The 70,696-nt window shown below is 49.5% G+C and overlaps 2 protein-coding genes across 2 annotated transcripts; both read right to left on the bottom strand.

The window, feature by feature from the left end:
- Positions 1 to 8,805: 8,805 nt before the first annotated feature.
- Positions 8,806 to 10,451, bottom strand: GBX2 (gastrulation brain homeobox 2). The gene is made up of 2 exons (XM_054993577.1): positions 9,983 to 10,451; positions 8,806 to 9,350 (listed from the first exon to the last, which is right to left on the bottom strand). The coding sequence occupies exons 1-2, from the start codon at positions 10,449 to 10,451 to the stop codon at positions 8,806 to 8,808; spliced, it is 1,014 nt and encodes a 337-aa protein (XP_054849552.1).
- A 26,712-nt stretch (positions 10,452 to 37,163) lies between these two features.
- ASB18 (ankyrin repeat and SOCS box containing 18) lies at positions 37,164 to 69,505 on the bottom strand. The gene is made up of 5 exons (XM_054992802.1): positions 69,265 to 69,505; positions 57,561 to 57,828; positions 48,715 to 49,219; positions 44,280 to 44,393; positions 37,164 to 37,704 (listed from the first exon to the last, which is right to left on the bottom strand). Exons 1-5 carry the CDS (start codon positions 69,503 to 69,505, stop codon positions 37,519 to 37,521), a joined length of 1,314 nt encoding a protein of 437 aa, XP_054848777.1. The 3' UTR covers positions 37,164 to 37,518.
- Between the last annotated feature and the right edge of the window lie 1,191 nt (positions 69,506 to 70,696).

Here is a 70,696-nt window from a genome sequence, read left to right as displayed (position 1 = left end):
TTCTTACAGCACAGCCCTATTATTGGAGTGAAAAAACACTCCTAAATAATTCAGTTTTGCAAATGTTATGGAAAGCCAGGAGAGTGGGAACTTTCCAGACCTCTTCAGGTGGGTCATTCCACAAGCTGGGGGCCACCCCAGAGAGCGTGCAAGTATGGGCAGCTGTTGATTTTGCCCATGTGCAGGATGGCACCTGCTTACAGCCCTGTTTAGTTGAGTAAAGTTGTCTTGGTAGGGCATAGGTAGAGAGGGGTACAAAGACGAGTAAAGGCTTTGCACACGATAGCCCAACTGTGAATCGAGCATCCACCTTTCTGGAAATTTGCCTTCCACCTTTGAGGAAATTTGCCACCAGCAGCATCTCCACAGGAACCACAAGTAAGACTTGTAAAGACTTTTCCGCCCCTGGAGGCTCAGGGAATTTAGGGGACATCCGAGCATCTGATCCTGTTCATGTTGTATCTCTTTTCCATTTTAACTAAATGCATTTGAGTTGCACCACTGTCGTGACACTCAACAGTTAAGGTGTTCCTGGCAGGGTCTTGAAGCAAGAGGGAGAAGGAAATGCTTGGCTTGAGCTCCATCTCTGCAGTTTGCATTTGATGAGAGGATGCCTTGAAAGCCAGTGTCCGCCCTTCTTGCATTGCGAGCAAATATCACCTCGAATGTTTTCTCAGTTGGGCAGACTTAAACTTTTGAGCCACCCTTTTGAAGTAGTATATTGAGACATGATTATGAGATCTCAGATGTGACGTGCTTCTTAATGAAACCACGTTCTACTCATCTCCACCTGCAGTCACTCATGTGTTTGCAATTCAGACTTGTAACGGCATTCGATTTATGCATCAGCGAGAGTGTGCCAAACAAAAGTGTTTTATGGTTTTATTTAATCTTCCTTTGCAAATGGTCTGTCTGTGCATGGCTGTGAAACAACCACAGACACTCTCTCGGATGCTGGCAAGCACCGTTGTTGGTAGAATGTAAAACCTCCTCTTCCTTCCTGGATGTGGTGCAGAGGTCTTCAGTAGCAAGATCCGATTCCCAATCCAAGTGGCGCTGGGCTGCTTGGCCTTGGCCTTTGGGCTTCCAGAAAAAGGAGCCAAGAGGATTCCACTCTGAGTGGCGCTGGAGAATAAAATTTTGTTCTGGAGACAAAGGGCCTTGGGTGTTCAGCGGGGATGCTGATGTGTCCCTTTAAGAGTTTCCCCCAAAAGGCAGAACAGACTGTGACAGGGAAATTCCCATGTGTGATGTTGACCTGTTGTGTGTTGTGCAACTCCTAGAGCTACAAGACTCACCTCAGGACCACTGCCTGGTCCTTCCCCTTATCCACATGTTACATTTCGTGTGAATTTGGGCCACCTGCCCCAAGACTGGAACAGACACAGACTGGGGGAGTGTAATCCTGCAATAACAGGATACTCTCCACAACTGCGGTTTCTTGATGCACATGTCTGATTTGAACACACGAATGCATACTTGCTTCATTTATACCCCCCCCTTCCTCCCCAGTGTGCCCCCAAAGCAGCTTCTATCAATTCTCCTCTCCTCTGTTTTATCCTCACAACAACCCGGTGAGGTGGGTTAAGCTGGGAGTGTGTGACTGGTCCAAAGTCACCCAGCAAGTTTCCATGGCAAAGCAGGGATTCGAAACTGCGCCTTCCCAGAGCCTCGCCTGGCACTCTCACCACTACACCACACTGTCCCTCGCCCTTGGAAGCAGCGGGCAAGGGAGGGAGTGTTCCGATCAGCAAGCCACATTTGCTGCTTTCTCTCTTTCTCCCCACCCCACAAGAGGAGATGCCCGATGCTGACAAGGAGCCCGAGGGGTTCTTTTGGGAAGAAAGAAAACCCTGCAAACAAAAAGAGACCCGAGGAAGAGAAAGGAGCCTCGCTGGCTCTCCGTCAGCCGCCGCCGCCCCCTTTGCTGCCTCCTTCCCTGCCTCTCTGCATGTCAATGGCCGGGGGGAGAAAAAGTTTGCGGCGAGTTAGCCGAGCAAACTGTGGGCAGGTCAGCGCCGCTCACTTGGCAGGCTTTAATCGGATCCCGTCGGTGTAATCCTGTTTTATCCATTGTCATTCAGGGCGGCACAGAGACCCCAAACGAGCGGGGAAGGGGCTTTTGAAAGCGACCACAAAGCCGGGGGCTGGAGCGAGGACAAAGGCTCGAGAGCGATGAAGTGGCTGCCGGGGAACGGGCGGCCCTTCTCCGTGGCCGGCGCGCCGCGGGGGGGAGAGCAGCCGCGGAGCAGGCGGCCTCCCTTCGCCAGCCGGGCTGCCGCGCCAAGGCGCGCCGCAGCGTTTCCCGTGGAACAAAAAGGCGCTTTGCCGAGCGCGCCCGTTTGCTTCTTGCGGGGAGCCAAGGGGGGCTAGGAAGAGCCAGCGAACCGGGGCCTGCCCGGGGAGAGGGGGGAGTTTTGTCTGGGCCTTCCGCCTCCCCTCGGTGGAAGGGAGGCCGAGGCTGGAGGCGCAAAACAACGCGAGCGCCCAAAGCTGCGGTGCGCCGGGACACCCTTCTAGGCTCTCCAAGGGCTGGCTGCGGGCGAAATCGGAGAGTTTTGTAACACGCGGCTTGATGGGCGCTGCGAATGGCCCCGAGTGCCTCCAGCTGCCTCCGGGGGACGGGGGGCTGAGATTCTGGCAATTCACAACACTGCTGTATGGCAGAGAGAGAGAGGGCGGATTTGCCCCCGGGGGCGAGGAGTTATTTTCTCCCTCTCCTGATGCAATAGTATATATGTGGTTTTTTCTTAAATCAGTTTATTATTGTAACATTTGCTTTATTTTTAAAGACTTAATATGGGGGAGAAGGAAAAGCGACGCCTCCCTTTCCATTTGAAAAAAACAAAACAGACCTCGAGTTCACAGCTAAAGCTTCCTGCTCAGGGACCCTGGTGTTTAACCCCCGGCGGTGCTAGAAACGGAGGTCCCGGTTTATTCATAGGTCTTGCTTCCAGGGAAGTGTTATTAGGAACACTCATCCTAGGCAGTAGGAGAATTGAAATCTTTGTTAAATGTATCTCTTTTTTTTTACCCACAGCAATGAAAAATGTTTCTTAAAAATTTTTTTTAGCTTGTTTATATATGGAAGTTGGTTTCCAGTGCAATAGTTCTCCACGCCTGGCAGGGCAGTCTTAAACACAATGGGAGAAGTCCTGTTCCAGCAGTGTATATATTTCATAAAATAAGACTAGTTCCTGCCTCCTTGGAGCATACAGTCTAGGGAGGAAAGAGAAACAAGGATCTTTTCAGACTGCAGACGCAACCAGGGCAGAGCGATTCCTTACCAGAAGATTCCTGGCTTTGGGATTTTAAACCTCCACTCCCCGTCTAGTCTCAGATACCTGTGGGATGACCTTGAGAAACACTTTCAGGAAAACGGAATTACAGCAACCAGATGTAAAGCATTTTTAAGTTTGGTGTAGTGGCTAAGAGCGGCAGGACTCTAATCTGGAGAGCCAGTTTGATTCCCCACTGGTCCACTTGAAGCCAGCTGGGTGACCTTGGGTCAGTTACAGCTCTCTCATAACTCTCTCAGCCCCACCCAACTCACAGGGTGATTGTCATGTGGATAATAACAACACACTTTGTAAACAGCTCTGAGTGGTCCTTAAGTTGTCCTGAAGGGCATGTATAAATCGAATGTTTATTATTATTATTATTATTATTATTATTATTATTATTATTATTATTATTATTATTATTATTATTATTATTATTGGGTTCTCTCTTGTGAAGCATTGTACTCAACTTTCCTTTTACTGGATAATTTTTTTAAAAAAATTAAAAACCAAAAAGCCGGATATTTTTTCTAGCGCCACACGGAGGGGAAAGTCCTGTGCAAACGTTGTCCAAGAAAAACTGTTCCCTTTAAGATCACCTGCCCTGCCCTACCTGTGCTTTCTTTTCGTGATCCTGGTTAGAAAGTTTCCCTCAACTGGCTGTGCGATCCATGGGAGAAAATGCTGTTACGCTGCCGCTCTTAAAAAACGCCAATCCTGATTTTATTAGGCATGGACCAGGATCCCCCCGCCCCTGCAGACACCGACCCCATCCCATTGTTTGCAATCTCACAAATGACAGACATTTCTTTTTTTAAAAAATCTATTTTATTTCTGGAGAGCCTTCAATGAACCACACCCTGGGGCTGGCCTGGCAGCCAAACCCAGACACTATTGTGCCCCCCCAGCCCCTTCAAAGGCACCCTTTTCTCCCCTATCCCCCCCCTTAGGGGTCTTGAGTCCATTCGCTTTTCCTGAGATATGAACAGTTGTTTCACTTCAGTCAGGCGAACAGGAAAGGGGGCGCTGTAGAAGGAGGGCGCCGGTGTGGGGGCAGCCGAAATGAGGGGACTCAAATCTGGCCCCAGGAAAGGAGACCCGCGGAAAAAAAACTAATCTTCCCTTGTACTTAGGGCTGCCAACTCCAGGTTGGGAAATTCCTGGAGATGTGGAGGTGCAACTTGGGGGCGGGGGGATTGGGGAAAGCAGGGGCATCAGTAGGGTCTCTGTAGAGTTTGCCCTCCAGGATAGCCACTTTCTCCGGAGGAACTGATCTCTGTAGTCTGGAGAGGAGTTGCAATTCCGAGGGAGACCGCCAGATACCACCTGGAGGTTGGCAACCCCCCTTGCACTTAATCTCGTTTTTGTTGTTGGGAAATCTAACCCAGGGAGGGAGGGATAAAAGCCCCCCCCCAGCAGCTACCTGGATTTCGCTTGGGCTGGGCGCACCTGTTGCCTCCTGCCTGGCTTGTGTCCTGCCCGCCCGGTCTGAAACAGGCAATCCCTTGTGCCGGTGCCGGTTCTGGTTCGTTCATCCCGGCGGCCTCCTCCTGCACCCGCAGTTGCCTTTGCGCTACCCCCTCCTCTGCGCCCTGGCCTAGCACGATAGGAGCCCCTTCTTCTCCCTTGCGCTGCCCCCGAGGATCGCCAGCCAAGCCCGGGCGCAGCGTTCTGTGCCGCCCGCGGCTCTGCGCGCTCCTTGCGCCAGCGAAGTTTAGGAGCTGCCGGAGCATTGGCGCACTTGCCAAAGCAATTTGCCTTGCCTTGTCTTCTTTTTTCTGACCAAAGACCCCCCCCCCTCGCCCGGGCTCGAGGGGGGTTAAAAAGATACCAGGGGGGAGGCTTGCCAATCACCGCTGAAATAATTAAACCAATTAAGTCAATACAAACAGAAACGAGGTGGAAGAGAGAGCGGACCGGGGGGAGGGGAGGCTACCCCGATGCCCCCCGGGGATGGAAGGGACAGGACAAGGAATCAGTCACTGGGCGCGGGCGGGGGGGCGATCTGGAATATTTTTTGTCTCGGGGGAAGAGGATAAGAGGTGCGGCCCCACCGCTGGCTCCTTAAGGGACAGAATTCGTTTCGTTTTAGGCTGATGTGCGCTGGACTCCAGTGGCACCAGCACGGTTTCCCCAGAGTGTAAGCTTTCGAGAGTCACAGCTCCCTCGGTCAGATACCAGTCGGGCTGCAGACCGCAGAGCCCTTAAAATACCTCCGCCAGAAGGGGGTGTTGCAAAGAACGCCCCCCCCCCCGGGTTCTCTTTCCACGCCCTCCTCCCCATCGGCAGGGGAAGTCCCTTGCCCTTTCTGACAGGGCCATCGAGGCCCCTTCGCTCGGGGCCCGAGCCGAGGAGAGACCCGCTAAAGCCTGGCGCGCCCCCTCCGGCAACCTGCCTGGGGGAACCAGAAATCCTCCCCCCTCCAAAGCGGGAGACCAGCGAAGCCCCTTCCCAAGCTGCTCTCCGAGGAGCGCCGCAGAAGAACGGCCAGCGCGCAGCCCTCCTCGCTCGGGAGGCCTCTCCAAAGGCGGGCGGCGCGCCCCGGGAGGAAGGCCGGCTCTCTCCGTGCCCAACTTGCCCGCCTTAGCCGGCGGGCGAGGGCAGCTGGCAGCGGCGAGGGCCAGCCAAGGCCGGCCTGGCCTGCAGCCGCAGCCCCGGGGGCGGGGGCGAGGGGAGCGCATTAATTTCGCGGCGCCTCGGCGGCCAGGCTCGATTAGCGGGCGCGATTCTTCAGGCCCCCCCATCAGAATTAATCACGGGGAGTTAATTTGAAGCGCAGACAAGTTGCTGTTAATTTAGTGCGGGGCGGCTGGGCTGGAATCAGGCGCGGAGGTGCCGGCCGGGCCTCTCGGGGCTCATTAATCAGCCAGCCGCGACGGCCGGGCTTGATTACAATTTGCAAAAAAAATTCATTAGCGCCGGGGCGATTGACAATTTTTCTCCCTGCCTGCGATGTGACTCATTAGGCAGCCAAATGAAAGCCGCGCCGCGCTGATGACAGCCATCAGCCTCCCCCCCCCCCCCCGCGTGTTTATCTTCCCGGCTCTGCCTCGGCCGGGCCCCTCCCGGTCCCCGCCTGACCCTGCCTGGACGCGGCGCCCCCCCCCAGCCCCTTCCCATTATTGTCTGGGGCGGGGGATGAGCCCCCAAGGCGCCCTGGAGCCCCCAGGCTGGCTCTCCTCCTCTGCGCCCTGCCACTCCGCTCCTTCCTCGCCATTTTGCCGGGGAAGAGGAGGACCAGCCGCCCCTTTCCCCGGCCCGGCTCTTTCGCAAGGGCTCTTCTTCGCCAGCCCCTCCGATGGTCGGCCCGTGCGTTTGGACGGCCCCCGCAAGGCCCGCCCCAGTTGCTGCTTGGCCGCTTCCGAGACGAGACGGAGCCTTCGGGGGCGACCTCTGAGAGGAGCCCCCGCAAGGCCGAGGCTCCCCGGGGCGGCTGGCGACCCCCACTCCGCGCTCTTTGTCTCCCCCCTTCCAGGCGCTCTTCCCTCCGCTCCCCAAGTCGCCTTTGGCCGCGGAGCCGGAGAAGAAGCGCCCGGAGAGGGGTGTGGGCACGCAGTCTGGCCCCTCCGGAGTCCCAGAATTAGCGCTCACCAACCACTCAAGCCTCCCCAGGACGGGATCAGCTGCCCGGTCCTGGCCCCCAGACCGGCCCGACCCTTCCCAAGAACAGAACCGGTGCAGTGCCTGTTATCGGGCCCGTCCCCACGACACAGAAGAGCGTCCACGGGACTTTTCTAGCTCTCTCGGAGAGTCCCAAGGCAGGCGCCCGCTTGCCAGTCCTTTGGCCGGGCCCAATAAAAGGCACGGCCAGAATTCTGGTTTCGGGTTTTGATTTTCGGACTACCAACTTCAAACCCTCCACGGTCCACGGTCCCCCTTGGATTCCGCACCCCCCCACCACCTCCCCAGCTTTTGAAGGCGGATTCTTTAGCCCGCCGCTCACAGCCAGGCGTGGAAGTTTGAGGGGCAGCCAACATCTTTCGTGTAAAAGCCCCAACATGCGAATTTTTAAAAGCTTCTGCTGGCCAGAGTTTATTTTAATTTCTGTAAAGGGGTGGAGGGGAAAAGCGCTTTCGCCTGCTGCCTTTGCAGACCAGGGCTGATTCCGCACAGGTTGGATAATGCACTTCCAATCCTCTTTATAGATAATTTGGAACTGATTTTTTCCTGTGTGGAACAAAAAATCCACCTCAAAGGATTGATAAAGTGCATTGAAAGTGCATTATCCAACTTGTGCTGAATCAGCCCAGATTGAGCCACTCAGAGGCCTTTCTGCCGTGCTTCTCCAGCGGAGTCGGGCCCCACTTCCCAGTTCAGCTGCTTTCACTGCGCCTTTGACGCTACTGTTTTAATTCCCCTCCCTTGTCTGACAGCTGCCTTTTGTCGCGCTTGCCTCGGAGGGCCTTTCGGACGACCCGGGCCTGACCTCTCCCTGCTAGAACTCACTGCTGGCCTCCAAATCAGCGGGCTTGGCCAACTCTTGGTGGCCTTAAAAGTGGCCAGAGAGGCGCCGCGGGGCTGGGAGCCGCGTCCCTGCAAAAAGGCCTGTTTGTGCCGCGCTTAGCACCCGAGCCAGCAGCACGTGTGGATCTGCCCCAAATGCGCTCTCCGACCCACTTCCTCCAGCAAGGCTGCGGCTGCCTCAAGAAGAGGCCTAAGCAAAACTGAGCTGGGCTTTGGCGAACTCCGACGGGGGAAAGCGCACATACCAAGAGCTGCGCCGGCCTCTGTGCCTCGACGCCTGAACCCGGCACGCGAGTCCCTTGGCCGGGTTCCCCACAGCAGTGGCCAGGTGGAATCCGGGACCCTCCACTCCAACACACCGGTGCACACCGGCACCCCTGCCAAACGATCCTGGGCTTCGGGCTCCGCAGAGACGCCCCATCCCCTCCGGGCCAAGCCTCTTTGCTCCGCTGGTGCCCAGGGCTGGGCCCCGTTTCCTGGCCCCAGCCCAGCTACCGCCCCCCGGCGCACGCCCGGCACTGGGTCGGCTCGCTTTCGTTTTCGGCTCTTTATTCACAACATAAAACCGTGTTTCGTTTCATTTCCATAACTTAAGGAAAAAAATAAACTACATTCGAAATAAATTAATGCAACACAAGAGGGGAAGGGAAGGGTCGTGCGCTTTCGTTTGGGGAAAGGGTGGCTTGGAAGAGGCCACCGCAGAAGCCAGGCCGAAAATGTCCGAACAAAACCAACAAGAAACGAAAACAAAGAAGGCGGAAGGGGGCGTGGGGGCGCCTGAAGCCCTCGCGTGGCCCCTGCGAAGAAGGAGGAGCAGGCGCGGCAGCCCAGCGGATCGCGGCTCCTTCCCCTTCCCCTCTTTCTCCCTCCGGAGGACAAGAAAAGGCAACCCAAAGGAACAAAAGGCGCGGCTGGAGCGGAGCACGCAGCCTGGCCGGGGAGTCCTCCTGGAATGTGATTTCGTTGCGATTCGTTTGGTCCCGCCACCGTCCGAGTCCCGCCGCTTTCCACCCCAGTCTAATCAATAGGTCCAGAGTCCGGGCCAGGCTGGGGCGCTTCCTCAGGGCCGGGCCTGCTCCAGCTGCTGGTGTTGGCTGCGGATGGCGAACCTGCTGACGTGGACCGGGATGGGGACGACGATCTTGGGGTTCCGCGAAGGCTCGCCGGTCTTGGAGTTGGCGTTGCCGGCCTTGACCCGTTTCCACTTGGCGCGCCGGTTCTGGAACCAGATCTTGACCTGCACCTCGCTCAGCTTGAGGGCGTGCGCGATCTGCGAGCGCTCGGTCAGCGAGAGGTACTTCTTGCAGTGGAACTCCTTCTCCAGCTCCAGCAGCTGCTCGCTGGTGAAGGCCGTGCGCCGCCGCCGGTTCTTGCCCGTCGAGGTGGTGCCGCCGGGCCCCGCCGCCGCGCTGGGGCCGCCCTCCTCCGCGCCGCCGCCGCCCTCGCCCTCCTTGTGGGCCGCCGGCCCGGGCAGATTGTCGTCCGAGCTGTAGTCCAGGTCGCTGTCCATGGAGAAGCTCTCGTCCTTAGCGCCCTTGGCCTCCTCCTCCTCGCCGCCGCCGCCGCCTTTGGCCTCCTCCTTCCCCGCCGCTGCTCGGACGGCCCCTGCGGGAAGCAACAAGGCAGCGCACGTTACTGGCCGGGCCCAGCCGAGCCCAGCCGCCCGCGCTCCTCCGGGAAAGGCGATGGGAGCGCCGGGCGCAAAATTGGGCCCTTCGCGCAAAATTGGGGGTGGGGGGGAGCAGGCGTCAGGCTTGCGCGGCCGGGCCGGCTTTCCTCCCAGGCCTCCCGGCTGCTGCTCCCCGAAAGCCCGCAAATGCTTGGAAGGGAGAAGCAGCTCCCAGGGCTGGGAACTCGAGCGAGCCCGGGAAGGTCTCCGGCCGTCGCCACGGCGCCCAGCCCGGAAGGGAGCGCCAAGCATCGCCGCGGAGATTCGGCCGGCCTCTCCGGCTCTCGGCACAGCCGTGGCCTCGGGAGGCGCTCCTTCCCTGGACGGGCCAGGGGAAGGAGCGCGCCACGGAGCCGGGCCTGCCGGGGAATCCGGGCCGCCTAAAGGGCCGGGAGGCACCGGGAAGCTTCGGGGACTGCGTGCGCCCGGGCCCTGGTGGGCGGCCCGAGCCCTGCGAGCCGGCCGGGCCAGGCTCCCGCTCCCAGCCGCCCCGTCCCCCGGCTGGCTCCCCTGCCCGCCTCCCGCCCTCTCCTCCCGCCGGGCCCTCCCGCTGCTCGCTCTCACTCACCCAGCGAGGCCTGCACCGCCTCGGCGGCCGCGAAGGCCAGCAGCGAGCCGTCCTTGGCCAGGAACGCCTTGCCGTCCTCCGCCTCGGCCTGGGCGCCGTCGGCCTTGTCGAAGTTGCCGGGCAGCGCCGGCGGGGCGAACTTGCGGGCGGCCTCCTGGTGCTGGGCGGCGAAGGCGCCGGGCAGCGTGGCCATGAGCGTGGAGGTGAGCGCCATGCCGGAGCAGAAGCCGCCGGGCAGGCCGGGCAGGGCGTGGGGCGGCGGCGGGGCGGGCGGCAGGGCCGGCGGGGGCGGCGGGGGCGGCGGCGGGGGCAGCACCACGGGCCGGTAGGGCATGAACATGGGGTAGCCGGCGTAGACGAAGTGGCCCGGGCTGGGCGGCGGCGGGCTGCCGATGAGCGCGTCGATGCTGAAGGCGGCGCTGCTCCCCAGCGGCCGCGGCATCATCCCGGGCGGCGAGGCGGCCCTCATGGAGCCGGCGCTGGACGGGGCGGCCGCGGGCTGGCCTCAGCCGGGCCGCCGCCCGCCCGCAGGCATCGGGCCGCTCGCCCGCCTGCCGCTGCCTGCCTGCCTGCCCGCCTGGCTCCCTCGGCGCGCTCGCCCGCTCGCCTTTGAATCGCGCTCCTCTTTCCCGTTCACCTTTTGCCAGCCGCCGAGCCGGCCCCGGCCCACGTGTGCGCCGTCCCGGCTCGCCATTGGCGGAGGGCCGCGGGGGGGGCGCGCGGGAGAAGGAGCCGGCCCCGCCCCGCCCCGCCCCGCCTGCCGCTTCCTCGCCGCCCGCCCTCCCCGTCCAGCCTGCGCCGCCGGCCCTGCGCGCCCCGCCCGCCCGGCTCCCTGCGCGCCTCTCGCCAGCGCCGGCCCAGCGGCGGCCCGGAGCTCCTGGCGACGGGGAGGCGCTGGGCCAGGACGGGCGGCAGGCGCAGGTGGGTCGCCCGGGGAGGGGGCGGCCGGGGCGGCTCCGCGTCCAGGGCGCAGGCGGGCGCCGGTCTCCGCGGCCGGCCACCGCAGGCAAGCGAAGGATCCGGGGCGGGGGGGCCGCGGCGCGGGGAACGGGCAGCTCTTGCCGCGCGGAGTTAATTGGAAAATAAAGACGGGTCGATGTTTATGGAGGGATCGATCCGGCCCTCGGGAGAGCCCGGCGCGCTCCCGCGCACCTATTCCCTCCAGCCCCCCCCCCACGGGCGCGCTCCTGGCCAGCTGCCGGGCTTGTCCTTAGCCCTGCTCCGGGCGGGCCGGGTGCTCGGGGTCCGGGCGGGGCGCGATCCCGTAAAGGCGGTAGCCGGCGCCCGGCGCCTGCCTCCTTCCCAGGAAAATTCCCGGGTCCCGTCTAAGAGCGCGGCGCGGCGCGGCGCCCGGGCCTTTGACCGCCTCGGCCTTCGACCCGGTTCGGGGCCGCTGCGGCCAAGCCGGGCCGGGCCTAGCGGCAGAGCCGTGGCGCTCAGCCTGGCAGCCAACTCTGTGCGCGGCAGCGGCGGCGGGAGCCCCCGCTTGTCCCCCGGCGGAGCGAAGGGCCCTTGGCCGGCAGGTGCGCTTGGCCGCGCCTCCACTCGCCGGCCTCCTCCGGGCCGAGCTGTGCCCGCAGGCCTGGGGCCCCCTTCCCTGCCAAGCGGCTCGGCGCCAGCCCGCCAGCCAAGGGCCCGGCTCTCCGGCGACTGTTAATTAGCCCGGACTTGCAGCACCTTCGGAGGGGACGGGGCGCTCCCTCGCAGGCAGCTCTTGGCGGCGGGGCCTGGGCCGGCTGTTCTTGGAGGGGCTGGGCTGGGCGACAAACCCGTCCTCCCTTTCCAAGTTTGCCTCAACGTGTCCAGAGCGAGTTTCACAAAGGGGCGCTTGTGTTTGAAAAAAGAAAGAGAGAAAGAAATTTCCCCCCAGACCCATCAGACACACCAATTTGCAAGAAGCAAAGGCGCCGCAGCCTTCTCTCTCTCTCTCTCTCTCTCTCTCTCTCTCTGTGGCCTTTAAAATCTGTTTCATTCACTTTTTTGAAAAAAGGGGGGAAGAAGAAAACGAGAGAAAGCGATCCCGAAAGCCCCCCAAATAGACTGCATGCGGCTCGGAGCGAAGTCAGCCTGCGCGCCCGGCCTTTGAAACGGCTCCGGCAATTATGCCAAAGAGTCATTCAGCGGCGCGGCGGCATTAAAAGGGACCGAGCCTGCTCCCTTTTCACGGGCAGGGCCTCTCCTGTGTGGCTTTTCAAAGCCCTTCCAACACGATGTCTTTCTTCCGGACAAAAGGCAGGGCAGGCAGAAGGGGAGAGGAGGGGGGGGAACCCAAACTTGTAAATTGAACGTCAAGGGAACTTTAAACAATTTAGAGCCCATAAATAATGGCCGAGGGGCCTGGCCAAGAGGCAAGCCCAGGCCATTAATAGGAATTCCCAAGCAAAGATCAAGTGGTTTATTAAGGGGAATAATAAAAAAGCAAAAGAGGGCTTGATTTGCATTCTTCTAATTTGGAAGGGTGGTTTTTTTTTTTGAAAAGGGTAACGAATTTCTTTCCCTAAAGACAGGGAGGCGGAGGACCGGAATGACCAAGGAAAATAAACCTTTTCACCGATTATTTTCCTCCCCCTCCCCAGTTGCAGCCGAGCGCTCTCTCGCTCTCTCTTGCCGTTTCCCTTCCCAATTTGCAGCCGGTTAGACTCGCGTTCAGACATTCTCTTTAAACCTCCTGGGTGCCAAACCCGCTTTTAAACCTGAGGTTTTTGCGTAACGAAAATTCGAAAAGGATGGGGAGAATTTTGGATGTTCTTTCTTTCTTTCTTTCTTTCTTTCTTTCTTTCTTTCTTTCTTTCTTTCTTTCTTTCTTTCTTCTTCTTCGGTTCCGGCGCCTTGCAGACCCGCGCCTCTCGCTGTCCTCCCGGCCGAGTTCATCTGCTCATTTGGGAGTCAAATGATGCGGTGGCCGACGCTTTGCCTTTGACTCCTTGACAGCCTCCCCCCGCAGCCCCCGGCCGCCGCAGCCCCTCTGAAATCGGAGCTCGGCTTCCCTCCTCGGCGTCTCCTTAATGGCTGGGGTGGAGTCGCCTGATAGCCGATTAGGGAGTGACCCTTCGGAGTAATGGATCACTCTCCGCGCCTTCGCCCCTTTCCTCCGGGCTCTTTCCCCCTTTATTCGCCTCTTAGACGTGACCGACATGGATCAGCAGCCGATTTACAAAAACGCCTCCCAGATTCTCGGGGCTGCGCAAAAGTGGGGAAATACAGGCGCGGCCAGCTCCGCTCCTCCGGCAGGCCAGCGGCTTGCTCTCGCTGGCCAGGGCTTGGGCGGTCCAAAACCAAGGCAGGGCCCGGCTCCACGGCGGGTGGAGTGTGGGGCTCGGAGCAGCGACGCCCCGGGAGCCGGTTCCGAATGGAGCCCTCGGGGGCTTCCCGGACCCGATGCAGGAGTGACCCGGCTTGGGGTGGGCATTGTGGTGAAAGGAGGGCTCGGCTCGCTGCCCGCCTGAAACCTTGCTGGCAGGCGGCACGCTCCTTGGCACTGGGCACCCGGCGGCGTCTTCAGCCCCAGAGACAAGCCGGGCGAAGTGCCCCGACGATACCTGTGTCTGACGAGGGGAGCTTTGAGTCTCGCAAGCTTGCGCCTGGAAATCTCGTCGGTCTCGAAGGTGCCCCTGGACTCTGGTCCTTCTGTTCTACTGCAGAGCAACGCGGTTACCCGCCTATGGCAATCCCGGCGCCTCTTCTGGGCCTGGGCTTGGCTCTGAGAGCGGCTCAAGGCTTGTGGAGCGCAAGCCTCGGCTCTTGCTCGAGGGCTAGGCAAGAGGCCCGCCAGGGAGGGCTTCCTTCCCGGGAGAGGAGCGGCCTGTCCTTCGCAGCTTGCACTGTCGACCGGCCTCCAGTCCGCGAAGCCAAGGCGTCGCTTCTCCCCTCTCCGAGCCACAGCCTGCCCAGCCCAGCCCAGCCCAGGCCCGGTGCTTTGTCGGAGGCATCAGTTAGGCGGAGCTGCTGGTAAAAGCCGACGGGGCGGGAGGGGAAGCGCGCCCGAGGAGATCCGGCGGGGCTTGCAGAGCGGCTGCCAGGGGCGCGCTCCGGCCACATCAAGCTCCACTTCTCGCCCTCCCGGCAACTCCAGAGAGCCGCGACGCCAGGCCGCGGCCTTCGGTCGGCAGGGCCGGGCCGGGCCGGGCTGGGCCGGGCCGGCCGCGGATGGCCCGACGGCCCTCGCTACCCGCAGTCCGTGGCAGCAATCGGAGCGGTCCGGTTTCTGGGCCAGCGAAGCCGCCGCCGGTTTTGGGTCGGGGCTGCGCGGAAGGGAAGCAGGCGGATGGCAGCCAGAGCCGAGGTGAGTGATGGGCCGCGGGGCCGGGAAGGCTGGCGCGCCGGGAGGCCTTTCCCCCCGTTCCCAGCCGCAGGTGGGCCTGGGGAGACAGGGCGAGAGAAGAAGGAGCGGGACAGGCGCTCCCCAGGATTTGCTTGGCAGGAACCTGGGGAGTCGCTTGGCCCCGGGGCGCCGCGCCCCTCTCCGGACTGGGGGCGCCCTGACAGCCCGCCCGATCCCTCCGGCTTGGGACGGCCAACAAGCACGGTTCGTCCCAGGCTGTGCGGAAGGTGCTGCGCTCCCGCCAGACTTCTCTCCCGTTGCCTTCGGATGCGGCCTTCCGCCCCGAAGAGGCTCGGGACGGGGCCTCCAAGGACACCGCCCCCCCTCAGTCCCGGGCTCCGTGCCAGCGTGCCAACGCAAGAACCTCCCGGAGTGACTTCCCCTTTCGTGCGCCTTCGAGGAGCAGGTTCGGCCGAGCTTCGGGAAAGGAGGCGGCTGGTTTGGGAACTCTGCGGAGGAGACGCGGGGCTGTGCCTGGCAAGCGGGCATTCCCACCGGCCCGGGTCTCTTGCTACCGAATGCCGTGCGCTCCGGGCGCAGCGCTGGGCGCTTCGCTTTTCCAACACGAGAGGTTCTTGGTCGCTTCACCCCGCAGCTGTTCCCCTCCTAAGGACGGCACCTCTGCCTTCATATCTGCCATCACCCCGTGGCAAATGGGTGGATAACACCGGCGCTTTCTTACCGCAAAAGAAAGCGCGCACCTCGTTTGGGTTACCAACAGGCGCAAGATGCCAAGAATCTCGCCCGCCTGCCCCTCCGGAGTGGCTTTTCTGGTCCTTTGGACGGACTGAACCCTTCCTGCCAGGCAGACGGAACAGAAGCGAAGGAATCGTTGGCGCCGACCTCCAACCCGTTCAGCACATTGAAATCAAGTGACGTCAAAATAATCATATTTTTTTTACACTATGCCAAGGGAATTTAGAGACTCGCCTCCAATTTTGGGTCACGGTTGGTGTGGCCGAAGGAAGGCTGAGATTCTCCAGCGAACCTTTCCCGTTCTATTGCCAGAAAATCCGAATTCGACATCTGGAATGCTTCGTGAAAACGGGGCAAATTAACACAAGTGCATTTAATGGACGCATATATTCTTTATCCCCCCCCCCCCTCAATACTTTGCATAATTGTGATATTTACGCTCAACCCTTAAATAGAGTCTGGGGAAAAGAGAGGGAAATGAGAGGGGATGTAAAAGCAGGGGGAAGGGGGAAGAGGGCTGTTGGAACAAGTGCCACCTATGCTGAAGCAGAAATGGCAGTCTTTATTGGCTACTCGCCATGCGTGATAGGTTCCCAGTTTCAACTGAACCTGCCAACACGTGTCCAGTCTTTCCCCCAAGGATCAATGAGCTAAAAGCCAAAAGGAAAGCTCAGCTTCTCATCTCCACATGCTCTGAAGACTGACAGGCCGGCACACTCAGTTTCCTGGATACTGTGCCCTCCCCCTCGGGAAGGGTTTTTGTCAACAGAATTACAAACAATTATTTCATTCCTATTTAGGCAAAACAAAAAGCGCATTTGCAAACACCCACCCCCTTCCAAAAACCTCCCCAGTGCAAAGCGTCCTTTCTTATGCATTCTGCAACCTCTGACTGGTTTTTCAAAGGGAGTTGGTGGGGCTGCTTGGAAAATGAAAGCCCTGTCCCGGGGCTCGAGCTGAGCTGCCCAGGAAATTCAGCATCTGAAAGCTGCAGGATCCTCACTGAGTGTTATCTATGGCTTTCCCCTACTTTCGCTTGCAGGTGCCACAGTGGGAAGAGGGCGGGAGTGGGGAGGCTTTTTCTGGCCTCTAGGATGCCATCCAGGAAACTGTTTCTCAACAGCACATCTTTGAAGGCAGTTCACCACCATGTTGCCTTACATACTATCTGTTGCCTTAAGTATGTGCTCCTATGTGCTACCTGTGCTTCAAGTATGATCCTACTGGGTAGTTATATATCGACTAACGTCAGCGCTAGTATTGCTTATGCTCTGTGTCAGCACTTCTTCAACTCTATATCGGATTCTTGCTAATGCTAAGTCATTGTAAACTTGTATTTATATGGCATCGTTTATTGAAACGTCCTTGATTTTTGACCGTACTAATCTCGCGCTGTGTAATCCGCCTTGAGTCTCAGTCAGAAAGGCAGACTATAAATGACACAAATAAATAAGTTTCAGTTCCCTAGTCCAGTGTAATCCGGACTGTTTTGAACTTTCTAACCTTTGTCTGTGACTTCTACGCACCAATGCAAAGGAGACACATACCATGGGGCCTGCATTGGCCGCCATTTCTCCCAGAGGTCAGTTGTGTGCGGACTGGAGAAATAAACTTCTGAGCAAAATCACTTTGTGAAAAGGAAACAAATGTATTGCTAGAAAGAAATGTGGGAAAAGAACAGAGAATTCTTTACTTTAATAATACTGCTCATGCAGCCTATTCGGCTCTGAGCAGGGCCACACTAGAATTAGAATTAAAAGGAAAAGTTTTTAATATATAATCTGTATAGTATTAAAAATTTAATAAGTTTTATCCTTAACCAATTGGGAGAGAAACTTGGCTACTGCTAAAGTAGTACTAAGATCCACCCCTGCTAAAAGAAGCCTTAAATTGTCCTCTATACTTCCAGGGTCCTGGATATAGGGCTTGATCCAGCTGTCTCTTGCCACATTTAGAATATTGCATTCAAAGAGACAATATTGAAGAGTGTCTATTTGGCCAGAGCTGCATTGGCAGAGTCGCTCAGAGTAGGGAACCTTATTTAAGCGTCCCAGCAACTCTTCTGATGGAATGGCATCGTTTGTGGAAACGACAAATCTTATTTCTTTGATCTAATGCTTATTGAGACTCTTGGGAGGAAGGGACCTAATCGATGCTCTTGCCCAGGCAATATTTATATCCGCATGGCCTGGCTGACGTTAAGAGCCTGGAAGAGTGTGAAGTCAAAATGGCACATGACATTTCAGATGGACAAGTGTAAAGTGAAGCAAAATGAAGAAAGCACAACTCCTGTAGTAGTTATATGAAATGGAGTAATAAGTGCTGTGATATATTTCTAGCCTGGAAATATGAGGATATTGTACTGCTGCTAGCCAAATGTTAAGGATTCTTAGAAAAGGGACAGAAAATCGTACAACAAGCACCACAAAGAATGTGGTTTGTTGGCATCTCATAGTGAAAACAGCATGCACAATGGCAAGGGACATAAGCAGAAAAGTGTCCGACTACCAGAAATGATCACTGTTCCCAACACATTAAGAACAGATCAGAGATTTGTAGTATCTTTAAGACACTGTGCACACCTCGTGCACCTGGCCAGACGTTTGAGGAATTCTAGTGTGCAAAAATCTTTTCTTGTTTTCATAACTGGACAGAAATTCTGCACTTTTAAACACGGACAGTGAAGAAGGGATTGTAGAATTAAAGTGTATTTGAGTTTTCAAAAGTGAAAAGAAATGAGTGATTTATTATTTCAATGGAGCCTAGAACTAGAGGGATCCCAAAGAAGGGAACACATTTTAGTTCACTCACTGTACTGGTGACCTGTGAAACCCCCTGCCACCAGAGGTAGCAATGGACCAGATACCTTCACAAAAGATTGGGGTGGGGGTCAGTGGGACATTTACTGAATCTTGATAGCTGTCCAGATGTTCAGCTTCTGGGAAATGGAGCGCATGGACTTATGTTCTCCCTGTGCTGTGAAATATCTTGAGAAAAGTGCAGAGGTTTTCTTCATTTAAAAAAAAAATAATCTTGAATGGTTGAAGAGAATCCCCCTCACTGCTGATTTTCTTCTGTTATTTCTATGGCTTCCGTTTTAGTTTTGTGACTTGCTACAGGGGTGGGTGGGTGGGTGGGTGGGATTGGAGTTGGCTGAATCGCCAGGATGTTGTGGGCTTTGCAAAGCTGAATGCATTTTGGAGGGGATTCATCAGGCTTCTTTCCCACCCGCCAACCCAGCGCCATGTTTATAGTAATGCTGGTGTGACTCGGGGAGAAGAATGTGTGGGTTGGAGGGGGTGCTTTTCCAGGTCTTCTCCTGTCAATTCTATCCTTCAGCTCCAAACAGTTGTAGGAGAAACTTTGCTTGCTGTGATGCGTTCCCCACCTTTAGCGAATGCGACCACATCTACAATTTTTCCATGTTTTACCTCCTCGTGTACCTACTCAGTGATGGCAATAAAGTGTGCATCCTTTCCTGTCTCCCATGCTGCTATGGAAGGCAGAGCTGTACAGGGTGGGAAGGGGCCTTTTTGGTGCTTCTTGGAGATGTTAACAACTTGCTGTGGCAATTTTGCAAGACATTTTTTTGGGAATTTTAGCAAGTGTCCTGCGTTCAGTCATGGAAGAGTTAAATTGTTGTTCTGTTTGTTCAGTTAGTCAGCTGGTTTGCATTGGACCACTTAGCTGTCCAGTTAAAGTTCCCACCATAGAAAGGGAAGTATTTATGCTTACTGAAGAGATCTAGGATCATCTATTGGGCAACTAGCTTTATTGGGGGGGAGGGCAATTAACTAGCAACATACACTAAGGTTTTATTGCTCTTTGTCCCATCACAGGTTCAGTCTTCAGCCTTTATTCAGTCATTGTATAGACTGTTTTGTGTTCTAGTCTGACCATCAAGATGTAGCAGTTAGCTACTATTCTTTATTTTCTCACCAAATGTACCCTTTTGTCCTAATATGTAGTAAAGTATTTTTCTAGAGCAAAAGCATTGGAGTCTGCCTTCTTATATTCTACTGTGCATTAACTAACCTCTGCTAATTAAGTCCAACAATTTTGCTGATAAAACTGCTTGCATCCATACTCATTGCAGTTATAGGAGTTCAATAACAGAGATCAGTGTGGTTATAGTTGGTTGGAGGGGCAGACATAAATAATAAAATCATCACCTGATACTCATATGCCGGTGATGCACAGCCTCCGGTGTAGCGTCTTTTGCTTATTTACTCAGAAGCAAGTCCCACTGGTGGGCCTGATTCTTAGGGAAGGATGCCTCATTCTGCCGCTGGGTCTCTCATTGGTAGACATGATGTGGGAATTATGGCAGAGGATAGGCTGGCGGGAGAATGTGGGGTTTGCAAGCAGTTTCTCTTTCTTCTGCACAGTCCTGTATTTCTTCTTCCCCAGGCCTGCACACTTACCAAACCAAGCTAGGCAGCTTCTCCAGTCCCCTGACAGTTTTTCAGTTTTAGAAAAGCATTACAAATTAGGCAAATATTATTTTAAAAGTTCCTTGATACGAAACCAGACTTCATCGCTGCAGTCCCTAATCCGCCCAAGTCCATTCCCTTTGTGTTTTTATGCTGAGTCAGACCCCGTTAAATGGTTTAGGTCTCTGAGCCACATTGCCTGGTGATGAGTTTGCAGAAAGACGAGAGCAGAGGTTGGCTCAGTAGATGGAGCCCTGGATTGCTTTATGAGTAGGCCCTTTTCAGTGGAGGATGCATGAGTGACTATTGCATTCACAGCCTTTTAGCTGGTTTAAATTATCCCCCCTGGGAAGGTATCACTCTGCAGTCTGCAAGGCTGTTACTCATTTTGGGTTCACAGACAATTTCCCTCTTGACCTCAGTAGACTGTGACTCAGGTCACGGCACCGAATCTTTACAGCCCCATTCACGGCAGGTTGAGAGCTTTGGGGTGTTCATGGACCCAGCCTTGCTGTTTGGAAAGCAGGGCAGTGTAGTGGCCAAGAGTGCCTCCTCTCAGAGGCATCTGGTTTGCCAACTCTCTCCCTTTTTAGACTCGGTAAGTCTGTCCACACTGGTCCATGCCTCTGTGATCTCATGGTTAGAGTACTGCAACATGTCCTACATTGGGCTGCCCTTGAAGACAACCTGGAGACTGAATCTGGTCCAGAATGTGGTAGCCGAACTGTTGACAGGGGCTCGCTGATAGGAGCATAGGTTGCCCATTTGGAAACAACTCCATTAGCTGCCTGTTTCTGAGATCAATGCAAGATGCTGGTTATGACCTTTAAATCTGGGGCCCCCATATCTCAAGGGCTGTCTGCTCCCATACCGTCTCCTGTGTGTCAATGAGGGTCTTCAGTCTGCCACCTGCTGGCCGTTGCCTCGCTTAGAGTGGCCCATCTGGCATCAACCAGAACCCAGGCCTTCCCCCCCCCCATGGCCCCCACTCTGGGAAATGGACGCCCTGAAGAGGTGAGGGAGCCCCACTCCCTGGAGATCTTCAGGAAGTGCTGCAAGTCTTTTTACATTTTATTATTTGACTGGACTTCCCATGACTAATAAAGTGCAGACATTTTTGGAGAGTGGTGGAGAAAGGTATTGGGGGTTTGTTATTTCATTTTATGTTTTAATAGCTATTTCTAAGCTGCCTTAAGCCAAGAAGAAAAGTGGGAAATAGACAGACTTGGCTTCCTCACTGGCGCCCACCCCCCCTGACAGCCATCCTGCCAGCCCCCCAGGTGGATGTCCTCTAGCCTCAGAGGGGCAGGGAAGGGGGTTGCACCACCTTGTTCCTACTCCTGCCCTGGGCATGACAACACATTCCAGCTGCCTCTCCCTCCACTTCCTCCTGGCCTTCACAGGCACCTGACTTTAAAGGCCTCCCCTTGCCCCACCTCCCTGGCTCTTCTCCCAGTCTCCACCCAGCCTCCCTGACTGGCCCTGCTCCCAACCTATCTGATGGGAAGGCTGGGTAGACTCTGCAGTCTTCTGGTCCCACCCACTCCATCCCAACCTAAGGTGGGGCATTTGGTCTGCTGTCTGCCTGGCTCGCCCCTGCTGCTTCTGGATCCTCGCCAGTGGTTCCCTTGGCAGCCTGGGGCCTGTGCTTGCCTGGCTCAAGCTGCTGGCACTCTCCTGCGGACGGGACTGAGATGGAGCTGCCTGGGCAACTGCAGGAAAAAGGTGAGTCAGCTGGGTGGCTGCAGGCTGATCCTCAGAGCTCTGCCTGGGTGTTGGCTGCTGCTGGCCTAATGGTGGAGGAGGCCTGGGGCCCTGTAGAGGCACCTGCAGCTGAGGTATTGCCGGAGGTGGTATTGCAGGGCCTGAAGAAGGGGCCTGCTGTTGCAGGGGGGTGGACAGGAGGATGGCATTGCCAAACACAGACAGACAGACGAACTCCTCTGCTCTAACCAACTACGAAGTAGCAAGCAAGCACTCCATGTGTGCAGTTGGACCCCCAAGAAAATGAGCCATACCACATTTAGATTATAATAACTGCTCTTGCATACAGCTGTTATAGACAAATTAGTTCACTGTTCTTCTGAGTAGGGCACAAAGCCAGTGTTATCATTACTCTCACAATGGAGCTGGGGATGAGAGGAGTGGCTTATCCAAGGCCACCTGCTGAGCTTATGGCACGAGTGGAAGTCGAACCAGCAGAGTGCTGATTCACAGCCCAACCAATTAACCACTATGTTACAGCAGCTCACTTGACAGTTAAAGATACTCACAGCCGCCTTCCGCAGACCAGCCACTCCCATCATGCGGCTGCCTGGAACTTCCATGCAAAAGAAGAATAAAAAAGACACTTTGGAGAGTCAAAGAGGTGGGGGAAGAGAAGGACATGGAGGAATATTGCTGGGAGCTTTCCTTGGGAAGCAAGAGGGGGGCAGGTGGATTCCAAAAGATGTTGGAGGACAGGCCGGAAAAGCTCTCACCGATGATCTGCACCAGGAGCTTGCTTTGAATTTTCATGCACTCCTTGCTTTTACTTCTGCTTGTATGGGAGCATGGAATTGCTGCTGCGATTGATCTGAGCGACTGGCTTTTTTCATTGTTAATCCTTTTTTTTAATGCTGTTGTAGACTTTCTTCCATGTATCTGATTTTTTATTTTGATGCTAATAGTCATTTTGTTTTATTGAAGTTTTAGTGTGGTTTGGAATTGACCTTAATTGTCAGCCTTCCCCAAAACCATGTGATTGTGGGGCAGAATATATATTTGAAATATATAAATGTGTTATAGTCCCTCTGTGATCGCACTACTTCAAGGTGCAATGTGATTGAATCTCCCCATGTCCCAGACTCGCATAACACGGCACAAAGCAGCACCGGGGCAGCCGGATTGCCGCGGAGTGGCCTGCACTGCTCTGTGTGATGACGTCATGGAAGTGACATCACGCAGTGCCAGGAGCGCGCGCGCACTGCGCACACACACAAGTGCCCGGTCTTCGGTTGCCCTGGGTGCCGGCAACTATAGATCCGGCCCTGCCTGTAGTGATGGTGGAGAGTGCCCTGAAGTCATAGCTGACTCATGGCAACCCCTGGTGGGGTTTTCATGGCAAGAGACTAACAGAGACGGTTTGCCATTGCCAGCCTCTGCAAGCCCTGGTCTTCATTGGAGGTCTCCCATCCAATTACTAACCAAGGCCAACCCTGCTTAGCTTCTGATATCTGACAGGATCAGGCTTGCTTGGGCTATCTAGGTCAGGAGGGACGGCAGAAAGAAGTCTTCATAGATTGCCAGAGACCTCTTGAATCTTCCCTTTGTGAATCACTTTGGGAGATTGCTAGACTCCTCCCAGTAAATGGTGACGGTAGCCTGTGTTGCTACACACAAAACAAAGTGTCTCATGGCATCCTAAAGAGAAATAGATATTCCATGGCAAATGTTCATCAGAGAGGGCCTCATTTCTAACACACCGAGAGCCCAGGTTTACCTGTAAACACCCGAAAAGCCATCATCAGTCTTAAAAGTGCCAGCGGTATGTCCCTTGCCCAACTTGCTCAAGTGCTGCCCCCAAAGCTGTTCTGTCCAGTCAGTTGCCTTGTGCATGTTGCCATCAGCTGTGATGTCGGAAACATCTCCTACTATTTTTTTTATCATTGCATGTACATGAACAGAAAGCAAATAGTGTGTTGTGGTAGCAGATAAGGAAGGGTGTGGAAAACATCAGACACTGTGTGTTTGTGTGTGTGCACGTACAGGGGGTGATATTTTAACAAATCTGGCTAGAGGTATGCTCCAACACAGAGGGAAGGGAGAGTGGAAATCCTGCAAAGGTTTTCTGTAAAAATTATGAAACTGCTTTACTAAGTATTCCTCAAATAGTGGGATGGTGATGTCTGTTGCCAGGAAGGGTGTGTGCGTTTGTAGTTTCTTACCTAAGGCTAGATGACTGCTGCTTAACTGAAGACGTGCTATGGGACACAGTATCACAAGATTAACAATAATCAAAAAAAGAAACCAAAGTTTACGAAGGAATTTAAGCATGGTGCTTCATGAATCATGTCACAAAACATCCAGTTGGGCTCCATGACTCCTAGTAACAAGACAATCGTCTAGAAGAATCACTCGCTGACAGTGGTAAAGGGTAATACAATACACTGACTGCTCAAAATGTGTTATATTCTCTGAAGCAAGGGGCAACTTTCAGAAAATGACTGTGGAGTGACAACGTGTGAGAAACAAATATGTATGCGTTGTGCAATAAACGGATGGTGTAAGCACTCTTGACTGCATTGGTCTGTCCAGCTATTTCCCTTCCAAATTGTGCAACTAAACCCTAACACAGAATTCAAGGCATGGCTTTCCGGAGTGGGCAGCTACCTTGGCCTGGCTTGTTCCTAATTAAGCCTAATCTTTCAAACCGGCTGGAGCAGCTACCCCAAAATGAAACGATGATCCCTGGCAATTCATTATATTCAGTTGTACTATTTGCAAGCGTCACTCATCGATCACACAAACCCAGGCTGTATAAAGTTGTCTGTCCCCCACCCATTTAAAGCTCGCTAGAAAGAGCAATTTGGGTCTGGTGCCGGGCACTCAATTATATGAACGTTCTGTTCTTTGCGCAATTGCAATGGGGAGATGTATGCTGAAGAGAGGCATATTACAGTGTATCTCATTGTGCAACTAGGATAAGCTTAATGACATGTAATTTCTACTTAATTGTATTAGGCACCAACAAGAAACGGGATTACATGTAGCCAAAGGGCAAAACAAAGGACAATGGGTTTTTAATGGTTCCCATCCGAAGGGCCATTCTGTACCAAGGATCTTTTCTTCAGCGCCAACCCATAGGACACTAAAGAAGCACCTCTCGCGCATGTTCATCTACATTTTCTTGCATTTGGATGTGGACGGTTATGGGGAGAGGAGCAGACGGCATGTCTGCCTTCAGAGAAGGGCCTGAAGACTCCTTCGGTGGTAAAAAGGCATTTAGTGTTTTGCTAGTACCAGTGGCAATGGCAAAATCCACCGAGTCAATTGATTTCATAACATAATAATGACACTTCGCATCAGTTACTGTAAAGGACAGGCTACTTCCTGGGTGCTGAAAATAGCAATAAGGGCTTTCTTGCTCTAGAGGGGGAAGTTGTCCCCATAAGGTGAGAAGTAGTTATTTGTTTGCACAGAACTACATTTTAAGGACTTTCTGTGCACAGAAGTAATATAATGATCCAGGTCACCACGGGGTAATCTGTGATTTTTTTAAAAAAAAAATCAAATTCTGACTCACATTTTTATGTGAAAGTTTCCATTTAATGAGGAAAGATGGACTCCCAGACAGAATGTAATGAATTTTAATAACACAGAATATTTTCAGACTCTCCCTTGATGGCCTGGATCGTTATATCTGTGTGCAGAGAAATCCCTACATTCGCAGTTTTGAACGAAAAAAAAAAGCTTTTTAAATTGGCATAAGGAGCTCAACAGAAAAAATAGCAATCCAACACAGGGTTAGTTCAACACAGGGTTAAATCCATTGAAATAAGTGTTCCTGAAAGAGAATGGGAAACATTCAAGAACGGGATGTGCGCATGTGAGGCCTTCTCTGAGTTGTTAATGTGCACACACACTGGAGAACAGCCAGAAGTCTGCACTTCCCTAGAGAGCATTGCCTTACATCTGGAGAACTCTCCCTGGGTCCTCGTGGCATGCTCAGTGGCTGTACTTGTGTGGAAAGCATAGGGTGAGATTGGCCATACCATTCATGTGAGTGCCATCAAGTTGCAACCAACCTATGGCAACCAGCAGGGGGCGTTCAAGTCAAGTGAGGAGCAGGTGTGGTTTGCCATTGCCTTCCACTGCAGAAGTGGAAAAGAGCAAGAATCGAGTAGCACCCAGGGCTTTTTTTCAGGGGGAACGCGGTGGAACGGAGTTCCGGCATCTCTTGAAAGTACTCGACAATAGTGCTTGAAAATAATATTATTTCAAAGAAAACTGTGTGTTTCTTCCTCATTTCCCTCTTGAGAGTTCCACCACCTCTTTTCCCAGAAAAAAAACCCCTGGTAGCACCTATAAGCCTAACAAAATTTGTGGTAGGGTGTGAGCTTTCATGAGCCACAGCTCACTTCTTCAGATACAGCTAGAATGTGAGTCCATCTGTACTTGTATCTTGGAGAGTGGAGTGATTGCAGAGGCCAAATGATACAATGTTCAGTCTTCTGCATTTGGTGAGAAAGATGATGTCTGTTTGTACCTGTGTAAGTTGCTTCACAAGGTTGATGGATTTCCATTCTGTATGGCTAAATGTAATGACTTCCATGCAGCGAGATCAAGATGGGCAGCCGTGTTAGTCTGTCTGTAGCAGTAGAAAAGAGCAAGAGTCCAGTGGCACCTAGAAGATGAACCAAATTTGTGGTAGGGTATGAGCTTTCGTGAGTCGTATCTCACTTCTTCAGATACAGCTAAATTGTGAGTCCGTCTGTCCTTATATTTTGGCAGAGACTTCCTTGGTGTTCTCCCATCCAATTACCAACCTGGCTTAGCTTCTGAGATCTGAAGAAGATCGAGCTGTACCGTGCCGTTCCACTGTGCCACACTGTCTAACCCAGAATTAATATTTACTCCATATTTACTCCAACAACCAACAGCACCTCAAGGCCTCAAGTGGATCGGGATCTTTCCCAGAACCTTTGAGCTGGAGATGCCAGGAACTGAGCCTGGGTCCATCTACACCCAAGCCTATGCTTGACCAGTGGACAGTATTTCTGAGAGTCCTCTTGAGCACTCCCTGTTTCTAAAAAATGGATCCTGTGTCCCTCCCTCGGGCACTGCCTTGCTTGCTTTGCTTGGAGGTATGAGTAAGACCATGCTTTGGAGTGCTCACAGTCCAGAGAAAAAGAAGAGAAGTGTTCTGGTTAACCACAACAGCATTCATCTTCACCTGGAACATTGCTGAAATGTTTATATGTGTGTGTGGACAGTTGCAACCCATCCACACATGCAGTGTTGCTAGTGAGGCCAAGGATTTATGGCAGCCAAGAGTAGGAGTCCGGTGAGGAACAGACCAGGAAGTTCACCCCACAGGCATGAGGGAGGCCATCGCAGGAGCAAGATTTTCCCTCTGGCTAGTTTAGAAAAATTGTGCTAGTCCAGATTGTTGCCCTGACCTGGATGACCCAGGCTAGGCTGATCTTGTCAGAGGTCAGAAGCTAAGCAGGGTCGGCCTGGGTTAGTACTGAGATGGGCAACCGCTAAGGAAGTCCAGGGCCACTATGGGGAGGCAGGCAATGGCAAACCACTTCTGCTTGTCTCTTGCCCTGACCTGGATGGCCCAGGCAAGCCTGATCGCATCAGATCTCAGAAGCTAAGCAGGGTCGGCCCTGGTTAGCAGTTGGATGGGAGACCAACAAGAGAGCCCAGGGTTACTATGCAATGGCAAACCACCTCTCTCCGATCTCTTGCTTTGAAAACCCCAACTGGACTTGCCATAAGTCAGCTGTGGCTTGATGGCACTTCATGCCACCACCAGAATCTAACCGTTACTCTGGAAGTCCAACATGGACCTATGTCTGTTGTGTGGAACCACTGGAGACATGATGGTCACCGTTCTTCCTCCTAAAGCTCTGCCGACAACTGGCTCTCCTGCCAGGACAATGTAGTGCAGAGGTGTCCAGGTGCCATCTGGGCCTGACCTCTCTTCAAAGACAGGGGTTGGCTCTGGGACTGGGATGGCCCATTTCACATGACACACCATCTTTATCACCTGCCAGTGAATGGGAGCAGAAAGTAGGGCATGGTCACACCCTCCTTCACCTTGGATCCCCACAGCTGTGGTCATTGCTTGAGCTCAGGAGGAAGACTTCCAGGAAAGAAAATGACTGCCAAAGAGGCAGTAGTACCTATCAGCTAGATCAGAGCACAGCGACGAGCTCCCTGGTTCCCACAATGACCCAACAGGGGCAGGGAACCAAAGCCAACACCCCTGGCCACTGCCCGGTCCGAGGGTGGTTGCCTCTGAATAGGAAGCTCTCATGGCTTTTGAGCAAGTGTTCCTTGGCAGTTCCCATTCCCAAGATGGAGATTTGGGGTTCTAGAATGGGCAGAAGGAGGGTCTATGGTGAGTGGGAGGGCCAAATCTGGAAACGCCTGCAGGTTTTGGCTATAGAACCAATATGTAGATATGTTCTCTGGGACAAAAATGTTACTGGGTCATTTAATTCCAGGGAGGTCACTGGGTTAGTCTGTAGCAACAAACAAACAACCAGGAGTCTAGTTGCTCTGTAAACATTAACAGAATTTTATTTCAGTACATTTAAACTGGAATAAAATGTTAGTTTTTAAGGTGCCACAGGACTCCAGCTTCTTTTCCTTGGCTAATTTAGCTACCAATTGAGTTAAGGTTAACAGGCTGGATGGTTGATATAGAGACAAAGTCCACTGTTGGCTTCGGGAAAATAACTCCATTGTCATAAGACTATGCACGCTTTCAAGTGACACAGAACTCTTCTCGAAGCCAGATGGAGACGCATCAAAAGGATGACAGGGCTTGTGCCAATTTTTTTTTTTAAAAAGTCATTGGTCTTTTAGGTGTCACAGAACTATTTATTCCAGAGAGAACAGTTACTATGCAGTACAAATATTGTAGGCATTTAGGTAGTCAGTGATATGTGACAAATAATAATTGCACAAGATTAGGGAAAGATGTAAACAAAATGTTGGGCATCAAGGAGGAAAATGGGCATTCTTTTTACCAGATGGCAGAGGCAGGTTGCCAAATTCTTTTCCTAGGCAGGCTTCTGTGCCTTATAGTTACACACTTTCAGGTAGGTAGCCATGTTGGTCTGCGGTAGAACAGAAGGATTTGAGTCCGGTGGTACCTTGGAGACCAACAAGATTTTCAGGGGAGAAGCTTTGGAGAGTCAAAGCTCCCTTCTTCAGATACAGGGAGGAGTCTCTATGGGGCCAAGTCCTGCTGTACATTTGGAGGGAATCAGGAAATTGGTTGTTGTGGATTTTCCGGGCTGTATATCCGTGGTCTTGGCATTGTAGTTCCTGACGTTTCGCCAGCAGCTGTGGCTGGCCTCTTCAGAGGTGTAGCACCAATCAGGAAATTGTTTCCCCTGGTGCTGAGATATATCGATTGTGGCAGGGGAGTTCAGCCCCTGAATGTTTCCTGTTCCCCCCTCCCCAAGGCTTTGAAGCCCAGGAGGTCTTCCAGAATTAAAGTCATCAGCCAATTCCAACTCAGCCTGCTGATGAAGAGTTCTGTGGAACATCGAAGCTTGCACACAGTCTTTAGGAGATTCTGGCTGACTCAACTTTCTGGAATTTCTCTCTAGATAAAGCTCGCCTTGGAGGCCTTCGCGCTGGGGCTGCTTCGAGTGATCTTGCCTAAAATTTGGCGCTCGTGTATGCGCGGCAAGCAAGCCAGCTCGCTGCTGGAGCCGCTCCGGGCCGCGGTTCTTGGGTTGGGGCTCTCGGAAAGGAATAGCGCCCTCCAGCGGGGCGTCTTCCCGCAGCAGCTGCGAGAAGGGCTGTCCGGGGTTGGCCCTGGGCCGGGAGCCGTCGGAGGGCTTCGCAAGGCGTCGCAGCCGCAAGACTCTACCGCCCCAATAGGGTTGCCAACCTCCAGGTGTGGCCTGGCGTTCTCCCGGAATGACAGCTTGTCTCCGGACTGCAGAGATCAGTTCATATGGAGAAAAGGACGACTTCAGAGGGCACATTTTGCGATCTATACAGGCACTGTCCCAGGAATTTTCTTGGCCCTCCTAATTTGGGTCTGGGTTCGAATCCCGCCACGCCGAGCATCTGCCCTGGCTGCGGCGGCCGACCCGGCGCTCCTTGGGGGCCGCAGCGCAACCCCCCTCCTCCGCGGGGCTGCCCGGCAGGTCAGGGGGCGGGGCCCCCCGAAAGCCCCCTCGGGCCGGGAATCTGCCAGGCAGAGCCACCCGAGCGCCGTCTTTTTCAATTAGAGCGGGCGAATTCAATCAAAATTCCATAGATTAGGATGAAATGAGGCGTGGGTCATTTACAGGGGAATTTAATTGCAGAGCCATTAGACAAATAGTATATTTGCCGTTCGCGCCCCATCCATCACCGCAGACGTCGAGGGCAGCGCCGCCGCTGCCGCCCGGCCTCGTCCCGCGCGCCCCCGCCCGGCCGGGCCGGACCCGCAGGCGCTCCCCCCAATCTGGGCGACGCCCGCCCCTGGCTTCGCAGCCCCCAAGGCCCGTCGAGGGTGGCCCGAGGGCTCTTCCCTCGGCACACGTTGGGGCTGACGGCCGTTCGGCTCGGGAGGTGGCTGGGGCCGCCGGGCCTTTGGCTGCTTAGGACAAGGGCTGTTGTCGCGGCGGCGAAGGCCGTCGAGGAGAACGTGGTCAGCCAGACCCTCCCCCCCCAATCTTCCGTGCCGAGAATGAGCCGCCTTGTCGAGCTTCAAAGAGGGAACAGTCCTCCTTTCCGTCCTTCTTTTATTTATTGTCCGCCTTTCTCACCCAGACGCGAGATGAATTACTCAGTGTAAATCAATACGACCAACTGCTGGTGCATCCAGACACAATACAATGGGGGTATGAGAATGCAGACATTTGAGGGAGGGGGGAATACGGGACCGAATACAGGTAAGAAACATTGCCGGAAACAAAACAAGTAATTGGACATGAACATATTAACTCCCCGCAGGACCACATCTACACCAATAGATAGTGCCCAGGAGTATAATCGACAGGCCCTTCCTTCCTTCCTTCCTTCCTTCCTTCCTTCCTTCCTTCCTTCCTTCCTTCGGGCGGCGCAGAGCCGCTGCGGCCGCCTGGGATCCAGCGCCTCGGCTTCTTTTCTTTTCCCAGGGCAGCCCAGCCGCAGAAGACGCCGAAGCAGGGCGATGCTATGCAAGTGACGCCTCTCGGAGCCCATGGAAGTCGCTGGGCTCGGACTGGAGGGACTCCGCGGGGGATTGCACCGGAAAGCCTCGAGAGATTGCGTTTGCTTTTGCTTTACTGGAAACGCTCCGGCCGCCCTCGCCGCCTGGCGGCTGTACTTTGGGGCAGTAAATCTCGTCGCTGTAACCAGAAGCCGGCGGGGTTCTCGCAAGCTCTTTTCAAGGCGCGCCCCCCGTGCCCGCGAATGGGACGCGGGTGGATCGCCTCCTGGCCCGGAGAGCGTGGCAGTGGGGCGGGCGTTCCAGAGGCGCCGCCCGCTTCCGTCCCGCCGGGCCCGGGCAGCTCTGCCTCCCCCGGCTGCTGCCCCCGCAGCGCCTGCTGGCCTGCAGCCCCGCGACCTCCATCCGCGGGCGGCCGCCGCTTGCCCGGGAGAAGCAGGGAAAGAGGCGCCACCTGCAGGTCGTCCCGAGGAACTGCCGGTTGCCGAGGGTCGCGGACGGGGAGGCAGAACAGGCCCGCTGGGGGGCAGGACGGGGCTGAAGCCGGAGCGCCTCCCTCGCCCGGCCGCCCCCTGGCGCTCCTGCCTCCAATCGGCCGCGCTTCTTGGACTTGTGAAGGCGGAAGGGAGAAGGAGTTTCCCCGCGGGCGCCCTAAGAAGTGAACTGGCTCCTGCCTTCTTGCCTTTGTCATATTTCTTAGTTTTATTTTACTTCATTTATAGCCTGCCTTTCTCCTCATTCTCCCCTCCTCCATTTATCCTCACAACAACCCTGTGAGGTAGGTGAGACAAAGGGTGTGCGACTGGCCCAAGTTCACCCAGCAAGCTTCCGTGGCAAAGCGAGGAATTGAACCTGGGTCGCCCAGTTCCTAGTCTGATACTCTGTCCTATACACCAGGCTGGCTCTCTGTCACCAAAACTGGTTTTATTTTATTGATCCTTTAAGCCATTTAAGACACACACATGCAAGGGTAAATTCTACAGGATTTAAATTCTGGCACATTCCCAATGTGCCTCTGGTGGTCCACCACCCCATGAGTTTGGGGCTGTTGGCCTGCAATGAGTCATGTCCAAAGTTGTTTATCATTGTCATCAATAACAATAACAATAACAATATATTTATATATCGTCCTTCAGGGCAACTTAACACCCACTCACCCACTCAGAGCAGTTTACAAAGTGTGATATTATTATCCTCATGACAATCACCCTGTGAGGCAGGCGGGGCTGAGAGAGCTTTGAGAGAGCTGTGACTGACCCAAGGTCACCCAGCTGGCTTCAAACAGAGGACTGGGGAATCAAACCTGGTTTTCCAGATTAGAGTCCTGCTACTCTTAACCACTACACCAAAGCCATGTAAACAAAAAAAATGGAGAAAACTTGAGAGGAAACCACTCCCCTTGTAAGCTCTCTCTCTCTCTCTGTCTGCATCACCAAGATGCTCGTTGACCTTCTATTGCTTTTCATGTATGTCAGCCCCCAAAGTCCCATGCTTGGCATCACTTTCTGCCCCTTGGTCTTGAGGACATCTTGCCTCACAATTGTGACTGCAAAGGGCATTGCTGAAAGTCACAGCTGTACTCCCACAGTACCAAACATCTCTGCCACCCTCTCTGCACCATGCCCTGCCTCTCTGAACCAGCATCCTCCAGCGGGAGACAGAGCTTTTGTGTCCCACTTCACCACTGGATGTCACTCTCAATGTGTCCCTCGGGCTTCCATAGGAGCGCATGCGTGTTTGTATTCCTTGGAAAGGTTGGAATCCGCACAACCCTGCTTTCCATAGAAACGTTCAGGTCAGCTTACAGTTCTATACAGGGGTCATTTTGTAGAAAAAGAGCTGGAGGAACTCATTAGCATAACTCATTAGCATATACCATGCCCCTTGACATCACCAGAAATGTGTCATTGGCATAACTGATTTGCATATGCCACACCCCCTGACATCACCTATCCTGGCTGTTTTGGACCCAATCCTGGCCAATCAGGCCCGAAATTGGGCCCAAAATGGCAAAAAGGGGCTGAAAATGGCTGAAAAGGGGCCCAAAATGGTTAGGATTGGGCTGCTATTGAGCAGGAGAGTGATCCACCACCTGTCAGAGGCTCAATCCTGGCCGTTTCAGTCCCAATCCAGGCTGAAACGGGCCTAAAATAGCTGAGAGTCAGGTGGACCTCTTTGGGGAACTGCCGGAATTGTGTTCCTGTGCATTCCCCCTCGAAATGAGCCCTGGTTCTATAAACCATAGGTTGCCATTACAGTTGAAAACAGCATATTTTTGTTCCTGTCTCAGTGGATTCCTTTTCTCCATATGATCATCCATAATAACGCATTTGTGCTGTACCGGGAAATCCATCAATGGATCATGTTCTGATTAACTGGAACGCCACTCTCAGTTGTAGGATTAGGAACAAAAAGTTGTTTGGCCAGATATTATACAACATTTATGACCAAGAGCTACTCCAAGAAGTTATTATTGCACGTTTGCAGTTTATCCCAAATTAAACCATTTCAACACAATCCATTCCCCGTCTTCAGAGTACAATGTGAGCTTCCGCAAAGACATGCCTCTCCTCAGCCTATCAACAAGCCAAGTTAAAAAAAATACAATACAGTGTAAAAAAAAATTATAACATGGTCATAACAGTCAACTCAATGTTTTATATTTTTGCTAATACATTTAGGCTGCAGTCTGAAGGACAGTTTCCTGGGAGCAAGCCCCACTGAATAACATGGGAATTACATCTGAGTAGATCTGCTTAGAATTGCTCTCTTAATTGTCGAAAGGCTGGGAGAGGGTCAGAGGCAGTGCGTGGTTACTGTGTCAGGGTTGCGGTGAGGTGAAAAGAGAGGAGGAGACAATGAGGTTGGCTTGCTTGAACTCTAGGAATAGAGATGCCCTGGTCAGAGGTTCAGACGCATAGAAATGATAACAGAAAGGGAGGAACAGCTTATTGTGGACTGGGCAAAAATGAGCGTAAATTGATGTTTAGCTTTGCGGTATAATAAAAAAGAGTGGAGCATTTGCTTAATCTTTGGATCCATAGAGCATCTTATCATAAAAAGCAGTTGCCAATCTTTCTATACTAAATAGACATCTCAAACGTTCTCCCATTTAATCATGCTGGGAGAAGCAAAAGAGTTTTTCTGTGTCTGACGATCACACCGTTGCCTGCTTGGAACAGGTTGCGGATTCTTGCTTCCACGGCATCACCACTTGCCCCATAAATTATATTCACTGCTGAGAACTGAATGGCGGGGATACTGATTTTTTTTCTATCTGCATTTCTCTTTGGATTTTATTCCAAAGAGATTATTCTGTTTCAAAAAACTTTCACCAAAATAGTTTGGAAACCATTTACAGTGCAACCCTAAGAAGAGTTAGGCCAGTCTAATCCCATTGGAATCAATGGGTGTGGACTGGAGTAAGTCTGTTTCGGATTGCACTGTTAATTGTTTGGGAATAGAATACATGTGATGCCATTTAACAGGACGACAAGAGATCTGGTCCCAAGTTGCTATCAGAGTCTGCATGGTAAAAATTACTATATCTCTATATGCATACCTTGTGTTTTGGCTGCCGGGTTCATTTTAACCTCTCATGCAGCATAATACGTCCCAAGACTGAATTCCTCCCTTTCCTCCACCACTCATTGCCCAGGAGTCTTCTGCACAAAGTAGTGAGATCATATAGGAGAAGTACTTTGTGGCTTGGCCACAAGGAAAGGGATAATTTTTCCCTTTCTTTGTCTTGTCTTGTTTTTTTGCAGAATGGCCAGAAATGAAAACAGGAGGTGGGGGGCATTATAGGAGGGACTGGAGAAACTGGATCACATGTTCTAAGGCAGATGAATCTACATTCCCTTTCTGAGACCCCCCCCCACCCGCTTAGCCAATAACTAATATATGCAAAGTTTAATAACCAAGGGAAGATAGCATGCTACAGGTCGCTGCGCTTCCGTCTCTCTGACTGACAGTGCTGATGTTGTTTCTTGGCTTCCTGGGCTGCTACAGGATTCTGAGAAGCCGGGTGGCATCGATTGGCCTCCTTGCCTTTGTGCTGCTTCCTTTTGTGAATTGAGTCAAGCCTATCTTTGTTTGATCCTGATGATGGCCAAGTTTGCAAACATCTCATTTATTCCATTCATAGGGTGCTTTGTTTCTTCATTGGATGCATTACGGATCATGCTGTTTCATTGCCTTGGAGACAGCTGGAGTCCCGAGCCAAAGAGAGATGGCATGTATGTGTATGTGTGTGTGTTTGCAGCCAAGAAGAGTCCAGTAGCACTTATAAGGCTAAGAAAATTTGTGGTAGGGTAGGAGCTTTCGTGAGCCACAGCTCACTTCTTCAGAAGAAAATAGATAACAGCCATAACAAGCCTGTAAGCTTTTAAGGAATAGTGCTATTGAGTGAAAAACGCAAGTGTTCACATTATAACTTAAACTTTGCTTAACTAAGAAGTAACTAATGTATTAATGCCTGGATCTACTGGAGACATACGCGTCCATATTAAATATTGATTGAAATACTTTATGCTGTGGGAATACAACAGGTCAGTTCCATTTGGGGGAGTGTAAAATACTTAGGTGATGTTTACTGTATATTAATATAAGAATGTTGTTTTTTACAGTTATAAACCACGCCCCTGACGAAGGGGACGAAATCTGTTTGTAGCCGGCCCCAGATTGGGCATGGCAATTTCTGTTTATTGTATTCTTAAACTGGATTTATATGAGAAGACTTTGTGAAGACTCATCTGCACACCGTGATAAAGGAATATACACAGATGATAGACATTCTGGACATCTTTATTGTTTGTATATGAGCAGATTGTAATATTTTTCTTGTAATTGGTATTGAAAATGCTTTAACACAATCACGTAAAAAGTGAACAAACCTTTTTTTTGCTTCCCGCGAGATTTTTTTTCTCTCCCTCTTTCGTTGGATCTACTTTCCAAGCAGTGGCTAGAGAAAAATGTATAAGAAGACAGCAACAACTCAGGAGGTAACTTCATCTGCGGGAGCAGGTTGCATCCACTCTGGTGTATGTCCTTATTATTACCAGTGGTCATTTCATAGAAAAAGAGCTGGAGGAACTCATTAGTATAACTCATTAGCATATGCCACACCCCTTGCCATCACCAGAAATGTGTCATTAGCATAGCTATTTGCATATGCCACACACCCTGACATCACCTATCCTGGCTGTTTTGGACCCAATCCTGGCCATTCAGCACCGAAATTGGGACCAAAATGGCAGAAAGGGGCTGAAAATGGCCAAAAGGGGGCCCAAAATGGTCAGGATTGGGCCACTGCTGGGCGGGAGAGTGATCCACCACCCATCAGAGGCCTGATCCGGGCCGTTTCAGCCCCAATCCAGGCCGAAACGGGCCCAAAATGGCCGAGAGTCAGGTGGGTGGGGCCGCCTGTCATGTGACCTCTTTGGGGAACTACCGGAACTGTGTTCCTGCGCATTCCCCCTCAAAATGAGCCCTGATTATTACTTTTTATTTTTTATATTTATCTACACCTGCTTTTCTCCTCTCCGTTTTTTCCTCACAGCAAACCCTGTGAGGTAGATCAAGATGGGTAGCCATGTTTGTCTGTAGCAGTGGAAAAGAGCAATAGTCCAGTAGCACCTATAAGACTAACAAAATCAGTGGTAGGGTATGAGCTTTTGTGAGCCACTGCTCACTGGTATCTGAAGAAATGAGCTGCGGCTCATGAAAGCTCATACTCTTCCACTAATTTTGTTAGTCTTATAGGTGCTACTGGACTATTGCTCTTTCCCCCTGTGAGGTAGGTTAGGCTGAGCGTTTTTTTTGGTACTGGGAATACCCAGCGAACTTCCATGGCAGAGTAGGAAATGAAAGCTGCATCACCCAGATCCTAGGCGGACAACTCTAGCCACTATGCAACACTGTCTCTCCACAAGCTTGGTCTTCTGATTGTTTCACATGCTGAGACCTCCCCCAACGCCTATAGTTCAGTTGCAACAGCTGGTGGTATGAAAGGGCTCAAGTGGATCACTATGGAAAGGAGTATCTTATCTTACAAAAAAGTACATCTCAGTGGAAGACAAAGTGCTCAAAATTCCTAGAGGATTTTCAGTGTTGGAAATGAATGACTTGGGGGAGGCAGGGAAGCAGAGATGGAGGGATGCAAACTCGAGTAAATAAAAACAGCTGCTATAAAGCCAGTCTCCTGAGGTATGAAACAGAAGGCCGTGAGTTTGATGCTAACCATCTATCTCGTAGGTTTTTATCCCATTCTTTCTCTAAGAAGCTCCATGTGGGGAAAGCCTTTGCTTTGTCTTGCTGTTGGAGAGTTTGGTTCAAGGATTAGGGAGAGAAAGAGAAAGACAAACACAGAGATTCTCTCTACCTAAGACATCTTACATGAGTAGGATCAAGTGAAAGATCTTACACTTGTTCTCCCATTGTGGATACACATGTACCGCTAGGGAGACAAGAGTACAATTGAATATAAGACTGTGCAGAAAGCAAGTCACTTGAGCATCCTCGTGTAAGATGTCTTGTGTAGAGAGACTCAGAGAGAGATGCTGAAACTCAGACGAGTGGGTGGGATATGATCCTTGAAAGAGAACAAGCTTTTGGGAGCCCATCTTCTCAGTCTCTGTAGCATGGATTTTGGATGCCATTTGAGAAGAAAAAGAACACCAGTCGTGCTTTTCCTTGCTAGGACCTGCCTCAGCTCCCAGAGATGTAGTTTGGCTGATTTTTTAAATTAAAAACTGTGAAAAAATTGCTGTTATATATTGTTCATTCCCACTTTATTAGCCCTTTATAATCCGGTTCGAAACAGTTTATGAACTCAATAATCACTGACCTTTTACCAGAGTCCAACGTATCAACAGCAAATGCTTTATTCTGAAACGCTCCTAACCCTTTACTATTCATGCGCTGTGCTGTTTATATTGTACTAATAGATCACTAAAGAGAAAATCTATGAAGCAATAAACAACAAACAAGCACAGCTGCAAAGTTAAATCTAACCAGAAAAGCCATCCCATAATCAGAAAAGCTTCAGCTCTCCATAAAACCGTACAGTAGTATTAATGCAGATCCCCAAAAGCATTTATTTATAGCAGAAACAGGAAATCTTGTATAGACAAGCAGCGGAGTCTGTTGTACATCAACGGGGACGTGTCAGCAAAAGGACTCCAGTGTTGGAGTTTGGTGGATTGTTGCGGGAGTTTCAGAGTAGGACTCCCTCCGGTTCCAACAGAAGGTAGCTTTGTAGGGATTTGGGTACAGGGAGCAAGGGGATGAGACAATGGCACCTCCTGCCGAGCCTTGTTCTGACGGTGCAGCGACAGAAATGCTGCAGAGTCCGGACTGTGTACATCTGATTGAACAGGGACTCATAGAAAGGCAGATGTCTCTGAAAGGAAATAGAAGGTCGGTTTATGAAGTGTCCGACCCTGGAAGAAGGCTTCACCAGGAGAAGGAGACAAAAGGCATTTCCACATAGTTGATGTAACTGGTGATTTTATTCAGCGGATCTACTTTCTTGATGAAGAGTAAAACAAAAAAAAGGAAGATGACTGACTACGATTTTTAAAATATATAAAACTGGCAACAGTTTAGTGTTGACACACTCTTAATACACTTCCTAATGTCTTCTTAACTAGTAGATTTTAAAAAAAAACACTGACGGCTTAAGTGAGTTTTAACCCCCTGGAGGAGAAAACTATCTAAACTGACCAGGTAATTAAAGCAGATGGAAGCATGCGGAGAGAGAAGGGGGTGCGTATACACAGTGGATGCTGATATCCGTCCCAAACTCTTCAATCAGATCAGCTTGTAGAAATTCTTCTGGATTTGGATAAATTTAGGGCACATAAAGGAGAATCTGAAGGGAACCGGGGGAGTGAGAGAAGAGGTGTATTGTGAAAGGGATAAAGAATACAAAAATGTCTTTCTCCCAAGGCAAAAACATTCTTTAAAAATGGAGTGTGTTGTTCAGAAAACAGGAGAGCTATGAAAACAAACAGCTTAGGGGTGAGTCTAGATGTGGAAGGGTGAGGAGGAGGAACTTCAGCAAAATCCAAGAGGCTGACCTTCTTCTTCCACACAATGAAGCAGAAACTATTAGTCCTGAGAGGAATAGTGCACCGCCATTATTTTCTAGGGCAGTTCTGGTTGCCTTGGAAAGGGTAACCATTTGGTGTAGCTTGTAGGAGAATATGACTGATACTGTTAGCCAGCTGGTGAGAAATCAAGAAAACAGCCCCTGATTCTAGGAGGAGAGAGAATATGACCCTCCTACTGGATTGCTGCGCTGCCTGTTCACAGGAAAACAGTGTTCCAAGAGATGCTCTTCGTGAGGATGATTTCCACACAGTCCCTAGGGATTCCTTGTGACGGCTGTGGCTGATGATTAAGCGCAGTGACAACTGGACTTCGACATAGTAGGTTTCCCTGCCCCTTCCCCCCACATTTTCATTTTTTAAAATCAATAATTGACAATACACTATAGCAGGGGTCACCAACTCTTTTGAGCCTGCGGGGACCTCTGGAATTATGACACAGGGTGGTGGGCCTGGCCACAAAATGGCTGCCACAGGAGGTGGAGCCAACCACAAAATGGCAGGAAGGAGGTCTAATAGTAACTCTGCAACATTTCAGGAAGAAGCTCTGCTTAACAGGATGTCTTTCTGAATGAACATTTTGTTTAAATGTATTTTCTTGCCTTCAGTCACATAGTGAAGGTCCTTGTACTGTAGGGTTGCCAGGTCCAGGTTGGGCAATTCCTGGAGATTTGGGGGGTGAAACCTGGAAAGGGCAAGGTTTGGGGAGGGGATGGGTCTCAGACTGGTATAATACCATAGAGTCAATCCTCAAAAGCAGCCATTTTCTCTAAGGGAACTGATCTCTGTTGCCTGGAGATCAGTTGTTCTGGGAGATCTCCAGCCACCACCTGGAGGCTGGCAACCCTATGTGGTAGCAACTGCTGCTGAAGCAAAAATCAGCACAGTCAATCAGATCTCCAATGGCCAATCAGAAGCCTTATTGGGCAAAAGTCCCCACCCCCCACACCATTCTAAAAACACTTGGGAGCTAGAAAAATTTTGTTGGGTGCACCAGGAGCCATGTTGGGGACCACTTCTAATGTTACAAGAGGTGGACCCAGAAAGGCTAACAGGAGGCATCTTGTTTTCTCCTCCTCCACTATGTTCTCCTTTCCTTCCCTGAAACCTTCCATAGCTTCTCCCCTTTCCTGCCCCCTTCTCTCCTTCCCACACATTAGCCAATCTACCTTTATCTACCTCCTTGTACTCAGTTTTCCCACCTTCCTGTCTCTGGCAGCCTCTCCCTGAGGAAAGTCTGGCCAAGTTGCATGGTAGCAGCCATCGCGTCAGTCCCTATTGAGCAGTGGGGACCCAGCAAAGACTTGTGGGTGGCATCTCATTTTCTCCTCCCCACTATTTCCTCTTTGCCTTCTCCTAGCAACCCCCATTCTCTCACATTTTCCTGTTTCCCTGTTTCCCACCCGTCAATAGGGTTACTCCCGGGGATTTGCCCCCTTATCTGCTGATTGCTGAGCAATCAGCAGGAGGGGGCAAACTCCTGAAGCGTGCCTGCTACTGGCACGCACCTCAGGAGTACGCGCTGTGCGCGCACTCCCACCCCTCATGCTGGCCGTGGGAGCATCCCTGCATCCGATTTGGCCCCAAACCGGCCAAATTGGAGCGCGGGAGCACTCCCACGGCTGGCGCAACGACGTCACTTACAGAAGTGACGTCGCCACACACTTGGCATGGTGACATCACTTCTGGAAGTGATATAATCATGTTGCCGCCGGAGTGCGTGTGAGTGCGCTGATGCACACACACGAGGGTAATTTCCAGGCCCCTATCATCCCGCTGAGAGGACAGAGGGACCTGGCAACCCTACCCATCAACCTACATTTTTATCTGCCCCCAATCTTCAACTGTGTTTATTTTTTATTTACTACATTTATACTGTTTCTCTCTCCCCGATGGGCTCTCAATAATTGTTACTGGCCCCTGCCCTGTTTTTGGTGTTGTTTGTGTGTGTTTATTGAATTTTTAAAATGATTTTAAATGTTTTACAAAACATTTTAAAAAATGTTTGTTGCCTTGGGGACTCTATTTGGGTAGAAAGGCATGCAAATGTTTTAAATAAATAAGAATAAATAACATAAAGCAGCTTACATAATTCTCTTCCATTTTATCTTCACAACAATCCTGTGAGGTAAGTTAGGCTGAGAGTGTATGACTGGCCCAAGGTCACCCAGCAAGTTCCCATGGCAACCTGGGGATTTGAACTTGAGTCTCTCCGATCTTAGTCTGAACCTCTAACCACTACAACACACTGGTTTTCATGGGGTGGCTGCTGTTGAATAGTAGCAAGCAGCCAGGCCTGGATGTGTCATGCAAGTCATATGGTAGCCATTTGCACAGTGGTTGCTTCTGGGCCTGCCTCCAATGAGTCCTGCTTCAAAGGCCATGACAGCAGAGGAAAGGATCCTCCCCCTCCCTCTGCTTTTACTGACAGAAACCAAGGCTTCAGCTGGCAATACTATTGAAGTTGCCTAGCAACAGCCATGGCGGGCATTCATTTCTTAAAGCTACAGTTGCTGGTTCTATTAATTTGGGTTTTTTAAAAACCTCCCCAGTATTTTTTTTTTTAAAGATTTCAGATTTTTCGCAAACCTAGGACTTTTCTCAGTTTTGTAGAAAGACTTTCTCCTTTTCCACTTCTATCTTTATCTCCCTCCTTCCCTCCCCCTTGTAGTATTTCTCAGGAAAAGAGTCTGGCTTGGCCAGGGCCAGTTGCACAGTGGGGAACTCTAAAGGACTTGAGGGGGGCACTTCAGTTTCCTTTGTATTCCCTCTCTCCACACTATTTCCTTTCCTCTGGAAGCCCACATATTCTCAATACTCCCTTTCATTATCTCCTTCTCACCCACCCACCCAGCAACCTACATTTTATCTGCCCCCCCTATCTTCAGCTATATTTATTATTATTTACTACGTTTATATGCCACCTTTCTTCACAATGTGAACTCGAAGCGGCTTACAACATTTTCTTTCATGTTATCTTTACAACAAACCTGTGAAGTAATGCAGGCTGAGAGTATTAATGTCCCAAAGTCACCCAGCAAAATTTCATAACAAAGTAGGGATTCGATCCTGGGTCTCCCAGATCCTACTGTGAAACTCTTACCACTACACCGCACCACACTAGTTTTCATGGGGTAGCTGCTATTGAATTGGTCCTCCCTCAAAGGCCAAAACATCCTTGGAAAAGGCCATAACCCTTCCCTTGCCTTTTGCTGACAGAAACCAAAGGCTTCAACTGGCAATACTGTTGTGGTTGCCTAGCAACCCCCACAATGTCCACTACAGAGGGAATCTGTTTATTAAAGGTACAGGTGCTGCTTCTCTTTTTGGAAATTTTAAACTTCCCATTAGGGGTGTGCGCTTCAGGTGTCCGATTTGGGTAAAATACCTGAATTGGACCCTATTTGAAAAGATTCAGGATTCCCGAATCAAAGCTTTCTGAAGCATTCGGAATGCCTTGGAAAGCTTCGGGGCTTAGTTTAAAGGGCCCCATGCAAGCAGCAGTTTCCTTTAAAGTATCTGCTGTTAGGCAGCTGGGGGAGTCCCCCCCCCCACCGCCTGTGGATAGTATAAAGGGACCTGCCCTTGCAAGCTGGCAGGGCCATTTAAACTATCAGCTGGCAGGCGGCAGGAGGGAATCCCCCCAGCCGCCTGACAGCTGATAGTTTAAAGGGACCTGTGCTTAGGCAGGGGGGTGATGGGTGGGGGGGTGGGGGTGCTGTGAGAAAACCTAGCCCCCTGAGTCACTTCGGAATGCTCCGAATCTTTATGGAGCATTCCGAAGCGATTCAAACACCCAAATCCAAAGCTGCTTGCCGCTTCGGGTTTTGGGTGTTCCCAAAAGTTTTTCCTGCTTCGGGTAAACCCAAAGCAGGAAACCCAAATATTTTTGGGCTGCACACCCCTACTCCTCAAGTAATTTTTTTTTTTAAGATTTCAGATTTTCCTGCAAACCCGGGGTCATTTCTCATGTTTGTAGAAAGATCGGTCTTGTTTGTCCATGGCTTTAATCTTTGGATTTAAGTATCCACAGAAGGAAGCATATTGAAATTAGACACATTGATAATGATTTGACAATTACCAATTTTTAAAACAAAGAAATTAAAAAGCTTCTGGCAGCATGGGTTGGGGGTACGACTACCATGGGGAACTGGGGTAGAGAAAATGGTGCTGATGTGAGCAGGGTTAGGAGAGATTTGGATGTCCCTGTCCATATGGCAGCTATCCCAGCTTTGCTGTGCTCTTTCTAATGACATCCATTCTAAGTAAAGCAGTATTTGGAAAGATCACAGGAAAACCGGGGAAAAGTCAGAAGTTGCACAAGAGCACCACAATAGTGTGTGTCATCAGGGGAAGAAAAATGCTTCTCACCAGTAGTATAGCTGAACCTAATACTTGGCATGGAAGTGACCAAGAACTCTGCAGTATTTTGCAAGGATTATTACTCAGGAAGATTCACATTCAGAAAGATCATCTGTTTGGGACTTGGACTCTGAAATCTGTTGCAAACCCAGTTATTAACCTTGTATTCCAAATAGGTCTCTCTGTGTGTATGGCTCTGGGCTTTAAGCTGTACATTTTGTTTAGAAAGGGTAGCCAGCTCTCATTTGGTTTTCTAGAAATATCAGGTAGGACCTCTAGCTTCATAATGGAGTGTATTCTTTAGAGGCATAATGCTCATTCTGTGTACTATGTACACTTGATTTTTCCTTACATGTGAGTTGAGTAACTCTCATGATACATTCAGTGCGTGTACAGCTGAACACGTGACTGAAACCCAATTTATTCTGGTCCTTGGTTTCATTTGTAAAATGAACGAGTGTTGGCTCTTTCTTACAAACAGATACATGCATGTATATGTGTTTACAGTAACATGTGAACAGGGCTCTTATCTCATTGCAATTCTATGCGTGAAGTCTTTCCCCACCTCTGCAAGAAAGTAAGGTGAGGACATCCTTTGCATGTTTTTGTGTATGTGGGGGGAGGGACCAGGACTTTTATCCTCCATTTCAGTTGTGAACGTGTGGCTTGTATAAATGGCTAGTTAGGCCCTTAGTAGTAGGGTTGGGATTGGAGAGAAGCACCCTGAGAACCTGGAGAGAATTTTGGCCACCTGCTAGACAGCAATAGAGCTTCTTAAGATGTTGTAAGGGGAAGACTCAGTGCTGTCCCTTCCCTTGGGTTTCAGAGGGAGACAAACCAAAGAGTCAGAAAGATAGAGAGGTCAGGGCGTTCTGTTTACTGTTTACTGCTCTGACTATCCCTTTGATATGTAGATTGCTATTCCCAGGATTTTCTCCTCTGGACTTCCTCCCTCTCACTCTTCCTGGCTTCGTTCCAGGCACCATCTCTCCTTCGCCTCCCTCCATCTTGGCAGCATGGCTGCAGGAATTTTCCTAGCATCCATGTCCATCCTTAGACTAGATAGGTAGATAGGATCTCTCTCTCCTCCTTTCCTATCAGAGTTTGGAGTTTCTACAATAAAAATTTCCTTTCTAAGTATAAACAAGTGTATGCTTTGTTATTTTCTCTCCTGCACACACACCAGCCGGCAGAACCAGCTCACAACCACTTATAATCATGCTTCCTCTGCTAAACGATAGACTTTGCTAATGGCCCAAACATGGAATCCTTTAATTAGGTTTCTGGGGCCAATATACGATTTATTTATCATAAGAGGGTCAATATTCATGCTGACTGGAAAGGGAATTTCATCTGAAAATGGGCCCAATGGCCTTTACTTAGCCAGTGCATATACAGATCTATTGAAATCCCAGCACAGCATTTTAAAAAGGCATTCTTCTCACTTGTCAGTGCTCACAAGCCCATCCTCATAGTCTGTGACTGTAGTTTGTATATTTTTTACCTCAAAGTCTTCCTTCGGAATAGCTTCCATCCACTTCTCAGTAATGGGCAGATGAGGGTAGGAATTACAAAGGATTTCAATAATCTCTGGTACGGAGGCACAAGATTTCAGCACCTAGGGTGGAAAGAATCAGACACACTCTAAAAATACTACCATTGCTCTAGAATACATGACCATACGGAAAATTCTCTCTGGGTTTTGGCCCATAGTGAAACTTAGACAGGATGGGAAACTGATTTACTTCAAAACCATGTATTTACTGCTTACAACACGGCAATGGAAGTGTATAACTAGTACGTTACATTGACAATTATGATAGAAATATATTTATTTATTTTAAACATTTGTTAGCCGCCTTTCTACCTTACGGCATTCAAGGCAGCTTACAACATATATAAAATATATTAAAAGCTCAATTTAAACTCACTGTCTAAAACTATCAATAAATAATAATCACATGTAGTTCTAAATGAAACTGTAGTAGTTGAGCAAAGCAAGTCTTTAGGCTTTTTGTAAAAGGCAAGGAGACCTTCAAAGTACAAAATATCAATGTTACTTTAAAGACTAATTACCTCTTTTTTGCCCATAAATAAAAAATAGGCAGTTTGCTTCCATACTGGGGCCAATTCCAGACGGCCCTCCCCATCGCGAAACGTCGCGTGTCGTCGTGCAGAAAACGCGAAATATCGTGTTTTCTCGCGCGAGTTTTGTGCGACGTCGCGCAAAACTCGCGCGAGAAAACACGATATTTCACGTTTTCTGCATGATGACGCGCGACATTTCGCGATGGGGAGGGCCGTCTGGAATCGGCCTGGGTGGGGAGTGGGAAAAGGCACTCCTGTTGCTAAAGCTGCTGTGAGCGGTGTGGGAGTGGCTGTGGGTGGATCTGCAGGCCCCATCCTTGCATGACTCGCTGCTGATGCCACCCCCCTCCTGCCTCTCCCCCCTTCCTCACTGTCACATTAACACAGAAGCCATAACAATAATGGCAGGCCTTCAGCAGACCAGCAACCACTCTTTCTCAGTCTCTCTCTACACGAGATGCCTTTGTGCATGTTCATCAAGTGCAGGGAGACACAATGTTAGTCAGGAAGTGTAGTTTAAAAAGACAGAGCCGGCGGTGATTGCTCCTCAGAGGTTTGTTAATTTCATCTTCGTCTCCAATTTTACCTCTCCAGTCTAAAACTGAGTGGGATCACAACCAGAGGGCAGCAAGGAATGGAAATGGGCTGGAGCTGCTTTCCAGAGCTGGGCTTGGACCTGGAAAGCTTATAATGGGCTGATGTTTCCCTTCTGGCATTTCACAGCCCCTTCACACAGCTCCAGTGTATAACAAAGCCTTTGCCCTGCTGCCGACTCTTTTTAAATGACCCTTCCCGGCTACCATTGCATCTCCCGACACATGTTCTTCACGTGTCAGATGTCTCGGGTAGAGAGGATGTAAGCTGAGCCCCAGTACAAAGCTCCACTATGGCTCAGCTATGACGAACACAAAACTAGTTAAAGGGCTAATGGGGAGAGGGGAGTGCACAGCTTAGCTTCACCATTTTGAAGGTAGAGCTCAGCTTTGCCCTCCCCTTACCCTGGTGGGTTGCAGTTGGCGTCCACCTGTATGTTCCACCCACAGCCACCCACAGTTCATCCTTTGAGCCAGATCAAATGAGGTTTCCCTTTAATCTGACTCAAAAGTGTTGGGGAGCCCTACAAGCTGTACTCATATGGATGCTCCCCAAAACAGTGTGTGTGGGGACAATTCCCTTGTGGAAGAAATCTCAGGGTGTTTTTTTTTTCTATTTTCTTTCTGACCACAACCAGCATGTTGCTTATATGATGTCTCTGGAGGCGCTGGCTGCTATGTAAAATTTTTGCTCGATATTCAGCATGCTGCAATTTATGTTATTTCGGCCCAGAAATTTTTAACACCACTTTCAGTTTTATTGGGCTTTTATTGTTTTATTTATCACTGCGTGGGCAGTTGCTTTTGTTATATCGTAACTGCCTTTGGCAGTATACATTTTCACCTATCTACCTAAAAAATATCTTTGTACAATATACAAATTTGGGCACAGCCTAAAAGACAAGGCATTGAATGAATGTCGCCACTGTGGCCAGGGTAGTCATTCTACACATTACAAAGTACCTGGGGATGCTCAAGTGAACCTCATTCCACATGTCCCCCCCCCCTTCCAACTTTCCATGCACTCGCTTGCACAGTCAAACCTCAGTTCGCTCTGCGTGAATACATTCACACATTCAATATCAATTCCTCCTCAACTGCTAAAAGTATCCCAGTTTCCCCCACCTCTCATTTCAATTCATTGAAATGCAGATCTTGACACTTTCTCACACCTTAAAGAAATGCATATTGGCGAGGATCCTACAATACTTGTTCTTGCAGTGGAAACCGACTTTGCTCTCCAGAATCACTTGCAGATAGGGTAGCCAGGTCCCCTTACCCTCGAGGTAGGAGGCAGGACACCTGGCATTTACCTGTTTAGATGCCCTTGCATGTGCCATTCCTGGGCTGCACGATGACTTCCCTTCCAGGAAGTGGCATCATCACACAGGCCTTGTGTCGCCCCTGGGAGTACTTCTGCACTCCACAGCAGGCCGATTTTGGAGGGTAGGAATGTGTTCCCCAACCTTTTCCGCTGGTGGCCAGACAAGCCAGGGCGGGAAGTGGAGGGTGGGAGTGGAGAATCCCCCACCCCCAGCAGAGGACTGGCAACCCTATTTGCAGATGTAGTCACACAAAGGGATCTCCCATGAAAGCAGCGTTCATGTGTGCTGAGAAAGACCAGCCTGCACGTGAATTGGGGACTACACATATAATCCTGCACTTGAGCGTTCCTAGGTACTTAGTAACATGTAGAGAGACTCTAGCGTACACAGTTCTAACACATGCCAAGTAGAGAGACTCTAGCATACACAGTTCTAACACATGCCAAGTACCCTTGCTTAATGAGTGTGAAATGCCTGACGCTCACTTAAAACAAAGTTCTTGAATTTTCATTGCAGTTGCTTGTGTATTTCAGAAAACGGAAGAGCTGCATGCTGGTGCAGGCAGGGCTCAGAGCTCACCCTGGGGGGAGATCTCTGAGATGAGCTGGGATTTCATCAGGGCCTGTCGGGTCTTGTGCAGATGTGTCCAGCTGTGGTTCATTTAACAGAAGCTGGACTCAGGAGTATGCTGGCCCTCCTTCTCTAGCATAGCTTCTCTTCGCTGCCCTTGTTGCCTTAACTGTACCTTATGGACCCAGTAGTACTACCGCTAACCATGGTTGTGTGTGTGTTCTGTGCCATCAAGTCGCCTCTGACAACTGATATTTGAGTTGTATAGTGTGTGGGGTTCTTTTTAAATATAGAGATATACTTATCCAGATAACTTGGCTGATGTTCATGGGTGAAGAACAGGGTATCATGCAGAGCACAGAAGTTCTGCTTCTTGAACACTGGAGAAATTTTGATCATTGACTGATTTCATTCATACCCCATCTTTCTCCCCTATGGGAACTCAAAGCAGCTTACATAATTCTCCTCTCCTCTATTTTATCCTCACAACAACCCTATGTGTGTGACTGGCCTAAAGTCACCCAGCAAGCTTCCATGGCAGAGTAGGGATTTGAACCCGGCTCTCCCAGGTCCTTTCCCAACAACTATACCATGTTGGCTCCCCATTGCCTATTTTCTTATGAGAGGGACAGAACCAACGCCTTCTTTAAAAGTCAGAATTTAGGAAGACCAATATTGTGCCAGATGGAAGATTTTGGGAGGAACTTCACCTGTGCAGGCGGCAAGGAAGGCTCTTTAAACCATTCCTGGGAGGGAAGCTCCAGCGGCTCAACAGTTCCTTTATTACTTAATGACTACCCAGTCTAATAAACAAGGCCCACCTTCTTTGGAGCAGAGATTCCCAAATCATTAAAACAGTTATTCATACAATCCTCTCAAAGGTGATGGATTCATGGCCAAAGAGGGTTAATTTAATTGCTTTTTCAAAATTAGAATCACAGGTTAGGGAGAAAAGAGATGAACATCGGTGCGGCGCCCGTTAGGATCGTCTCTCCTCGTAAGGATGACAAGGGCAGGCCTCACACTCCAGAGATTTACACAGTGCCAATTCGTGCTTTCAACCTGCTACTGTTTGGAACCTAATGAACAATTTCATTTCATATCTAAAATCTTAGATATCTTTGTGAGAAATTAGTTATTGTCCAAGTGACCGGGAGCAACAGCTTTTATGCGTCCAGAGTTTCATCGTGTATCGAAGGCTTATAATTTAGAACATTTCTGCAGCAGGTCATTTGCGAGGTTACAGGAAGGTCTTTCTCTGCTCAGGTTCTAGGAAAAGGTTTAGGTGATAGTGAGAGCTTCACTAACGGAGGGGAAGGGTCAGCAAAAGCAAAGCTCATTCTCTCCTACAGAACCCAGGTACCTTGACAAAGGCAGTCGGCCATATTTTTAGAGAGCCGTGGTTCAGCAAAGTCTGCACTGTGCGATGCGGCCTCAGCTCTTGTTTGAAAGCTGCCGTCTGGAGGACGCAGGACAGCGGGGACGCCCCGTTATAGTCCAGGGCACTCACATCTGCTTGCCGTTGCAGCAGCAGCAGGACCAAGCGGTGATGAGCGTTTTTGCAGGCCTTGTGAAGCGGGCTCTTCATGTCTCCGTCCACAGAATTCACTTCTGCTCCATCTGTAAGCAGTAGTTGACACACTCGCAAGTAGCTCTCTTGGCACTCCTTTCCCTTGGCCTCTCCGCAAGCGACGCTAAGGGCCGTCTCTTCCATACTGTTCTTCAGATCCACCGTAGCGCCGTTCCTCAGATACAGGTGGGCGTGCTCAGGAAGTCCGTGCTTAGCAGCGATGTGAAGCGGGGTTTCCTGGGAGTCTTCACTGGGCTGGTTGACCAAGGCACCAAAGGTCACCAAAGCCTTTGCACACCTTCAAAGTAGGGACACCATCGTTACATTGACAAGAAAGGGCCACGGACAAACATTAACCCACTAATGCCTTACGCCGCTTTGTGCCTGCTTCCATATGCTTTTCCTTCGCGATGTCGTGTAGTTTTGCACATAGTCCTGAAGACGGGATAAGAGGCAAAGGTGCGATTAAGGCACAATGGCAATTACAGTATTTTTTGTTGAGCAGATGTTTACCAAGTGCATCCCTTGAAATCAGGAAATGATTAGAAACAACAAGGACATTGCATAAGGTTAAAAGCTGAAATACATTTCAAAGCAACCTGAGCTTGAATAACACTTTGTATTGACTTATGCAATAGCTGCTTCATAAGCACAAAAAATCCCTTTTCTAACATCTGTACCCCCAGATGTTAAGCCTTCTCCAAACTAGGCAACTTACAAACATGTACCTGCTCAGTTTTTGTGTGTTCTGAATCAGGAGCTTGAGTTTGTGCAGATACTGAGATATTTCGGACTCAAAATGCTACAACAGTAATAAGAGGGTAAAGAGAAGCTGATGGAACCATTGAAGGACCCAACCTACAGCCATAGCCCTCTCCGAGGGCCCTGTGGATCCTGCCTTCGCTCACTGTCATCCAAAGCCCGCATAAGACTTAGGGAGCTCTGTGTGGGCACTTCTATGCTTTCTATACATGTGCCTGTGATGGAGGGCTTTGGGGACAGCTGTGAATTTCCTGCATTGTGCAGGGGGCTGGACTAGATGACCCTCGGGGGTACCTTCATGCCCTATGTTTCTATGAGAGTGTGATCAACAAGCAAGGAAATATTGGCAGCAGATGCATTCAAAAGAACAGAGCAAATAAAAAAGCTGGTAGTTTCTGACCCAGTTACATATTGTGTAGCTTGCCCAATCCATGCTGAACACGGTCTGCGGAGGTGCGACTCCATGAGTGGTCACATGACACTGGGGGGGGGGGTTGTTCTACTGTTCTCTTTGCTCATCCTCTGTCCAATGGTAATAATCCTGGATGACCTCTGGGAAAATGGGTACACTCAATGTTGAGCACTGGAGTCAAATCTCACCTCAGCCATGACACTTAACTGGTGACTATGGGCACTCGTTTATTTATTTACTGCATTTATAGCCCACCTTTCTTGCTGAGACTGAAGACGGGTCATAAAAGATAACAATTCAATCAGACAGCATAACGCATCCAGTAAACAATGCAATAGGACTAAGTGTTACCAAATTAGAAAACAAAGCAAACAGAAAACCTGACTAAGGCATGGCACAGAAAGTAGATTATAAAGTTCGAAGATAATGCAGTTAAAGCAAAGTGATATATACAATAGATGTTGCAATAGACTACAGACCTATTCTATTATAAAGGCATACTCCTGGGTTCCATTCTGCTACATTTCTAATCCCTTTATAAAAACGCCTTCCTGGACATTTCTGTTCTGCACGCTCTGCTGAATGAGTCCACAAGTTGGGGGGCGACACACATGCAAAAAATATAGGGTAAGAGTTTGCTGGTCTTGGCTAAAAAGATCACGGAGGATGCTTCTGCAGGCCAGAATCAGGCCTGACCCAGTCTCTCAGCTAAACATGCTATGCGCATCCTAGCACTGCAACATTTTAACATCCCTGGAGCACCATGCACCACTTATGCTTTGTTTCAGCATCGTTCCAGTTTTGTATCAGATTTCTACTTGCTTTCAAGTTTTCTGCTATCCAATATACCCCATTGCACTGTTTATTGGATGTCCCAGCAGGAGATCATATTGACTTACGCTGTGTTATCCACCCTGTGTCTCAGAGAGAAAGGTGGACGATAAATACCATAAACAAACACTCTGTGAATGTCTTACGTGGGCTTTTCTAGTGAGTTTGGAAACAGGGATGAAAACGAGTTATCATCCTTAACATGTGCATGGTTTTGTTTCACATCATATTGTCACGAGTGCGAGTCACGGGTAACATGCTGTGCATTGAGTAGAGGAGCCAGGCAGTCTAATGCTGCAGAACTATGGTGCTGGTGCAGAGGAAGATGAGAAACTTCCCCTCACATTGTCCTCTGGGTAACTGAAGAATTTCAGGAGCCTCCAACAGACCGGTAAGGAATTGTCCTTGGATGGTGCTGCCAGATCTATCAGACAGACACACTCCAAGTGCGTTGTGCTCTGCAAACTCCACCCAGCAATTCTTAGTGGAATGACAAATGCAGGGACCTCCAGGATCATTGTGCAACGTCCCATGACCTGGAGCTGGTGCTCAGCATCCCTACAGGGAGCCTCGGCTATAATTCCTTCCAGGATTTGGGTTCATCATGCCACTGCATCCAGAGTTAGGGCAGCAGGTCCATGCACAACAGCTCTGGCCGTTTTCCTGAAGCTTGGGCTAGAGACCCCTCATTCTCAAAACATTTATTTGGAAGTCATACTCCCTTCAATGCAGCTGATTGCCAAGTGAGTGTGCACAAGAGCTGACGCATTTTCTGATTCAACAAAAGCTGGCAAAAGCTTGGGACAATGAGACGGGGGACCTTTTCTGTCTTCGCAATCTTACTGTAACCGTTGCTGTTTAAAATACCTTCTGACAAACGTAAGAGGCTGAAAGAGAAAGCAGTCCACAGCAATGTTTTTAGTACAAGTAAATGAATGTGATGAGCAAGTCTAAATGAATCACAATGACTGCTGCTTTGCAAAGAGCTGTTGGCATTACAGCTGAGGAAATGGTTGACAGAGCCGCATCACAAGGTCAAACCCTTCAAAAGGTGGAGAGAGAGCTGCTGAATAAGGCTGGGCCAAGGGGCTGTGCTCTGCTGTATTGCCAGCAGGCACCTAGGCTGTTTCCGCAAGTCCTTGTAGGGACGGCCCACTCACGGGATTCTGGTGGCTTTCCCCCAGAAATCCAGACGTCTCCGTTTGCAAAACAGTTGCAGGCTGTTTGTTTTTCATTTTTTGGCACCTTTTCTGGGACAACGGGAAAGTGCGGTCCCAGAAAAGACACCAAAAAACAAAAAAACAAACAGCCTATAGTTGTTTTGCAAACGGAGATGTCTGGAGTCAAGGGGGAAAGCCGCCGGTGGTCCTTATAGGGCCATCCCTATAAGGATGTGCGGAAACAGCCCTGGCTTGGTATTGAGAGATGAGGGGAGCTGTTGGCTTCAGAAGTTTGCGGGCCATGTGAACATTTGCAGGAGTCACTTTCTAGAGAAGACAGCGACAACAACTGCTTTCCAGTAACAATTGCAGAAGCAGCAGGTGTGTCGTGCCCCCCTCCCCCCACACAGTGCAATATTCTCCGGGAATTACAAAGCTCTGTTCTGGCCATAGTTTTAAGACCACAGAACAAGTAAGTGTTCTTCCTTGCCGGAGACATGGAAGCAAAAAAGGGCAGAGCTATATACAATTACTTTCAGGGTAGCAGGGGCTTGCGCAAACAAACCTTGGCTGTAGGAGAAGGGATGTTTCCTTCTTTTCTTTCCAGCCTAGGCACTCCCCCTCCAACAGAATTTTCACTTAAAATGTCTAGATGCCTAGTGAATGGGCTGTTAGCAACGTGGATGCACCAAAACGTTTGCCAGCCTCTAGATCCTGAATAACGAACGATCGATGAGACAAAATAAAGCAGCTTGTCTACCTTGAACAGTTTTGTTTCATCCAGAAAGGCCTGGCTAGGTGTCTTTGTCCCTCAACCCAGCATCCTTCTCAACCAGCCAGCTCAGCAGACACACTGCGGTCCGCAGTCACCTTCTGAACCCCTTTCTGTGGAGCCACATAATTAACCGATAGGTGGTGACAAGAATGAAGGATAGAGGCCGAACGTGGCTGCCTGGGATGCCAAGCTCTCCGGAGGCTCCGCAGGGCACCTCCTGAGCAGCCAGGGGGCTCCCTTCGGCTTTATCCGAAGCAACCAGCCTCATTAAGTTAAAAATAGCCCAGGAGAAAACAGCCCAGGGTGGAAGGAATGCACTCACAGGGCTGCAAGGAAAAGGTGGGGATTGTTTACTGGAAAGGTTGACAGTTAAGAGCCTGGAAATCAGAATGCTTGGCTTTCAGGTGCTCATCTCCTCAGAACCAGAGCCGGGGGAAATGGATCGCTTTCCTCGGTGGAAAGGTCAGAGAGGAATCCTAGGCAGGGGTGGGCTGCTCCTTTTTTTTTTTACAAGGAAAGGTCCCCGGGGGAAGCAGGCGCAAGTGGCCCTCACAGCACTGGCAGCACCGCCGGGCCTCTTGGTGCTGCCATATCCTATACGAGCATCGCCAGCATTGCACACAGAAACTGCCTTATAAGACTAACCAACTTTACTGTAGCATAAGCTTTCAAGAACCACAGTTCTCTTCATCAGATATGCTACAGTAAAGTTGGTTAGTCTTAAAGGTGCTACTGGACTCTTTACTATTTTGCTACTACAGACTAACATGGTTAACTCCTCTGCATCACAAGAACAAGAGCTTGCCGGATCAGACCATCGTTCCATTCAGTCCATCCTCCATCTGAACGCAGTACCCAACCAGTTGCTCTGCAGGGCCAAATAGAGCACAGAGGCTGACAGCCAAGCTACAAGTGATGCTTTACACAGGTTGGACACTTTTCAGCTTCCCTCAAGTTTTGATGGGAAATGTAGGCATCCTGGTTTTACAGCTTGGCTCTCCATTACAGCTGCAAGACCAGGATGCCTACATTTCCCATCCAAACTTGAGGGAAGCTGACAAGTGTCCAATCTGTGTCTGTCGTCATTTGTAGCTTGGCTCTAAGCCTCTCCCCTGCTGCTGCCTTCTGGCACAGGTATTCAGAAGTTGGCTACCCTACCACAAATTCTGTGAGTCTTATAGGTGCTACTGGACTCTTGCTCTATTCTACTGCTCCAGATGGACTAACCTGGCTACCCATCTTGATCTCTCTCCTCCATGAATCTATTTAACCCCCTTTTAAAACTCATGGCCACCACTAACTCCCCTAGTAGTGAGTTCCACTGTGTAAGTACTCATTGCTTAAAGAAAGATGTCCTTTTGTTTCTCCTGAAGTCATTTCCCAACAATTTCAATGGGTGCTCCAAGTCCTAGTATTATGGGAGAAAAAAAACTCCCTCTGTCAAAGGCTGTTAAGAGATTTCGGGAAAGCAACAAGGTTGCTCTCCCTCCCGCCATCTCCTGGCTGCTAAGGTGACCGAGGGAATTTTAGTACCAAAGCCAGGCTGGAAATGTTCTAGCTCACAAGAGCCTCAGAACAACAGAAGTTTACTTTGCAGGCGAGTTCAGCCAACATTCCAGTCAGCAGGGTTGGTTCATGGACTGAAGCTATACATGGTGTGATTTTGAACATTTATGCATACATTCATGCATGCATACGTACTGTATTTCTTTTCAGTTCGCATAAATCACTATCCAAAAGACCAGGTTTATCACATGATAAGCAAATGTGTGGAACGGACTCAGCACAGAAACTGTAGACTGAACTTTGCTCTTGTGTATGCAGCAGCAAGCCAAGGAACCAACGTGCGTCCCTCTGGACAGAACGGCTCCGAGAAAATGGAGCCCTGGGAATTGAATGTACTCCTTTGGGATGCTATTGAGGCCTTGAATGTTCTCCATTCAAAACAAAGAAACAAACAACCCATTCCCAGTCACACAGAAAACTAGAGGTCAGGAAGAATGGTTCTAGCTTAGCTGTCCTCCTGGCAGGTTACTTTTCTGTCTGCAGGGATTTGTGGGGGGCGGGTGGGGTGCATCGAGGAACATTTACCAATGGGCTTAGGCTGAAACCAATGGGTTTAGACGAGAGTAACTCTTCTTAGGATTGCACTTAGGACTAAAATGAAAGACAAAGGCTTGCTACCTCACGAGCTGTTCTGAGAGGTAGGCTATGGATGACAGGGTGAGATCCTGTACCCCTTTTAAATGCAAAAACCTTACCTTTGAGGACGACAGACATTCAAAGTACAGTCCTAAACAGCGTTGCCGTCAGTCAGCTTAGAAGGGCATAACTGTTCTGAGGATCTATGTCCAGCATAATTAAATGCATTCTGTTTATTTTATATAAAATTTGCCCCCAGATACTATGCACATTCGCTGTGAAGTGGGTACCACTGAATTCAGGGAGGTTTATGCAACCAGATATTTTTTTTTAAGCAGAAAAGTATAACGTCACTTTGGCATAGGGGAGGGAGGATGAAAAAGTGGTACTGTACCATTCCTTGCTTTCTTTAAATAATTTAATCTGAGCATTTCAAACAGTACTTTAACAGCAACAACATCATTGGATTTATATACCTCCCTTCAGGACAACTTAACACCCATTCAGAGTGGTATACAAAGTATGTTATTATTATCCCCACAACAGTCACCCGGTGAGGTGGGTGGGGCTGAGAGAGCTCTGAGAGAGCTGTGACTGACCCAAAGTCACCCAGCTGGCTTCAAGTGGAGGAGCGGGGAATCAAACTGGCTCTCCAGATTAGAGTCCTGCCGCTGTTAACCACCACACCAAACTGGCTCTCATTGTCATTATCATTGTAGAATAAGCAGCATTCAAGCAAGGCATCTCCTGCCATGCGACAGCATCTCCCACGTTTTAAACAAGATAGCTTCCACATTTCTTTCCCAGTTATAACTGTCAAAGGAGAAGGGGCCACCTTTCTTTTCAATAGGTTTGGGGAGAAATAAGAGCTCTGACAGGGTTCTAGCAACCTCCAAAACTCATCCCTCATTCATCTTCAATATTCTGCAATGGGGATCAGATCTTTCGGGGGGGTGGGGGAATTCCTGCTCCGATTCCCCTAGTAACAACCTCCCTCAGTTCAAAATACTTGCATTCGCTACCACCTGCCCAAACCCAACAGGCTCTTAATTTTCCACCCAACTTTTATACTTCTGCTGCAGCTTCCCCCGTGTTTTGTGGAAGTGTGCCCTTTCTGAGTTCATCCTGACTCAGAGACCCCGTTTGGATCTTCTTCTTCTTCTTCTTCGCCCTATGGCACGGCCAAAGTGTAGAAACAAAGACCCTTTTCGCCCCCTCGATTCTAGCCTCTACAAAAGCCTGTGTGATTCTCCTTTTTTTAATCATTCCAGCTTTCACAAAAAGAGTGCAGTGAATTTGCAGTCTCTTCTTACCCCACCATGTTAATTATCACTACGATAAAGAGAAGGTCAAGGAGAGGAACTCTACTAAATAGGGCAAAGTTGGCATGCCCGACTCCTAAAGTGAAGGAGATAGAAATGAACTTTGCTGGAACTTTTTTTTTTAAACAAAATGTCTTCAAAAAGCTTCTAGATTAAAGCCCCTACATTCTTTTTTTTTTTCCGGGTTGAATTCTCATGGAGTCTGAAAGTTGAAATGGTTGGAAGGGAGCCCAGATAATTTTTTTTTATCCCAGTCACTGAGAGGCTCAAAGGTTTTAAGTGCTGCCCCCATGGTGAATTACAGACTCTATGGGAACACAGAAGAACATGACACATTGGTGTTCAGGCCATTGTCACAAAGAGAGAGCCAAATAAAATAGCTCTCTATGTAGGTCAACGACCTGCTCTTTATTGTCAGTAAAAAATTAAGGATGACCTCGAATCCATTATTTGAGGGGGGAAAAAACAGGGGAAAGTCATGTCCCCTAATCAAAGAGAAAATGTTTGTTACCCAAAGTTTGACCTCCTCACTATCTAGCTTTGGTGCAAGTCTTTGCTGCTGAAAAGCAGTGGTCAAATCCTCACAACCCATCTGAAATATCTGTTAATTTTTGATCCTTCAAGGTAGATGGCTTAGTTATAGTAGAGGTGTCCAGTCACGCTGCCATAGTTAAGGGACTGCCAGGATTTCCACTATAAAGCAACAGTATTCAAGGGCATAGACTTGGTTCAGCTCTTTCAACATTGCATCTATGCTTGCTATACCCACATTACAGCATGACAGAACAAATGCCACTCTCTTCCTCATTTGGATAAAACAGGATGTAAATCAAGGGAGATTTCTTCACAGTTTGACAGCCATAGAGATGGGCTTGGAATCATGCTTCCAAGGAAAAGGGAAGGGTCCTTCTTTTTCAAAGCCAAGAAACACGCATCAGATTTATTCCAGCACCCTTGGTGCACATGATGCACCAACGGCAGGTGATTTTGTTATCAGGAACATCCACACATCTCAGGACGCTGCCAGTCTGAGGAGACGATACTGACTTGGATGGACAATGGGTCTGATTGAGTATAAGGCAAGTTCGTGTGTTCGCCTGAAAGTTCTGACCCAAAGGAGAAGGGCTACGGGACCAAAATAGAATCAGTCATCAATAACAAGCATGCAGAATCCTGCGCTAGCCCGATTCCCTGAATGACACGAGCCGTGGAAGGATGAAACACTCCCTACTTACCCAAAAGAGTTCTGTCCAGTGCACAGGTGCAAAGGCGCTAGACCGTCGTCGCTCAGAAAATTGGGGTTGGCTTTGTGTTCCAACAGAAGCTCCACGCAGTCGGTGTGGCCCCCCTTGCAGGCTTCATGTAGCGCACTCTGCCCTCCTGGGGCCGCATTGGGGTCGGCCCGCCAGAATAGCAGGTGACGAAGACAGGCCGTATGTCCGTGGCTGGCGGAGATGCAGAGGGGATTGGTGAGTTCCCGCTTGTATTCCAGAGACCACAAGCCTGGAGCAGGCAGGAGTTGGATGCAAGGGGGGGGGGAGAAAGAGGTATGTAAAGAGTTGACACATGATACACATGAAGGGGCCTGATACTGAATCAGACCAGGGGTCCATCAAAAACAATATTGTCTGCACAGGCTGGCAGCAGCTCTCCAGGGTCTCAGGCAGAAATCTTTCACATCACCAATTAGCTGTTCTTTTTAACTGGATATGCTGGGGACTGAATCTGAGACATACTGCATGCTAAGCAGATGCTCTACCACTGCGCCACAGCCCTTGGCTGGCTTATGTGGAATCAGAAGGCATGTGGCTTGTCTTACAGCTCTGGGTTTATGTTTTCATTATTTCCATCATTACACTGACTAGTTCGTTCATTCGTTTGTTTGTTCGTTCAGGAATGAATCTTCAGACCTCTTCAGATCTGCTCGAAGTAGCTCACAACCAGGGCTTTTTTTCAGCTGGAACGTGGTGGAATGGAGTTCCGGCACCTCTTGAAAATGGTCACATGGCTTGTGGCCCCGCCCCCTGATCTCCAGACAGAGGGGAGTTTAGATTTCCCTCTGCGCTTCTCGGCGGTGCGGAGGACAATCTAAACTTGCCTCTGTCTGGAGATCGGGGGGGGGGCGGGGCCACCAGCCATGTGACCATTTTCTCCGAGGGCAACCCACTGAGTTCTACCACCTCTTTTCCCAGAAAAAAAGCCCTGCTCACAACTAAAATAATAAAATAAAACCAATCAAGACAATAAAGCATGTCCTTAAAGTAGTCTAATCAGTAGTAGGAAGGAAGGAATGATTTTATTGTGGTCAAAGACCAACTAAATTAAATAGCTAGTAGAATAAGTTAATAAACAAACAAACATGGCAAGAAAAACAACCCATGCCAATTAAAAGATCCAAGGCACAAAAGCGCACCAACAGTCTAAAATGACATTAATAAAACAGGCTAGGAGTAAACCATAGAACAATGTAAAAGAAGCCGATTAGTTAATAACTTGCATAAAGAGAAATGTTGTGGCCTGGTTCCTAAAAGAAAGTAAGGTAGGTACCAGGCAAGCCTCAAGAGGGAGGGCATTCCAAAGGTAAGGTGCCACCACTGAAAAGGACCTGAATGCAGTCACCACCTGTCCCCCCAGAAGGCAAGGATTGCAAAGAGGTTCTTAACAGGTAGGCTGGACAATAGAGGAGGAGCTGGTCCTTCGACGTATGCTTGGCTTTCCCCAAGCAGTTCAAACTGGTTCCTAGGCACCTTGATCTTTTGATAAGGCCTGCTTCTTAGCTTCAACAGTAGAACTGTTTTCTGACCATTCCCTGATAAAAAATTATGGTGTCGGTGAACCCTCCTCTAGGTAAAAATTTCATTGGAGGCCTGGGGTAAGCCCCACAAATGTGTGAAGCTCCAACCAAGTTTTCCATCTTTGCACTGATGGCTGTAGGGTTTCCATATCCCCTGAGGCTGAAAGCAGGGGATGGGGGGCATTGGGGGAGATGCTGGTAGGGCCTTATGTCATGTGCACAGTACACACATAATCCGGAATGCTTCTGTGTTGCACTGGGAAGCGATGGATAATGCTGGAGTCTGATTCAGTAAAAACTAGCCCAAAATTTAGTGACTTTTACTGAACTAGCCCCTGGCACAACCTGTCACTTCCGTGTTGTGCCAAGAGCCAATTCAGCGGAAATCAACGTGACACAGAAGTGCGCTCTGGAGTTTCCAGCCCTGTTCCCACACCTCCCCCACCCCACATTGGCCAGGTGAGAAGTGGTGGGGTATGGAGCTGGAAGTGAGGGAACCCTTGCCCCCAGTAGGGGCTGGTAAACCTGGAGATGCAGGGGTCATTTTGTAGAAAAAGAGCTGGAAGAACTCATTAGCATAAGTCATTAGCATATGTCACACCCCTTGACATCACCGGAAGTGTGTCATTAGCATAACTGATCTGCATATGACACACCCCCTGACATCATCTATCCTGGCTGTTTTGGACCCAATCCTGGCCATTCAGGGCCGAAATTGGGCCCAAAATGGCAAAAGGGGCTGAAAAGGGCCGAAAAGTGTCCACAATGGTCAGGATCAGGCTGCTGCTGAGTGGGAGAGTGATCCACCGCCCGTCAGAGGCTCGATCCGGGCCGTTTTGGCCCCAATCCAGGCCGAAACAGGCCCAAAATGGCCGAGTCAGGTGGGCCACCTGACATGTGACCTCTATGCAGAACTACTGGAACTGCGTTCCTGCGCATTCCCCCTCGAAATGAGCCCTGGCTGTGGGTTTATCCCTTTGTGAGTGTGGGAAAACTGAGCTGTCAAATTATGGCAAAATAAAAGCCGAGAAGAATTTCAATGCAATCCTAAAGACACTTTCCTGGGAATAGGCTCTACTGAATAGACGCGAGTAGCGTTCTGAGCAAACTTGCTCAGAATTGCTCTCTCCACGTATTTATGGAGGACATTTATTTATTTATCTATTCAAACCGTTTTTACCCCACCTTTCCTCATGCGACCTTTCCTTGTGCAACAAGGACTTCAGGACCTGCCCTTTAAAGAAGGCTGGGGGATATGATCGCTTTGTGCATTTGGACTTTATGTGTGAAGATCAAGAAAGCCAAATTCAATCAAGCCAAGATACCAGCAGACGTTTCTTGCCCCACCACTGACAATGTGTAGGAAAAAGGGCTGAGGAAAGGGGGGGAAATGACAGATGTAGCCATTCACAATGTATTGTGTGATTGCAAATGATCACTGGCACCTTATATTCAGCCATTTCAGATTATTCCAACACCTTCTTAAGCTCTCCATGTGCCACCAAGCGCCGTTGCTGATTGTGACAAGGGCACACGACACTTTTCTTCCCTAAAAGCTTCTTGGGGTTTGAAAAGCCTTCTTGAAGCTTGTTAACCAGTATAAGCCACAGTGGTTGTAGGAGCAACAATAAAAATATCCCCAGTGAATACAGATCAGTGGTCTGGATTTACCTTTGCAGAGATGCCTTCTTGAAATGAAGAAGAATCAAAATTATCCCTGTAACGAGCTGTGGACTTTACATCTCCCCAAAGCCCAGGCTGAGAAACATGGAAAAGACAGGATACTAACTGCTGTCCTGGATCCAATGCGAATGCATACCCAACTAGGGGCTGTGTGTGTGTGTGTGTGTGTGTGTGTGTGTGTGTGTGTGTGTGTGTGTGTGTACTATGTGCCATCAAGTCACTTCTGATTTATGGAAGCCCTGTGAATTAATGACCCTCAAAATATCCTGTCATTTATCTTGCAAAATGGAGGCTATGGCTTCTTTTATTGAGTCAAGCTGTCTCGTTTTGTGTCTGCCTCTTTTCCTGCTGCCTTCAACTTTTCCTAGCATTATTATCTTTTCTTCTCATGATATGATCAAAGTACGGAAGCCTCAGTTTCGTCATTTTAGCTTCTAGGGAGAATGCAGGCTTGATTTGATCTAGAACCCATTTATTTGTCTTTTTGGCTGTCCTTGGTATCCGCAAAACTCTCTTCTGCCACCACATTTCAAAGGGATCAACTTTTTTCCTGTCGGCCCTCTTCATTGCCCAACTTTCACAGCACCATGTAATATACTGTGTGTCTATGGGAAAGCATGCATTAGCCAGGCTTTTACTCGGTTAGAAGAGATAGAACAGACATGTTTATTCTCAGTTCCTGGTCAGAACGAGGATGGCAACCTGAGCAGGGCATTTTCCCATTGCGCAGGCTGTGTTGTATACAAATCACTTTGCTTCATGCTTCGTATTTTCTTTGTGTCCAGTATGAATTAGGCCCAAGTCAAACGTTCTCCAGGTTTACCTTTTAGTTAAAAATTAGTGATTTAGTAGGAGTGGATGAACCCCTCAGAACTCCCTAATCTTGCTTATTGATGGTTCTTCACAGTCAGTTCTTCCTTTACTTCAAGCATCTGAAATCCCCACCCATCTCATTTCACATCAAGTGATCCGAGCCAATCAGGGATCCTGTACTAGTGATCAGAACCAATCAGGGATCATGTACTAGTGATCAGAGCCAATCAGGGATCATGTACTAGTTACAGTCATCTGTTCTCGCTATTTTCTGAAACTAGGTGAAAGTAAACCCATTCTGAGTAAGGGCAGTGCTCCTTCTGCAAGTCAGGTGGGCCATCTCAGCCGGAGCTTTTCCAACGCCTGGGATTACAAAATGAAAACTTTCTCATCTGTACTAATATCATCTGCAAATATCGCCAGAAGAGGAGAGATGGTTTTGATTCTGATTAAGAGTTTCGTAAAATGTGGCTGATTGCATTTAGGCTCAGCTTTGATATTTTATTTTATTTATTTGCAATATTTGTATGCAATTATATAGCATAAGATATCCAATGAGCAGTGCTATGGGAACAGGAGTACAGAATTAGAAAACAACATGAACAGCAAAGTGCCTAAGGCAAGGTAGGCAGAAAGTGCAGGAAGTGGAATTACAAAGGTAGAAGACAATGCAGTAAAAGCAAGATTACATCTACAATAATCATTCCTGTAGATTACAATCCTGTTAATATACAGATCAAACGAAACTTAGGTATTCAAACTGCTTTGCAAGCAAGAACAATGTTAGTACAATACATTAGAGTTCAAGGAACATACCTAGGATACTGTTGTACCATGAGAACAGCAAAATATAATCAATTATAGTGATGCCAGGCCACAACCAGCAATTGCAGGGAGGAATTGGGGGTGGGGCCTGGTGTGCCAGTGTGCTAATGCCACTTCCAGTTTAAAAGGGACTGAATGACTTTAGACGATCTAGGATTTACAAAAAAACTCTATGGTTTTATCACAGAGTTTATGTGAATTTCTAGTGTGTCTCCATGACACTTCTAGCACATTCCTTCCCCTTTTCTCTAACTGGAGTATCAGCACTTGTCCGATACACCTTGCATTTTTATCTGTACCAGTCAGAACTGCTTACTTCCCCAGACTTTCTCCACCTTCTGGCAAGCCCACAAAACCCAACCTTTCTTTCCCATGATGCTCAGTCACTGTAACTGAGCTCTGCCACATCCACTTGCATATGTGCCTGCTCTCTCACTTGCTCCTATCTGTGTGCCTGGGTTGGGCTCGTGACATGCTGATGAGACCTAGCCTCAAGCCAGGTGTTTATCTCTCTTTGAATTTATTGACGGGAATTGCTGCCAGATTTTCTGCTTGCTCCCCCACCCTCCTTTTCTGCCCAGCAACCTTCCTTGAATCTCCAGTCCTTCACCTAGTGTGCATGACTGAGGACCAATAAGCAAACTTAAAGCCAACAACTGAATCAGTGGGAGTAATAATGTTCCATCCAGTGAGCCAAGAGGCTTCAAACAGTTGGAAGAATGACAGTAATGCGGAAGAAGAAATGTGTTGTCCTGAATTCCTTCTCAAAACCATCTGAAATGAGCTCAGGTTTCAGGTAAGGGAAAATGGGGAGAGAAGGGAGGTGGCAAGACCAGAGCACTGAAGAATATAAGGGAAAGTAGGTGAGACGGCAATTTATTAGTGCCTTTTATACTAAAATGGGAGACTCCTGAATTGTACCTGCTTGCAAATCATTCCCTCCATCCTAGAAATCAGTCCCTTCTACATATTAGGTAGACACGGGTTCCTGGCTGTGTAGTGGGGTTGTGTGTGGAAGCACTCTGCACAAGCCCAGAGGGCTGAGATGGGATTCTCCCTGCCTCAGATTTATTTAGATCCTCTTATGAACCTAATTTCTTTATTGCTAGTGGGGCTCAAGATTGCATTAATGCCTCCTTCTTGTTATGCACTGAGAGGTTCTGTGGTTTAAACCGGCCTGTGCATCATGCTCCTTTAGTCCTTTAGCGCTAATGGCTGGTTTTGGAGGAGGTAAAGAGAGGAGCTTGACAGTGGTTATTTACTGAATGAATGAAATTCTGCCCTCAAGTCATAGTTGACTTATGGCGCCCCCTGGTGGGTTTTTCACAGCAAGAGACTAACAGAGGTGGTTTGCCATTGCCTGCCTCTGCAACCCTGGTCTTCGTTGGAGGTCTCCCATCCAATTACTAATCAAGGCTGACCCTGATTTACTGGCCAGGTTTATTTATTGATTTTATTTATGTTATTTATAGTCTGCCTTTCTCACTGAGACTCACGGCAGATTACACAGTGTGAGGCAACACAATCAATGGCTGGGATATTCGATGAACAATACAATAGGGTATAGATTGCAGAACTTAGAAAACAAGCATAAATCTAAATACAGAGATTAAACTTCCCTGGAACAAAACATAATTCATTTGGCATGACATATTAAAAGATGGGGAAATTACCACGTAGGATACCTACATCGAGAGACTATACCCAGCAGTATAGTCTACAGTCCCTATCCTTTTACCTAAGCATCACTTTGAGCCATTTCTTACAGCACAGCCTTATTATCTGAATAAGAAAACCCTCCTGAAAAAAATCAGTTCTGTGGACAGTCAAGAGAGCGGGAGCTTTCCTGACCTCTTTAGGCAGGCCATTCAGTAAAGAGGAGGCCACAGCAGGGAATGCACATGTATAGGAAGCTGTTGATTTAGCCCATTTTAGGGGGGCATCTGCAGAAGGCCCTGTTCAGATGAGCGAAGCTGCCATGGAGGAACATCGGGAGAGACGTGGTCCTGCAGCTATGAAGTATGTGAGAGCCAAAACCTTAAACTGAGCCTGGGGTAGCCAATGGAGTGACTGCAGAATGGGGATAGTATCCACACTCTGCGTAGCTCCTGATAATAATTGAGCTGCGGCGTTCTGCACCAGCTGGAGTCTCCGAGTTGACTCTGAGGGGAGACCTATGTAGAGTGCATTACAGTAGTCCAGTCCTGATGTCACTGTGGTGTGAATCCAGGTGGCCAGATTGGCCGTGTCAAGGTAAGGGGCCATCTCCCTGGCTAGTCTGAGTTGAGAGGAGGCCTTTTATGCAGCTGCATTTCCTTGCTTCTCTAGCAGCAGCGCTGGATCCAGTATAACCCCTAGGCTCTTAACCAAGTCTGCTAGTGTCAATTGCACCCCATCAAAGGTGGAAAGCACAATGTCCTTCAAGATATTTGCCTTTCCAACCAGCATCACTTCTGTCTTGTCTGCATTCAGTTTCGTTTTGTTCGCTTTCAGCCATTTGACCACAGCTGTCAAGCAGCAACTCAGTGCCTCTATGTATCACCCAGGAATGCGGATAGAGAGATATAGAGCTGGATGTCATCCGCATATTGAAGACATCCAATCCCATAGCTATGAATAATTTCTCCTAAAGGCTTTACATGGAGGGTGAATAACATGGGGGATAAGATTGTGCCCTGCGGAACCCCACAAGATAGTTCCCACACTGAAGATAGCTGGTCAGCAATAGCAACCTTTTGACTCCATTCTATGAGGAATGATTTAAATCAGTCCAAGGCACATCCCTTGACACCTTCTTCTGCCTCCAAATACCTCAACAAGATGGTGTGATATGCAGTATCAAAGGCTGCAGATAGATCCAGGAGGAGCAATAAGGAAGCGTGGCCTTTGTCTGTATTCAGATGGAGGTAATCCACTAAAGCCACCAGAGCTGTCTCTGTCCCATAACCTGGCCTGAACCCAAATTGTAAAAGGTACATGAATTATCCAAGAACACCTGGAGTTGGTCAGCTACTGCCAGGGGCGGCGCAAGGGTTTGCAGTGCTCACGGCCGGCTGGCTGCGCGCCCTCCCCGCACACGCTTGCGCGCGTGTGCTCCAGCCTGCGTGATGACATCACACATGACGTCATCATGGAGCGTGCGTGTCGCTGCCGGCCCAATTGCTGTGGCGGGCGGCCTCCGAGCTCTCCCACTCGGTTGCCTGCACCGCCGCAGATGCCTGCCTGCGGCAGCTGTGCCCAGCCAGGGACTTGTGCTGGCGGCGGCGGCGGCTCGGGGCGGGAAGGATAGGAGGCTGCTGCTTTGTGGCATGCACTCCCACCCCCGCGCCTCCTCTGGCGCTCCCTCCGGCACCCCACGCCTGAGGCCACCGCCTACCTGGCCTCAATGGGCACGCCGGCCCTGGCTACTACTCTCTCAATAACTTTGCCCAGGGCTTTTTTTCTGGGAAAAGAGGTGGTGGAACTCAGTGGTGGAACTCAGGACCGCACAGTGCTGTCACTTTGGGTCAGCTGGAACAAGGGGGTTGTTTTTTAAAGTTTAAATTGCCCTCGGTGAAAATGGTCACATACCCGGTGGCCCCGCCCCCTGATCTCCAGACAGAGGAGAGTTTAGATTGCCCTCCGCACAGCGGTGTGGAGGGCAATCTAAACTCCTCTCTGTCTGGAGATCAGGGGGCGGGGCCACTGGCCATGTGACCATTTTCAAGAGGTGCCAGAACTCTGTTCCACCACGTTCCCGCTGAAAAAAAAAGCCCTGACTTTGCCCAGAAAACAGAAGATCCCCTCTTTGAGTGGCTGAGGGAAGGTGCCATGAGTTAGTGATTGATTTATGCTAGACATCAAGGACTCATTTATGTGGCTCAGGGAAACTTGTGGAGATTTTAGGGTGGTGCCAAGTGAGGGTGGAGTTTAGGGAGGGAATAGAGTGAAGATGCGATGCCATAGAGTCCACCCTCCAAAGCTGCCATTTCCTCATGGAAATTGCTTTCTGTAATCTGGATAGTAGTTACAATTCTGGGGGAAATTTCAAAGCCTACCTTAAAGTTGGTAACACACTATTTATTGGAGGGTAAAAAGCATTCCGCACATGCTCAAAGGCACATATTCTATCACACATGCAAGCTGCAGAAAGGTAATTCACAACTAATGACCAAAATAGAGTCAAGACTGAGTGAAACCAGGCGTTTGCTTTTCTGTTCCTGCCCTCTCCCATGGCTCTGAGGCAAATGTCCCACAGCCAAACGAAGGAGACAATCCTCAAACAGTATACATTTCACCCCAATTTTCTCACTTTTTATGATGGACATTAAAGAATAGCAAACAAGAAAAAAACCAAAAGGGCTGGGGAGAAAAGATCCTAAAATAGAACAGGGAAATTATTTTAAGGAATGAGTTAACTCTTCCCAGCAGGCTTCCAGCTTCTTCTCCCCCATTCCTTCTCGGGAATGCTTGCCCATTTCCCCATATCTCCACAATGAAAAAAGCTAGAGACTTTAAAAATGAAAGCTGAGAATTCAGAAGGTGAGCATGACATATTTTTTCTTAGGAGGCACTGTTCAATGTGCACTCTGAAGCTACGAGGGTGGGGGGACAGTCAAAAGAGGGGACCGAGGAAAACGGAACTTTCCTCTCTTCCTCTGAATCAATCCATAAGTTACATGGACCTTCTGAGTGTGCGCAGAGTGGATTTTCGTCATCAGCTTGTTAATGAAGCGTGAAAACTTACTTTTTAGGACATTCCAAGGGTTTTCTGCCATGAACTTTCTGAAGGAAACTGGAAGAGCTTAAAGTGGGTATGGCCTGTTCTCGTTACACAAGAGCTCCACAAAACGACAACACTCTTTTCTTCAGAGCTCCCCTCACATTTCTTGCGCGAAAACTGTTTTGGTCTTACGATTTATGCTGGTCACTTGCAGTGAAATCCTAAGCAGAGTTACTCCAGTGACTGGAGTAACTCTGTTTAGGATTTCACTGTTGGTCATTTTATAGCATTTTATAGCAATTTCCCCCAACTTCTCGCAATATGACACTCCTTATGATACAGACTCTTTTTGGGGGGCCAAATCTGCCTGGGTTGTGGCGTTGGTCTGTCTCCTGTTTTCTCTCTGCACAGGGGCAAACTTTTCATCTACTTGTGGGTACCAGGAAGAGTCACACTCACAGCCCTCTAGCTCGGGAGCCTGTCTTGTAGGACTGGAGTTCTGCCCTGCAAGCCCCTCGCCCTTCAAGATAGCACCATCAGAAGAGCTTTCTTGCTGACTTCACAGCAACGTCCCTGAAACTGGACAACCTCACAGTATCAAATTACAAGGGGAATTTCTCTTGTAACTCTTATAATGGGTGGCTGATTTTCACCAAACCAAGAAGAGCATGAGCTGCGGAATATGCCTGAATTTTGACATTACTTAAATAATAAAAAGGACATGTTTTCCCTACATAAAAATGGCTGATACGTTTGCCAGAGTGGCAAACTAAACAGAATGTTTAAAAATGCTGTAACTTGGCCATTTTATAACAAATGTTCCTGAAATGTTGCGACATGACACCCTTAGAGAAGTAGATTTTCTATGCCACATTTCATAGTGATGGCATGGTGAAATGCTGCAAATTATATTGTGCTTAATTTATGATCTAGTTTACATACATCGCATTGGCAGGACTGGCCTGGAATGCAAGGGGAAATCTAGGGCAGAGCGTCAGCAAACTGGAGATTTGGGGGGCAGCACTTGGGAAGGGTAGAGTTTAAGGAGAATATGTCACTTCCAGGTGATGCTCTAGGCTGCTTCCCATAACTTCTATGATCTTTACAATAGAAACTAGGGGAAATTCCTAGAGCATCATTAAGTGAAGACCATTTTTTTCTCCTGCACCTCAATTCCTCAGAAGTGGAAAATTGGGGCTGGGAGTGAGTAAATTCCCACCCTGAACAATGGGAGGCCTAGGAGAAAGCCGTGAGTCATGGAGAACAGATATAATGGCAACATCACTCCAAAGTCAAGAGAGGCCATTTGAACCTGCCTGTTTGCAAGGGATGGAGGAGCCACACTAGAGGAACACCAACCCCACTGCTAAGTGTCAGTGAAGCAATCCCTTCTCTTGTGAGCCCAACATGGATGCCAGGAGAGATATAGGAAGGATGGAGGGGATGAGTATAAACAGGGGTCATGTCATAGAAAAAGAGCTGGAGGAACGCATTAGCATAGTTCATTAGCATATGCCACGCCCCTTGCCATCACTGGAAGTGTGTCATTAGCAGAACTGATTTGCATGTGCCACACCCCCTGACATCACCTATCCTGGCTGTTTTGGACCCAATCCTGACCATTCATGGCGGAAATTGGGCCCCAAATGGCAAAATGGGGCTGAAAATGGCCCCAAAGGGGCCCAAAATGGTCAAGTTCGGGCCACTGCTGAACAGGAGAGTGATCCACCACCCGTCAGAGGCCTGATGCGGGCCTTTTCGGCCCCAATCTAGGACGAAACGGGCCCAAAATGGCCAAGAGTCAGGTGGGCGGGGCCACCTGACATGTGACCTCTTTGGGGAACTGCTGGAACTGCGTTCCTGCGCGTTCCGCCTTGAAATGAGCCCTGAGTATAAAGCAGGATTTAATGAACAGCATCTATGGCCTTCTCAGTTAAGTCAACCAGTTGGCCCCTCAAGAGAGTTAGACAAGACAAGGAATTTGTGTGCACAGCAAAGAACAAAAGATCTGGACTGAGGTTTGTTAAAACAGAACACTTAAAAGAAAAAAGCCTTACTCTCTTCAACTGGGATTAGTCAATTCCTGTTTAAATCAGAGAGCGGCCCTTGAAATCCCGCCTACCTGACAATCCAAACGCAGCGTGGCTTTTGACTTGCCATTCCAGCTCGTTTTTACTGATCTCAAAGATCATGTTGACGTCTTCATAGTACTCATCCGTCAGGGCTTTGAGCTTCTTTAGATCTCCTCTGACCAGCAATTTATAGTATTTCTCCACAGGGGCGTGAGGCTTCACCCAGCGCTCAGGACCCATTTTTTCAAAGATCTGCAACTTCTCGAAAGCAGATTCTGGCAGCCCTTCCATTGTGTGGATCCACAGCTAATTTTAATCCCGACGCCTCTCGTACGGTTTTATAGCATGCATTATTTGGATTGTCCTGATTGCACCGTCCAATTATATTCTCGTTAGGGCTCTGACCTTGCTTATTTTTAAATCCGGAAATTGTTACTTGATATAATTGAAGTCACGTGGGCCACTGGCTACAGCATCAAGCACTTTACTCCAGTTTGATTACGTGTAGGAGTATATATAGACTGACAATTCACGTGATTGTCTCGAGCTGGAATTTCTGCAAGAAGCTGTTTTAAATTCCAAGAAGCGGCTTGCCAAGGAAACATACACATTTCTAGTCTACACTAAACCCTTGCTATAATTTTAATCTATTCAATGCAGATCAATGCATTTAAAGGATTTGATGCATTCCTTTGACATTTCTTTGTTTTCAGACCTTTAGCATATTATTGTTTATGTGCTTTCCGAAACCAAAGGGTCCTTTCAAGCCCTTGCTATCACAGTCACTTTTGTGGTATATTCGTCCTATAAACACTAACATCCAATTTACATAGTATACAATTCAAGCATCAAAGTGCTTGTGAAAGGGCAAACTTAGAATCACTAGTACTTTTCTGGGGCAGAAACGCTAATCACTCAGGTGCAGCAGAAATACACTTCTACTGTTAATTTGACCAGAAGTTTATTCTGAAATCGAGTGAGATTTTTAAAAAAGGAAAGGAAACTGAAAAAGGTCTGGAAATATGTTGATTAATTGGAATCTGATGTCTGGGCAAGGGCAAACAAGAATGGATGGGTTGGTGATCCCCATCAGCAATCCAAAGTGCATTTCTTTTTCATCAGACAATTACTTTTCATTCATTTTTTCTTGTACTTGGTATTTCTGAGCACATCATTCCAATATCATCTCTGTGCCATAGAAAACATTACTACATTTTTTCTCTGACTCTGCATTAACACTGTAAAGAGTCCAGTAGCACCTTTAAGACTAACCCACTTTATTGTAGCATAAGGTTTTGGGAACCACAGCTCTCTTCATCAGATGCATCTGACGAAGAGAGCTGTGGCTCTCGAAAGCTTATGCTACAATAAAGTGGGTTAGTCTTAAGGGTGCTACTGGACTCTCTACTATTTTGCTACTACAGACTAACATGGCTAACTCCTCTGGATCTATGACCTTCAGTAACACTGTGAGGTTTCCTC

Source organism: Eublepharis macularius, chromosome 1 (assembly GCF_028583425.1).
Source record: "Eublepharis macularius isolate TG4126 chromosome 1, MPM_Emac_v1.0, whole genome shotgun sequence".
Taxonomy (NCBI): Eukaryota; Metazoa; Chordata; class Lepidosauria; order Squamata; family Eublepharidae; genus Eublepharis; species Eublepharis macularius.
Note: the sequence above shows the minus strand (reverse complement) of the source record. Positions and strands in the feature narration are given on the sequence as shown.

Excerpts from the sequence above, each read along its gene's own strand:
- ASB18 (XM_054992802.1), bottom strand. The coding sequence starts at position 69,505 with ATGGAAGGGCTGCCAGAATCTGCTTTCGAGAAGTTGCAGATCTTTGAA. Across the intron at positions 57,829-69,264 it reads CGCTGCGTTTGGATTGTCAG|GCTTGTGGTCTCTGGAATAC; the intron begins GTAGGCGGGATT and ends TGCCTGCTCCAG. Across the intron at positions 44,394-48,714 it reads GGCCGACTGCCTTTGTCAAG|GTGCTGAAATCTTGTGCCTC; the intron begins GTACCTGGGTTC and ends TTTCCACCCTAG.
- GBX2 (XM_054993577.1), bottom strand. The coding sequence starts at position 10,451 with ATGAGGGCCGCCTCGCCGCCCGGGATGATGCCGCGGCCGCTGGGGAGC. Across the intron at positions 9,351-9,982 it reads GGCGGTGCAGGCCTCGCTGG|GGGCCGTCCGAGCAGCGGCG; the intron begins GTGAGTGAGAGC and ends TGCTTCCCGCAG.